The sequence below is a fragment of the Suricata suricatta genome, chromosome 12 (assembly GCF_006229205.1).
Source record: "Suricata suricatta isolate VVHF042 chromosome 12, meerkat_22Aug2017_6uvM2_HiC, whole genome shotgun sequence".
In the NCBI taxonomy this organism is placed as follows: Eukaryota; Metazoa; Chordata; class Mammalia; order Carnivora; family Herpestidae; genus Suricata; species Suricata suricatta.
This window is the reverse complement of record NC_043711.1, coordinates 100,407,484-100,476,580: the sequence shown is the minus strand read 5'-3', so window position 1 is coordinate 100,476,580 and position 69,097 is coordinate 100,407,484. Positions and strand designations below refer to the sequence as shown.

At 49.4% G+C, this 69,097-nt stretch overlaps 4 protein-coding genes and 1 long non-coding RNA gene across 13 annotated transcripts in view; 2 read left to right on the top strand and 3 right to left on the bottom strand.

Moving 5' to 3' along the window:
• LOC115273308 overlaps positions 1 to 2,132 on the top strand; it is a 4,943-nt gene extending 2,811 nt beyond the window's left edge. Inside the window, exon 2 of the long non-coding RNA XR_003900778.1 lies at positions 938 to 2,132. This is a non-coding gene — a long non-coding RNA (uncharacterized LOC115273308). The remainder of the gene's footprint in view (positions 1 to 937) is intronic.
• RTF2 (replication termination factor 2) overlaps positions 1 to 8,905 on the bottom strand; it is a 37,454-nt gene extending 28,549 nt beyond the window's left edge. The window contains exons 1-4 of the mRNA XM_029916306.1: positions 8,756 to 8,905; positions 4,067 to 4,161; positions 3,303 to 3,396; positions 1,184 to 1,323 (exon numbers count right to left, since the gene is read on the bottom strand). Of these exons, the coding sequence (XP_029772166.1) occupies positions 1,184 to 1,323; positions 3,303 to 3,396; positions 4,067 to 4,161; positions 8,756 to 8,824 (398 nt within the window). The 5' untranslated portion in view covers positions 8,825 to 8,905. The remainder of the gene's footprint in view (positions 1 to 1,183; positions 1,324 to 3,302; positions 3,397 to 4,066; positions 4,162 to 8,755) is intronic.
• Positions 8,906 to 15,829: 6,924 nt separating this feature from the next.
• On the bottom strand, positions 15,830 to 51,648 carry CASS4 (Cas scaffold protein family member 4). 5 transcript variants are annotated; one of them, XM_029917261.1, is made up of 7 exons: positions 51,341 to 51,648; positions 30,183 to 30,605; positions 24,411 to 24,512; positions 23,352 to 23,432; positions 21,108 to 22,418; positions 19,606 to 19,680; positions 15,830 to 17,067 (listed from the first exon to the last, which is right to left on the bottom strand). In XM_029917261.1, exons 1-7 carry the CDS (start codon positions 51,374 to 51,376, stop codon positions 16,657 to 16,659), a joined length of 2,439 nt encoding a protein of 812 aa, XP_029773121.1. In that variant the 5' UTR covers positions 51,377 to 51,648; the 3' UTR covers positions 15,830 to 16,656. The 5 variants fall into 5 exon arrangements, with proteins under 5 accessions (XP_029773121.1, XP_029773120.1, XP_029773122.1 ...); XM_029917260.1 differs by having other exon boundaries at positions 19,606 to 19,683; positions 51,341 to 51,647; XM_029917262.1 differs by lacking the exon at positions 51,341 to 51,648 and adding an exon at positions 43,512 to 44,012 and having other exon boundaries at positions 19,606 to 19,683.
• Positions 51,649 to 56,810: 5,162 nt separating this feature from the next.
• On the bottom strand, positions 56,811 to 68,773 carry CSTF1 (cleavage stimulation factor subunit 1). Of its 5 annotated transcripts, XR_003900906.1 has the most exons (7): positions 68,253 to 68,400; positions 65,688 to 65,888; positions 63,522 to 63,799; positions 63,181 to 63,378; positions 61,990 to 62,380; positions 58,207 to 58,940; positions 56,811 to 58,118 (listed from the first exon to the last, which is right to left on the bottom strand). XR_003900906.1 is itself a non-coding variant. In XM_029916890.1 (6 exons), the coding sequence occupies exons 2-6, from the start codon at positions 65,854 to 65,856 to the stop codon at positions 58,681 to 58,683; spliced, it is 1,296 nt and encodes a 431-aa protein (XP_029772750.1). In that variant the 5' UTR covers positions 65,857 to 65,888; positions 68,407 to 68,773; the 3' UTR covers positions 56,811 to 58,680. The 5 variants fall into 5 exon arrangements, 4 of the variants coding, with proteins under 4 accessions (XP_029772750.1, XP_029772751.1, XP_029772749.1 ...); XM_029916890.1 differs by lacking the exon at positions 68,253 to 68,400 and adding an exon at positions 68,407 to 68,773 and having other exon boundaries at positions 56,811 to 58,940; XM_029916891.1 differs by lacking the exon at positions 68,253 to 68,400 and adding an exon at positions 68,412 to 68,773 and having other exon boundaries at positions 56,811 to 58,940.
• A 128-nt stretch (positions 68,774 to 68,901) lies between these two features.
• AURKA (aurora kinase A) overlaps positions 68,902 to 69,097 on the top strand; it is a 17,014-nt gene continuing 16,818 nt past the window's right edge. Inside the window, exon 1 of the mRNA XM_029917974.1 lies at positions 68,902 to 69,004. The gene's annotated coding sequence lies outside the window, so the exon portion shown is untranslated. The remainder of the gene's footprint in view (positions 69,005 to 69,097) is intronic.

Here is a 69,097-nt window from a genome sequence, read left to right as displayed (position 1 = left end):
CAGCTCTATTTAGGTATACGTGACAAACCCGGATTGTATATATTCCGGGTGTACAACTTGATGATGTGATATGTACACACAATGTGAAATGATCGTCAAGCCAAGTAACATATCCACCACCTCAGTTACCCCTAAATGGTCAACTCTGAGGGGCTTAAATGACTTCAATTCAGACTTCCTGAAGAAAATAATCTTTAAAAGTTCCTTGGGCCTAAAATTTTACTTCTCTCCAAATCCATAAAGCCACGGGTTGTTCCATTTTAGAACATGGCTCCTCCCTCTGGCATAGCCTGCCCCCGCACAGCACAAACATGTCTGTTAAGTGGGTGCGTACGAATGTGCTGGAATGCTCCAAATTAAATCTGGTTGTTTACAAACCAGTGGAAGTTTTCACTTACATGAGATACTTCTGCCCCCAAGTCTAACCCCCTTTCCTGAATGCAAATAGTAAAAAGTTACTATCTTCAACGTGTAATGCATTAGGTGGAAGATTCCAGATGACAGCTGGGACTACCAGCTTTTAAAGAGATTCCTAAACGGTGGGGAATGAGGTGAAAGCTTTGGCTTTCCCTGAGACATCCTACAGAAAGGCCCCCACTAAGCCATTCGACAGTCATATATATTTCTTAAGGCAGAAGTGTACAGGTCACTTATGTTTGCTGTAAATGTGCACCTTAACATTTCTGGTGCTCTAGTCAGAGGATCTGTTCACTCCAAATTCAAAGCCAAGTTATCATTATCAGCTGGGTCTTCAGCTGACGTCAAGACCACATGTTCGGTAGAACGATTTTCTGCCGCCTGGTTTGCAGCAACTGTACGGAAATGGAAGTTGTCTGACGGACAACCTTTGCCCCTTGATTTCTCTCCCAAGGGAAAAGGCCAAATGATGCACCTCCAGTGTCACATGAGAAATTTTAACAATCCCTCTCTACTTCAGGCTCACTCCTCCTCTCAAGAACAAGAGGCACAGGCGCCGAACCTGAGGGGACTTAGACACGACATTACAAATGGCCGCCAGGGAACGAACAAGGTCTTGAGCCAGCTCTGCTGCCTCTGAGGCAGCACCCAGACCAGAGGGCGCCTTGAAGAAGCCCGTGCGATCATAAGGCTTCAGCGCCAATCCTGTCGGCACCAGCGCTAGCCCACCAGACTCGATACCACCTGCCCCACACGCGTCACTGACCTGTGCCGGCCATTCATCTCCAAGCCCACGACGGGGCAGATGAACCGCGCCCGCTGCAGGTCGTCATGTTTGTCACCTTTTGTGCTTCCTCTATCCCCTTCCCAGGCGGGATTATCAGAAAGCCTTAGTTCTGTCACATTCTGTGAAAAAACATCAGTATTTTAAGACTTCATCCGATATGTGGATCATCCTTAGCCTCAATAACCACCTAAATCGACAGAGAAATTGTTATTGCGGTCCTTTTCCATCCAAGTCTCTTCTTCCTACTTTCCTTTGGCCAATGCTTATCATATGAATAAAAAGATGAAACCATAAATTGTGGGAGGAAACAAGAGATCTTAAACTCACTGGCAAGTCAATTAGTTAATTTCTACTTTACAAATATTTTGCTATTTAGGGAAAAGTAACTTTGAACATGAAAAACTATGCTGCTAAGAGAGAGTTCTGTGTTAGTTTCATCCAGAATGGAACATTTTCTTTCTCTGCAGATGAATCCTCACTGAGGTGTTCTGTATACTGGTCGCCCATGTTTATTTAATACCTGAACAGACAGTAGAAGCTATGAAGCCACGGTCTAATAAGTCCAAGGCAGACTATTAGCCAGGGAATACTATTATAGTCCACAAGCTGGCCATTCAGGTTTTCAAAAACACGCCTTCACAAGGAGGGATCTAATGGCTCCACTTGGGCATCTGACATTTAACCCGCCATTTTGATTTCAGCACTGCGGACAGCAGCCGGGTGCCTCGGAAGGAAAGCCGCTGGGCACGGGCAGGCTTCCTGGTTAATGCTGCCAGGGTCTCCTCAAGGGCCCGCCTAAGTGTGTGTGGACTAGTAAATGACGGTAACAATAATCTTGCATACTTGGGTCATTTAACCTGAGACCTTCCAGTTTTACAGCTCTGATTTCTTGGAATTTTTTCTTTTTTGCATTAAAAGTTCAACCATGTACCCTGAATGTTACTTTAAATATAGAACTGTATACATTAATGTTGATGATAATCATTTCAAGATAAGATCATCACGCTTTCATGGGTCTTTTAAGGAAGAAATGAATTCTCTTCCCAAGATAAAAGATGACAAAAATCAACATGATTATTTCTAAAGTGCTGCTTTAGCTACATCTCAGAGTTACTAATGTGCCTGAAATTAACTTTCCTTGTATCCTGTAATCACTCCAAGAATTCAAACAAACAGCCTAACATAATAATAAAAATGTTAAAAAGAAAAAGAAAAGAAAAACCCAAAGCCTTGTATGGGGAGCCAGGGACTCTGATTCTGGGTTAGAGGCCTCATTCACTGTGTGGCCTCAAGAAGTCATGGATAGTGAGAATCCTCCCCTGCGGGATGAAGTATTTGACAAACCTGATGGTCCCCAAGTTCTCTGCCACTTTCCAGATTTTTCTCCCATTGACCAGATTTGAAAGATTTTATCTCAACCAACTTGCTTTACTAAATAACTTGTTTTTCCATTTTTATGAAAGAACTTTAACTGCCAATCAGCATGTCTAGTTAGCAAGAGATACCACACTGATTTCACAGTGATCTACCTAGAGAAGTCTCTAGTTTTAAAGGATTATAGAATTGAATCAGAAATTCAAGTAGCTGAGTTTTACATACAAAAATGATGTCTTCAAACATTTATATTTTCTCCAAACATTAAGAATTTTCAAAGTTCTGGGGGCGCCTGGGTGGCTCAGTCAATTAAGCCTCCGACTTCAGCTCACGTCATGATATCACGTTTGTGGGTTCGAGCCCCACGTCAGGCTCTGTGCTGACAGCTCAGAGCCTAGAACCTGCTTCCAATTCTGTGTCTCTCTCTCTGCCCCTCCCCCTCTCATGCTCTGTCTCTCTCTGTATCAAAAATAAATAAAACAAAAAAAGAATTTTCAAAGTTCTTTTGCACACCATAAATCAACAGATTTATAATGCAGGAAGGAGAGGTGTGGGAATTTCTGGCTTGAGCCTTAAGTGACCTGCCCCAAATCACAATTTTCCTAGGTGGCTGGGTGGGACTGGAATCTCAAACCTCTGAGTTCAGTCTACAATGTGCATGAATTCCATAAAGTAAATCTTAACCACTGATACCCTTGGAGCACTTCAGAATCACCTGTCTTACCTTAATGCTTTTAATGTGAGATGCTGCCTTCCCAAGGGCCTTCTCGGAAGATTTGTCCAAAAGGAATTCAATGACGGCATCTTTGTTATAAAGTCTGCAACGATAAGGGTTAGTCCAAACCCTGTGGGGACAGTCAGCCTCCACACAAAGAAGGGAAACTGAGCTCAATCCAAAGTCATCTACATTGGATAACAGAAATGCTTTGCATCACTAAAAAAAGTAAACTAAATCCTGTTCCAACTATTCCCAGAGCACACAAAGGAAGAAAATAGTTTAAATCAAGCGTCGCAACCTGGCAACCTGAGGGCTGAATGGGATCTGATCAGTATGGAAATTTAATATAAAAGTACACATTTTTAATTTTTCCTGGAAAAAGAAATCAGAAGTTCCGGAACCACTGGGCCCACACTCTTGAACTGCAACAGCTGACAGGAAATGAGCAGCAGCTGTCCTTTCTGACAGGCCACGGCTCTCTAGTCTCCTCCAGTCCCCACGATGCCCTCCGGCCCCACGTGGCTCCTTCATGGGTTCCTGTTTATAACTGAGCTCCTACTGGCCGCTGAATTTTCAGATCATGGATTAAATAAATGCAACTGAATAGAAAAATGCAGAAGTATGGCCAGAGACAGGGAATGATAACCTCAGCTTCACAAATTTGTCTGAGCTAATTCACATTTCATGAATCAAGAACTATACTTACACATTAAAATTCTTCTAAAAATTACTGAATAAAAACTCATCTCAATTCAGTAAAGGAACCATACCTGCCAAGTTCACAGGCAACTATGGGTCGTCTTAGTATTTCCTGACTTAAAGTACAATAGTTCCACTGGGCAACTAGTTCAGCATCTTTGTCAACCTAAGGGGAAAAAAAAATCCTTTCAATTAACTTTCACCTCTGAGAAACAAACGATCCACAGTTCTACATATAAAACCTCATTCAGTTGTATCACGTGTGATGATTATTGTCTTTAGAATCAAAGATAGTGACACATGAAGCTGGGACTTAAAGACTCAAAGTAATCGACACCATGTCAAGTAAAGTTCCCTCTAAATGGGACACCTGCAACACAAGATTCACATCAAATCATGAAATTGCTTATGCAAGCTGCATATAAAGATAAGCGTTTATATCTGTTTATGTTTTTTATTTATTGTTCTCTACACTCAACATAAGGCTCGAACTCACAACCCTGAAATCAAGAGTCACACACTCTTCCAACTGAGCCAGCCAGGCAGCCCTAGGATCCGTATCTTAACAGTAAGTTAGAGAAGCCACACGGAAAACAATCAGCAGCACGGGTTAATTTCTATCAATGGGAAAGGCTCCAAGGCTTCAGCAGAATTTAGAGAACTAAGAACTTAGAAAAAAGGTATTTTTTTTTAAAGTCCAGCACAAAGACTATAGAATTCTTTTAATGTAGTTAAAAAAATTTTTTTAATGTTTATTCATTTTTAAGAAAGGAAAGGGAGAGAGAGCAAGCACAAGCAGGGGAGGGGCAGAGAGAGAGGGAGACACAGAATCCAAAGTGGGCTCCAGGCTTTGGGCTGTCAGCACAGAGGCCGATGTGGGGCTCAAACTCATGGACTGTGAGATCGTGACCTGAGCCAAAGTCAGACACTTAACTGATGGAGCCACCCAGGTGCCCCAAGACTATAGAATTCCTAACAAAAATCCCCAATTCAACACTGTTCCTTAGGGAGCATATCAAATCCTTACTCACATTATGAAAATCCAAACATAAGAGGATTGCCCTCAAATGCTATTGCAACCATATAATATTCCATTTCCCACTCTTTCCCCTCTCCTAAAATGACAAACCTGAGTAATATAATAGGATGGCATAAGAGGGAGGAAATAGGAAAAGACAAAAACAAGGAAAAGTTCCCTTCAATTTAATTTCTGCAGTAACAACTGCTGAAGTGTTTACTGTGTGCCAAGCACTCTGATAAGCAGTTTCTGTGACTTAATCTTTCAGCCCTCATAAAAACCTTAACTTATACACTGTTGGTGGGAATGTAAACTGGTGGGTGCAGCCACTCTGGAAAACAGTGTGGAGGTTCCTCAAAAAATTAACACTAGAACTGCCCTATGACCCAGCAATAGCACTGCTGGGGGTCTACCCAAGGGATACAGAAGTGCTGATGCACAGGAGCACATGCACCCCAATGTTCATAGCACTGTCAACAATAGCCAAATCATGGAAAGAGCCTAAATGTCCATCCACAGATGAATGGATAAAGAAGATATGGTTTACATATACAATGGAATACTACATGGCAAAGAGAATGAAATTTGGCCATTTGTAGCAGCATGGATGGAACTCGAGGGTGTCATGCTAAGCGAAATAAGTCAGGCGGAGATGGACAGATACCATATGTTTTCCTCATACGTGGAACAGGAGAAACTTAACAGAGGACCATGGGGGAGGGAGAGGGGAAAATAGTTAAGGAGAGGGAGGGAGGCAAACCACAAGAGACTCTTAAATACTGAGAACAAACCGAGGGTTGATGGGGGTGGGGGAGAGGGGAAAGTAGGTGATGGGCATGGAGGAGGGCTCTTGTTGGGATGAGCACTGGGTGTTGTATGGAAACCAATTTGATAATAAACTATATTAAAAAAAATTTTTAAACCCTAACTTGAGAAATTGGGGTACCAAGAGGTTAGGATACATGTCCAAGGTCACACAGCAAGTAAATGAAGGAGCTAAGAACCCAAGCAGGCTGGCTCCACAGGCCATGCTTCTAATTAATCATTACTTTCTATCGCCTTTCTATTATTTCAAACAGAACAAAATAAAAACAAAACCTGCATTACTGCAGCTGCTCTTCTCTCCACACCCCAGATCCAGGAGCCACACTTCAGCAGCTTAAACGGCTATTATCAAAACTCACCCTGTAGCCAAGCCCCGAGAAAAACCTGCCAACACTGAAGTCAATTTACAACACTGTCTGCAGATTCAAAAAAGCCACTCAGCTAGTCCAGGAGCTAGTCTCTGGATCCCTCACCTTCTTTCCCCACAGTCCTTAGCTGATTCAAAAAATATTGGGGGAGCGGGAGACAGGGAGAAAAGCCACAAACTAATCCTTACCCGGGGATCTAAAAATTGGTAACCCCAAAAAACTTCTGAAAACTTTACTTTTCCAAGGTCTGTCTTCTTTTCAGGGCAAGGTCTTAAATTACAGACCAAACACACCATATGAATGATGAAAAAATATTAATTTACTATATATCTGGGGTGCCTGAGGAGCTCAGTCAGTTAAGCATCCGACTTCGGCTCAGGTTCATGATCTCATGGTTCATGGGTTCAGGCCCCACATCAAGCTCTGTGCTGACAGCTCAGAGCCTGGAGCCTGCTTCGGATTCTGTGTCTCCCTTTCTCTCTGCCACCCTCCCTCCCCAAGATAAACAGTAAAAAAATTTTTTTCATTACTATACATCTGTCTGAAATGTAAGCAATGCAAAGACCGGACTCTGTTCACTGCTGTGTCCCGAGGGCCTAGAATGGTGTCTATGGTAAGCATTCAATAAAGTATTTGTGAGTAACTAACGATAACAAAACTCCATCCTGCCTGAGCTCTCGGGCTGTCTCCGATCACCCTTTCTTCTTTCCCATCCCCTTCCGACCCCCTGCCAAGCTTTCCATTGGGCTGCTCCACTTCAGCCCAGCCCATAAGTTAAGAAAACTAGCTGAATGCTTTTTTGGCAAAAGTGCTCATGAGTGTGAACTGCCCAGCCGTAGTCTATGCACACATAGGTGTGATTGGAGGGCACCCTCCGTCCTCACGAGTGCTCTGTCATTCTTGCATTCAACACCTATCTAGCAGGTGTGGACTGTGGGACAGACAAAGGTAAGACATACTAGGTCTCTGTTCACGTAAGAGAAAGACAATAAACAAATACAAACTGTGATTAAGTACCGTAAAGAAAAGTAGAGCAGCACAAGAGGACAGAGAGCAAATGGATTTTGGCAACAGTGGACTGAAATGACATTGGAGGAAAGAACTGAATGAAGTAAAGAAAGGAATGCTATCTCAGCAAACAATGTATCAGGTTGTGGACATTATACTCCAGGCTGAAGAACAAAGGCCCGTGTAACTGAAACAGAATCCAAGACCTGGGGAGTGGAGGGGGTAGAAGATGAGCGGGTGAGGGAGACAAGGCATCTGATCACACAGGGCCTGGTGGATTTTATTCTGAATATGACAAAAAGCTGCTGGAGGATTTTAAACACGGTAGTGATATAGGAGATTTACCTTTCAAAAAGCTTTCTCTGGCTGCTGGAGAATACAGGGGACACCCATGTGTGCCAGGTGCTAAATTAGGAGCTTTATGTGCCTTCTGTTATTAAAAAGTAATTACTGGGACGCCTGGGTGGCTCAGTCAGTTAAGTGTCCGACTTCAGCTCAGGTCATGATCTCGTGGTCTGTGAGTTCGAGCCCTGCAGCAGGCTCTGTGCTCACAGCTCAGAGCCTGGAGCCTGTTTCGGATTCTGTGTCTCCCTCTCTTTCTGTCCCTCCCCGGCTCACACCTGTCTCTCAAAAATGAATAAATGTAAAAAAATTTTTTTTAAGTAATTCTTAATGCTGTGGGGCGCCTGGCTTAGTCTTAGAGCATGCAACTCTTGATCCTGAAGTCATGCCCCATGATGGGCATAAATTAAACAAACAATAATAAAGCGTTAAGGAAAAACAGTGATTACCAATGCTACCTGTGAATTCCTGAATAATGGCTGGAAATCCTACTTCATTACCTATCAGTTATGTGATCTGGGTCATGCCACCGATTCAATTTTCCTGTTAGTGGCACGGAAATCACATACAATGTTCTCAGTTACCTATGAGAATTTTAAAACTACTACCACTCATTCATTTACTCACCATATTGACTATGCCAGGAACTGTGCTAGCTGTACAGGGCGGAAAGGCAAAGCCTCTGCCACAGGGAGTTTACCTTTCTCTGTGACCGACATTCATCAACCATGAAGGCAGTGCACAGAGTGGTAAGATCGTTTTTTAGGAGAAGGGCCTGCTCTCATGGGGCTAAGGGAACCTCTGCGAAGAAGTTCCGCAGAAAATGAAGTTAGCGTGTACAAAGCTCAATAAAGAGCAGGCATTTGCATCACTGTTACTAACTAACGGCAGACAGGCTTTAAATCCCGGCCCTGGCACTGGACTAGCGCTCTAACTTTGTCCTCCTGGCCCTCAACGTCTAGGTCTGAAAAGCGAGGATAAGGACAGAATAGTACGAGCCACCGCACATAAATCGTACTCCCAGGCGAATGGCAACAGCAAACACTCAATAAACGTCTGATATATATATTGTCGTTGATTCTGAGTTCTCCAAAAAAGCACGGCAGCGTCAGGAACCCCGCTGGCTCACCCCCTTCCCCGCCTCCCCTCGCTCCCTGGGACCCCACACTCCCGGTCCCCACCGGGCCCACGTCGCTGACCTTCTCAACCTTCTTCGGCCCCTTCACCAGTTCGTGTCTCTTGGGGATTGTTCCTCCGTCGCAACCCATCGCAAACCAAAACTCAGCAACACCAGGAAAGCCCAGCAGCGGCCACTTCCGGGGCTCCCTGGCGACTGCTTCACTCACTTCCGGCGCGGATGGATGACGCACTACGTCCGCCAAGACGCAGGGGGCGGATCCGTTGCCAAGCCCCGGTTGCCGTGGAGAGCGTCGCTAGGCACCGGGCGAGGCCCCGCGGGGAGGGCTGCGGGAGCGCGCGCGGAGCCCCGGGAGCCGAGCGGGCTGGGCGTCCTTCCGCCTCCGGGTGGGCGCGGGATTTCTGCCGCCCTGTGATGATCGCTCGCCGCGATTCGGGAGCGGGGGTGACTCAGGGGCGCCCCCGGCTCTTAGGCCCCGTCCCACCCCAGCACGCCCCACCGTGGGTCTGGCACATCCCCGGACTGGGAGCGCCTGGAGGGAAAGGGGTGCAGTTTATTGATGGAATTAATGATGCGTGTGAATGCACGTGTCAGACAACCATTGCGTGTTTAAAGGAGAACTTTTAATTGAGCACCTCTGTGACCTTAACACTTTCAACAAATCCTGCGAAGTGGTGTTATGGGAGATTCAAGGGGAGGGGGAGGGGAGATTCTCCAAGCCTGAAACTTTGATACCGCCAGAGGGACCGCCTATAGATGGAATGTTGCAGTTTGTCCAGGCATGTATCTGATTCACAGCCCCCTGTTACCTAGTTGTTAAAAAGCAGGTTTAGGAAACAGAGGCTACACTGATGCTTACTTCCTTTTCCAAGAGACGGGTTGTATTAGGTCTATAATGAGACCCCAAATCCCCGGCCAAAACCCATTTCCTTTAATCATTATAAATATTAGGGGAAAGGCTCACCACAGCGAGTAAGGTGTACCTGTGTGATTGGATGTTACCTTGCTGACCGCAGTGAGACAGAAAAAATAAAAAGAAAACAACATACACAAAACAAAAACAAAACCCTGAAAACATTCCCCAACTGGGAATAGAAAATATGTGGATAGGAAACTTTCAAGGATTGTAACATTGGATTCTCTGCGACTGCAGTTAATGGGAATTTAAAGAAAATAAACCTTTTAGTCCGGGGGTCTCTTGTTGCCTTAAGATTGATTTTTATGCCAATCACAGGAACGGTAAACCGTGAAGGTAGCGACTTTGTTTCAGTCCCACTGTAGCCTCAGTGCCTAGAAAAACACTCCATATGTCTTTCCACCATAAGCCAAAAGGAAGTATGGATAAGATGCTGGAGGGCACTAAGTCAGGTGGGGGCAGGCCCTAAAACTGCTAAGTGCTAGGAGAATCCATTTACAAGAGGGAAATAGAAGCCTGGAAAGATCAAAGGACTCCCGCAAGGTCCCACAGTTGGTAGGAGAGAGAGCTGGAACTGGGTTCCGAGATTAGTTTTCTCCCCCCAAGGATTAGAAAATCAGGTACGGGGGCGCCTGGGTGGCTCAGCCGGTTAAGCCTCCGACTTCGGCTCAGGTCAGATCTCACGTTCATGGGTTCGAGCCCCGCATCAGGCTCTGTGCTGACAGCTGGCTCAGAGCCTGGAGCCTGCTTCCGGTTCTGTGTCTCCTCTCTCTGCCCCACCCCCTCTCATGCTCTGTCTCTCTCTGTATCAAAAATAAATAAAACATTTTAAAAAATCAGGTACGGAATAGCATACACCCAAAGATCTTCAGACAGATTCCCAAACCAGTGCTCTCTTCTGGCAATGAAGTCCGCCCCTCCCCTAGCTCATTTGGAGAAGTGAAAACAAAAATAACTGCTCTTCATTAAACCAGGGCTGTGCCGGGAGATTTGGAGGCATTGTCTTCTCTGTCTTTGTAATTTAGGAGGGAGGAGGTACAATGCCTTCCATTTTCCCAATGACAAACCTGAGAATGAGATGTGCAAGGTGTCTTGGGTCAGGGGCGCACAGCAGGTGAGTAAAAGGGGGTCAAGATGAGACGCCTTCTCAAGGGAGGGCCATGCAACTGCAAATGCCATGTTCCTTAATGTCGCCCCCGGAGCTGCCGTGACACCCAGCAGTGTCCACTGGGTGGGCGCTGAAAGTCAGGCGGCTGGAATTTTTTTTTCTCTTCCTCCTTGGTTTCCTCATTTAGAGTATTGGACTTTAGGCTACGCTGTGCAACAGCCTACGCGCAGCTCAAGCTTTCATGTAGTCAATATCCTCAGTAATCGTGTTGAGAGCTGGCTGAGCATCAGGTACTGTACTCAGTGCTTTACAGGATCTGTGACATTTTGCTTGAGCCACACTGGTGACACACGTGTCATTGGCTGCCGCGACTTTCCACTGCTTTTGCTGAATGAACTGATATCAGATATTCTCTATGAGGATCCACATGCGGGATCCTTAGGAGGATCTTTGACAACAGCTTTGCCTCAGCCAAGCTGTGGGTTTGAAGGGCAGGAAATGAATGAAACCAAGAAAAAGAAAACCATCACCCCCTAGCAAAACCAGCATTTCTTAACCTTTTGGGGGGGAGTTTGGACCCATTGGAGAATTTGATGAAAATTTTGGACTTACTCCCTAGGGGAGAGTGGCCAGTAGTACATAGGAAATATTGCTAGAGTTAATATGCGTATGTATCTCACTCAGCACCCCCTGAGGCCCAAGCCAAGAACAAGTATTTAAATGATCCTACTACCTGTTGCAACTGTTCCCAAATGTTTCAGTCGTCTGAACTGTTGAGGGTTTGATTTTCGGAGAGGTCTCCCCATGTCCTGTAGTTTAAAATTCTGTCTGGGAGCACCTGGGTGCTCAGTCTGAGTGTCTGACTCTTGATTTCAGTTCAAGTCATGATCCCAGGGTTGTGGGATTGAGCCCCACGTCAGGCTCTGTGCTGAGCATGGAGCTTGCTTAAGATGCTCGCTCGCTTGCTCGCTCTCTCCCTCTCTCGATCTCAAAAAATAAAAAAGTTACAAATACAAATAAATAAAATTCTGTCGGGGCAAGGCTGACAGGCAAAGTGACTCATTTTGAGAGTTGGCGTGAAAAGCCAACAAACCAATATATATTAGGACTCTTTAAGACTTTTACAGCCACATCATTCAAGGTTACACTTAAGAGAATGTCTGAAGGAAGGTTAAGGTAAAATAAAGTGGGAAATGCAAGTCATTACTGAGATAATTCAGGACAAAAAAAAATTACTCTTAATTTGCAGTTTTAGGGAAATATTAAACATATTCCAGGAAGATGCAGGCCTTCCTTGAACTGGCCTCCGCTGCCCGCCCCCACTCATGTCACTCCCCCGCCCCCCGCCTCTCCTGGCCCCAGTCACACCGGCCCCTTCTCTCCTCTGAGGGTTCCAAGTATGCTCCCACTTCTGGGCACCTGCCTTGCTGTTCCCTCTCCAGGAACACTCTCTTCCCTCTGTTTGCTGGGCAGGATCCCTTGCGGGACTCAACGTCTGCTCTAGGGCCCCTCCTCGGAGCTGCGCCCCTGACCACACCATGCACCTTGATTTAATTTCATCATCTTCTCACATATCACCCCTGGCATCATGTTAGACAACTTGACATCTGGTGCACCACGGGTTTTTTGTTTTTTTGCATTCGTTGTGATTTTTAAAATATTGCATCAAAATAAAATGCATCTTGGTTACTGGGATTTCGGGTGCCCCCTTAACATTTTGCATTCAAGGAGAATGCCTCACCTCTTCTGGCCCCAGTTTCCCGCCCTCTCAGCTGGAAGGAAGGTTGCAGGAAGGTGCAGAACCTGCTTTGTCCCCTGCAGTATCCCTAGCGCTCAGCAGAGGCCTGATTAAGCGGTGACGCTCAATAAACATTTGTTTCTGTGAGACTTCTGTAAATGGGCAGCTTTGGGAGAGCAGGACGCATACTTGGGGAGAATATAAAATTTTTACAAGAAGTTTTATATGTGTGTGTGTGTGTGTGTGTGTGTGTGTGTGTGTGTGTGCGCGCGCGCGCAAAAGACAGTTGTCCCCAAGCCAGAAACAACAGCTCCCCGGTGCTTGTCACACCGGCAGGTCTCTGAAGGAGGCTCCTCACCACTTCCGTCCTCCGGAGGAAATTTACCTTGATTGAGGTCAAGTTGCTATCACCACGGATGCCACCACACGGCCCACTATTTCCCCTTCCTACCTTGAAAGGAAGCAGTACAGAATTCTGGGCATTAAAGAAAACTACTGAGCAAAATGTTCCTAAAGGTAAAAAAAAAAAAAGTGATATTATTCTACTTTTAAATGTTTTTCAGAATTATCCTATTAGTGGAAACTCACCCCACAACTGCTCTCTTTTCAAAAAAAAAAAAAAAAAGGGAAGGAAACACATTTAGCTAACAGCAGCAGCTTTCAATTATTTTAAGGCCGATGGTTTTGTACTTTGTCAACAAAATTCCTTGGTTTGAACTCATCTCAAATATATATATATGTGTGTGTAAATAAACATTTATATACAGACATATACAGACAAAAATAGACAAATATGTCTCCATATGTATTTAAATTTCTATTTATTTATTTATTATCTTAGAGGAGAGAGAGAGCAGGGTAAAGGGGCAGAGAGAGAGAGAGAAAGAGAGAGAGAGAATTCCAAGCAGGCTCCATGCTCAGCACTGAGCCCAATGAGGGGTTCAATCCCACAACCCTGGGATCGTGATTTGAGTTGAAATCAAGAGTCAGATGCTCAACCGAGTCCCCCAGGTGCCCCAAGCATGTACGTTTCTACTTGTCTGTGTGCATACGTATGTCTGTGGTATTCTGAAAGCAATGGGGATCTTTTGATTACCTCTTAGAGCCTCTCACTGATGAAGGACTCAAAGAGTTAAGACATCTAAAGCATGGGAACAGGGTCTGGAATGTAGTAATCACTTAATGAATGCGTACTGCTGTTTTTACTATTGTGCAAAATTAACCTTGCCCGCGAAAACACTCACTGGTGCTACCCCGCACCACCCCCTTCTTCCAATCACATTCCTGACTTGGGGGGCGGGGGCAGGGGCTGCTGGGACACAGCTCTCCAGGGTCTCTTGCGTTTCTGCATGTCCTCTGAGCAGGGACACCGACGCCATTTTGTTCTGGATTACCTCTTGTAGGTTGTTTTTAGCAGACACCCTTGGGAGAGAGGTAAAGTCTCCCTCCCGAGCAGAAAGAGAGCTTCGTCTGCTGCCCGGTGGAATAAAGGTCATGTTTTCTTCTGAGGCAAAACGCGGCCAGGTTTGTGCAGAGGCCATTATAAAAGGCAGGGGTTGCCCGCGCCCAGAGTTCGTTGGCTTTGACACAGTCCCTGAGGGTGCACAGCATCTCCCGCGCCCTCCTTGGCTCTGCCCCGGACGGGGGTGAGGTGGGAGGAAATAGAGGTGAAGCACACACTGCTTGCGATGCTCTGAGGAGACCCCTTTGTCTCGGTGCAGAAGAGGCGACATAGTCCGTCTGAATAGTATCCTTAGAAAGGCTGGCTTGTGAGGTTGGCTTTTGGTTGTTTATAAAAACTTGCATTTGGGGAGAGTCCCCAGCATCCCCAGACTTGATAAGAACTAAGAACGGGTCAGTCTGCCTAAACTGTTCATACAAAGGGTGGAATTCATGCTGGAAACGTGCTTTCCTTCTGGGAGCCTGCAGTTTGGGGAAGTGCCATGAAAGGCTGCCCACCATGGAAACCCTGGGCGTGAGGCTCTCGGGAGCTTTCCTGGCTGGCAACATCGCACGTGTGCTGTCACAACTTGTTGCTGGGGGAATTAGCAACAAGTGTCCCGTGTGGCCACGGGGCCAGGAATCTTGGCCACTTGAGCCTGGTGTCCTGTTCTGCACTCTCTGAGCCTTTACTTGGCTGGGTCGCAGCCACGACTGCCAACATGATGCTGCCTCGGGGTTCTTCCTAGCGAATCATGGGGCCTAGAGGTGATCTTGGGGACCCCAGACAGCACCTCTGATGCCCGAGTCTGTGTCTGCTCTCAGCATCCATGAAACTGGCAGGCTAACTTGTTCATTTAAAGCGGGGAGATCTCAGACATGTGATAGTTCTGGGGGGGGGGCATTGTTTTCCCTCTCTCCAGACACATGGGAGTGTGTGTGTGTGTGTGTGTGTGTGTGTGTGTGTGTGCACATGGGTGACCCCATCTAGGTCAACCTGGGTAATCCATGCCCTGATCGTCATGGGCTGTCAGAGGCGGGCACCTGCTCTGAGCCAGCCCAAGCAGAATCAAACCGCTTTCTCCTCCGTTGGCTACAAACCAAGGACATCACCTGGGCAGCCACCTTGCGATCATGAGCATGAACACATAGTAAGTGGGGCTTAGAAACTGGGTGCCCACACCAGCCGGCCTTCAGGCCCGTCTGCTGCTGGGCTATTTTAAGATACCTGAGTCAATACATTTCCTTTATTGCTTAAGAAAGATTAGATATGGTTTTTGATCGCTTCCAACGTAAGGAGTCCTAACAGATACAGATCACAGCTGTTCAAAGAACGGGGCCTCTCTGTTCCAGTGGAGGGAACCAAGCAAGCCCCACAAAGACGCAGTCCTCCTTGAGGGACCCTAAGAGTAACTGGGTGAAAATAACCGTCCTTCCAGCAGCCAACGATCTAGACGTGCCGACCACGTGCAGAGCAGCAGACGGGAACTGGATCTGGTGACATTTTGGGTGATTTCCAGGCCGGGGATGTTGTTTCCAGGCTACAAACAGTGTTTGTTTGGTGGCTGCCATGTGCAGGGGAGACTTGCACCCTTGCTTGAGGCGGAGATGCTGTAACCATAGCGACGTGAGCTGAGTCCCCAGCTGCAAGGAGAGGAACAGGAGGTGGTTTGCTCTGACAGGAGCTCTGTGCACCACTTGCAGATCTGTGCCCAGCCGTGGGTGTCCCGTCCACGCAACACCTCCTGCCTGCACCGCCACGAGGGATGGCTTTGCCTTTTCCGTGCCAGCCTTGTGCACGAGTGCCCGCCTCCCCTGCATCTCCCTGCACACCTCAGGGAGAAGCATGTGAAGACGAGAAATAAATATTGGAGGCTTTGCTTTGGTACCAGAACCCCGGGGACATGGATCAACGACTCATCCAAGGAAAGAGTTGCTACAAAGGATGTTCTGATTTATGATTATATTTACGTAACATCGTCAATGGTAACAGACTTGAAACTGTTGAAGGGTAAGCCTTTTCTGATGGAGCATGCTGAATTTATCAACACAGAATCTATTATGTACAAAATAAATTAATAAGGAACCCAACAGAACATGTCATGTTGTAAATATAACATGCGTCTTTAACTTGGTTAAAGCAAATATATACACAGTATAAAATGCAGATACCTAATCTGTTCCAAATCTTACAGAATTAAGTCAGTCCAAAATGAAAAAACAGAACATTTGCTAACGGATGCGAAAGAAATTCATCATTTGAAAATAAGTCTCTCCTCCTTTATTTGCTCCCCAGCACCTGATACATTGTATACGTATTTCTCCATCACGTGTCCCCGCCCCCCCCCCAACTAGATTGTAAGCTCCCTGGGTCAAGCGCTCCGATTCTCTGCTCTACGCCCAGCACCTAGTATGTGACATATAGTACCTGCCCAATAAATAAGCGTTGAATGAGTGAATTTAAGACAGGCGTACATTCAACCAATATAAAATTGTTTTCTACAACGTCACTTGGTACACTGACCCCACATGCTCTGCTAAACCTCAGCGAGGTCCTTACTTAATCCCTGGCTCTCTGTGGGCTAAGTCAATGTCCTGGGGTTGCTTAGCCACTTGGTAATACCAGCCTTGGCCACTGAGGCTGTTTCTGCCGGTCACTGTGTCCCCAGGCTGGCTTTTCCCAGAGGACAGAGCTGCAGGGTGGGGACTTGGCAAAGCTGAAGCTCAGAGGTTAATGGGGAGAAGGAGGGGGGAGGGGGCTCATTCCAGCGCCCCCCTGAATTGCCGAGTGTGCTGCTCCAGCTTCCAGGCCTCGGCCTGCAGGTGCCCCAGGGCTGCTGGGCTGGGGTACTTGAGCACGGCGTGCTTGGTGGCCAGCGCGAGGTTCTTGAGCAGGCTGCAGAGGTGGCTGCTGCCGCAGAGAATGTCGTTGCGCGTGTCCCTCTCCTGGGTCTCCTGACACAGCGTGTCCACCAGCTTCTGCCCCACCATGATGACCAGCTTGCTTTGCGTGATGAAGATCTCGGGGGGCTGGCTCTTGCTCAGGCTGTTGTTAAATACGCCAATGGCTTTGAAGAGTGCCCCAAAATAGAGCCGGCAGTGCTCGGAAAGGTGGAATCTCTTCTCGGGGTTCTGCTGACTCAGAGGCCGGGGCGTGGGAGAGCAAGGGTTCTGGAAAAGGGAAGAAAATAATGGATCAGAGGCAGATTTGATTACAGGAGGTGGTTGTCTCCCTTTTCCTGTTTTGCTCAACGTTCCAGACACGGGTAAGAAAAAGTACAGTTTAGCGTGGGAAGCCCCACAGAGCACCATGTGCCTAACAAATTAATGTTTTCAAAGCAGCGTTGCATACAAAGTATGGCACTTATATATACAGTAGTATATATATCGCAGTGTATATATAATCTGACATGTTAAATATGTAAAATCTTATTCAATACTCTCAACAAACCCCTAGAAGCCCATTCTAAGAAGCAAATTGACAGGGGCGCCTGGGTGACTCGGTTGGTTAAGTGTTTGACTTCGGCTCAGGTCATGCTCTCACTCAGGCCGTGACCCCACGGTCCACGGGTTTGAGCCCCGCATCGGTCTCTGTGCTGACAGTGTGAAGCCTGCCTGGGATTCTCCCTTTCTCTCTGCCGCACCCCCCCCCCCCCCCCCCCCCCCCGCTGTCATTGTCTCCGTCTCTCTCAAAATAAAAATAAATAAGTAAATAAATAAATAAATAAATAAAAAAGAAAGAAACATTGACAATAAATAAATCTATAGCTTTAAAAAAATGCAAGTGAGGTGCCTGGGTGACTCAGTCGGTCAAGCGTCCGACTTCGGCTCATATCACGATCTCACGTTGTGGGTTCGAGCCCCACACAGCTCAGAGCCTGGAGCCTGCTTCAGATTTTGTGTCTTCCTCTCTCTCTGCCCATCCCTCACTCACACTTTGTCTCTCTCTGTCTCTCAAAAATAAACAAACATTAAAAAAAATTTTTAATGCAAGAAAAATTGATAATGAGATCTAAACATTTACTCAAAGAACAAATTTTAAAGGTTTAAAAAAATCCTTTTTAATATCAGTATCAGCAATAAACCTGATCCCCCCAAATTTCCAGAAGAAATCCAAATACACTGACCTATTTGCCCTAATATTACGATATTTCTCTAACTTGCTATTAAGGTTTCATTTAGAGTTTTTGTTTCATGAGTTTTCGTTTCTGAAATATGGAACCAATGTCTTCCCAAAGCCTAGGCACTATCACAAGATTCTCAGCATCTAACTTAGTGGTAACCGCAGGAGGAAACAATCAAAGTCCCTTTGTTAGGTTACAGGTGGGGAGATGGATGCTCCCTGAAGCAAGAGGGTTGCCCATCTTCATTCATTTAGCAAAATAAAGACCTGGAGCTCTCTGCTGAGTCAGCTAAGTCTGAATGTGTCCGTCTTTTCATTAAACTGCATGCTGTCTCAAGTACCTGTGACCTCAAAGCTCACAGCCTGGACGAACCCAGACAGGGTTAGGGTCCGCCTTCATATGTTGAAACTCTCCCCACTGAGGCAAAGGTAGTAGGAGATGGGCCCTCGGGGGCTAACTAGGAACAGATGAGGTCATTTGGGTGGGGCCTTGCGATGGGATGAGTGCCCTGGTCCGAGTGCTTCCTTTCTCTGCTCTCTGCCTTGCGAGGACACAAGGAGAAGCCAGAGGAGAGCCTGCACCAGGATCTGCCCATGCTGGCATCCTGAGCTCAGACTGCCAGCCTAGGCTTCTCATCCCAGTTCATCCCCTAGAAGACAAATGACCTTGTCCGAGTCACCAGACATCTCTGTCCTTCTCGCTTCCACTGCACCTGCCCCCAGCCAGGGAGCGGTCACTGTCCCCCAGGCTTCAGGGACTCAGACAACCATCACAAGTGATGTCCTGTTTACCTCCCCCCCCTCTGTTTTTACAGTTTATTTATTTTTGAGACAGAGAGAGGCAGAGCACGAGCAGGGAAAGACCAGAGAGAGAGGGAGACACAGAATCTGAAGCAGGCTCCAGACTCTGAGCTGTCAGCACAGAGCCCAATGCAGGGCTCGAACCCACAAACTGTGAGATCATGACCTGAGCCGAAGTCAGCCGCTCAACCGACTGAGCCCCTGCAGGAGCCCCAGTTTGCCTCCTTCTTAACCTTGACTTACTTCATCTTTGTCTTTAAAGGAATCCACTGGTTTCACCTCTATCACTTTAAAGGAAACTTCAAATTGGTAACTGGGAAACCATTGTCATTTGCCATCAGTAGGAAGGCACCCACAAAAATAAGCACAGTGATAACATCTTTGAATGTTTTTAAAAAAAGGAAGAACATCAAGTGCCAAAGAGGCCCTGATGATACATAAGCCCGAAACCAAAATGGTTTTCCTGTTGTAATCAGAAGCATTGAAAGAGAATGTCGAAGGGAATGTGCATCCTTGGTATCGAACCCCATGTCGGTGCCATCCATGACGGATGCAAGAACTGTCACTAACGGTTCAAGGACCATGCTCCACATTCTGGGTTCATTGGACTTGTTCATCTCCAGGGCTCCTTCTACTGCAAATAGGAAAAGCCATCAAGAAATCCACATCTACTCCCAAGGGGCTCATGGGTCATGGCTATCATGCTGACTTGTGCACAGCAGTAGGCATCTTTGGGGAGAAAGCATGTGAGTCAGAAATACTGACGGGTCCGTGCTATCACTTACCTGTGCTTCCATGTTTTTGTTTTCATCCAACCTTTGTTCCAAGATGGGTTTTTCTGTCTCTTCTAGATTAGGCAACTTCTGAAAAAGAAAATTCCTTCCAATCACCAACTTGAGTGGTTTTTGATACTGTTCAGAGGTGTATACATCTACTTTAAAAGTAAGCGTTTTGGGGAGCTTGGTGGCTCAGTTGGTTAAGTGTCCGACTTTGGCTCAGATCATGATCTAACAGTTTGTGAGTTCAAGCCTCGCGTCAGGCTCTGTGCTGATGGCTCAGAGCCTGGAGCCTGCTTCCGATTCTGTGTCTCCCTCTCTCTCTGCCCCGCCCCTGCTCACACTCTGTGTCTCTCTCTCAAAAATAAATAAACAATTAAAAAAGTTAAAAATAATAAATAAATAAAAGGTGAGCATTTCCAGGCACTTGGGTGGCTCAGGCAGTTAAGCATCAGGTCATGATCTCACAGTTTGTGGGTTCAAGGCCCGCGTCGGGCTGACACAGCCCGGAGCCTGCGTCTGATTCTGTCTCCCTCTTTCTCCGCCATCTATTCCCATCTCCTCTCATGCTCTTTCTCTCTCAAAAATAAACATTTAAAAAACCCTTGAGCATTTTTCCTTATATTTTTGTCAATAGTTTTGCCCCTTGATGCGTTTTTGTTTTTCAACACAAGAGACTTTGCAAGACCAAGGACTGAATTATGCCTACCAATCCAGCCTGCTAATAAGGACACATAGTTAAAAAAAATTATATATATTTATATTTATGTATTTTATACCTCTTTACATCTATATCTATATTTTTAAAATAGGGAATGAAAAATAATCAGGTCCCTACCTTCTCTAGAATGTGTTAAAGCTCTCCCACCAGCCACCAGGCATTTTGACAGAATACCACGCAAGATTGGGGCAAAAAGGGGCGACATCATGTTGACGCAGCCCCCGGGTTACCTGCTGCATGCCCCCCGACACCCGCAATCCTTGAGCCAAAGGCTCTTTCTCTCTAGTGTCTGAATTCACGCAGCCAAGCATTTCTAACAGTAAGTGCAGGCTGGAGGCTGCTAAGAACACGCATGATCCAAAAGAGTGTTTACACTTCCTCTTCTGTTTCTAAGAAACACAAAGACAATGACTAAATCTACAACTTTCAAAAATGCAAGGGAATTCAGTGGTGAGATTAAAAAACGTGCTCAAAGAACAGATTTCAAAAGGGTTTCAGAATCCTTTCTAACCCTAGCATTAGAGACAAACCCCAAGATACGAGCTTCCGGAAGACGTCCTGTCTGCCCTAATATTAAAATGCTTATCTTACTTCTTAATAAGATTTCATCTAGAACAGAACTTTCATGAAGTTTCTTCTCTGGAAAGTGGAACCAATGTTTCTCAGAAATTATGGAAAGAGTATCATCATTCAATACGATTACTGAACCGTAGCTAATAATTATTGAAGTACCTTCAGCATCTCCAGGTAAAACCTGAAGGCCTCCTGCATTCCATCACTCTGAACTCACCTGCTCACAGATATTTGTCCCGTTTTTCGTTAGTATTTCAGGGGAATGTTCCCCTTCCTTCTGTTTATTAAAAGGAACACTTCTTTGATATGATTCTGTTTCTCTTTGGGGAAGCTGGGTGCATTCTGCAAACTTAAACTGTGCATTTGAGGTCATTTGCAAGGTATCTTCCTTTTCACAGTTCTGCCTGAAAAGGAGCTTTCCATTGGCAATGACAATGGAGGCAAACCTCTTGACGTCTTCCGGAACCATCCGTGCCGCCATTACAAATCTCTCGAGGTCATCTGGGCTGTTTTGGACTTTGTCCGTCACAAGGACTTCCAAGGACCAATTGCAGCCATCCAGGGTCTCCTTTGTTCCAAGCAGGATCTGGTAGGAGTTGGAGATTGTCTGCAGCTGGTCCCTAATCTTGGCCTGAAGGTTAGTGTCACTGAGGTTACAGGCGGTCCCTCGGACCGCGCGGGCAAAATCCAGGAATGCCCTCAAAGACTCCTCCACGCGGTCGGCGGCCCTGTGGATGGCGCTGATGTTGGCCTCCAGGTAATCTCGGAACCTCCACTTCCTGCTGACAAAGAGCATCAGGCTTGTGACAGCGCTGGTCACCTTGTGCTGCAGAGCCACTACCATCTCCCTGGCCAAGTCCAGGTCCAAGCAGAGCTCCTTCCCTGACTCCTCCGAGCAGGAGCTGGACGAGGAGTCCGTGGACGTGGAGGAGCAGGAGGACACAATGCTGGCTCTGCTGTCGGAACTGGAAACAGACAGGCTGTCCGGTTCCAGAGACAGCGATGGTGGCTGTCCGGAGAGCCACGAGGAGCCACGGTCCGTGGCATTCTCTGAAGCCCCATCCACCCTCCCCAGCTCGTTCTGGGCCCGAGGGCCGCTCGGCATTGCTTTAGGGATGTCATAAATGTTTGGCTTGGTGTTCTGCTCTTCCACCTGGGGAATCAGAAAGATGGAAGGAACCGTGTAGCCGACACCCTCAACCAAGGGAAATGTGTCACTGGGGGCCAGAAATTTATAGGTAGGGATTTCTGGAAGGCTGAGTTTTTTCTGCATGGGCGCGTTCTTATGCAGCTGTGGATCGAGGGCCCCTCCTCTGCTATTTGGAGGACAGTGGATGCTGGACGTATATGTGGGGAGAGTGTGGGGTGCTGATCTTCCCACAAAGCTGCTTAGAGACGTATTTCTCGTATTAGCTTTTTCGGGAGATACTGGCGTGTCATAAATCCATTCCGATTTCTGAGGGCTCGGTAATGTGCTGTAGCCGCCTTGCCTCAAACTGATCGCTGACGTCAGGGGGGCGCTCTGCCCCTGTGAAGAACCAAACGAAATTGCCCAGGTTAGTAGCAATAAAGAGAGGGTGTGAGCCACTCCTCTGACAAGTGTGTGTTACGCTGAGGACCTACTAAGTGCAGGCTACTGTGCTTCTTAAAAATCCGATTGTCACTCCCCTACTGAAGCTTCTTCGGGGGCTCCCCGTTCCCGCCTTTGCTCAAGGCCCTTCGCAATCTGGTTGTACCGCCTTTAAGCCTCGGTGTCATGCATGCTACCACCTTCCTTGTGAGTCTGGTCACCCAGGCCGTTTGCTGTCCCCTGAACTCAGAGTGCTCTCTTAGGCCACTACATTTCATTTTGCCCAAACCAGTCCTTCTGTTCTAAAAGCCCTCCCAAACCTTTCCTTCCCCTCTAAGAAACTCCTATCCATCCCTCATGACCCTAAAGAGATGCCCCTTATTTTATAAGGCCTTCCCCGATAACCCTGGGTAGAGGTATATGCATCGTATACATGTGACAGGATTCAACGATGAACATGGGTTGCAGATTTTCAAATTAATGCATCTCTCCAATAAATAAAAACCTACTTTAAGACCACACATCTGTGAGGTATATAATAATAAGAATTTAACTAAGATCTACTGAGCTCAAGCTCCGTGCCAAGCACTGCAGTAGGTTCTGTGCAGGATCATCTCAATTCTCACAATTGCTCCGGAAGGAGCAAGAGACAGACCAGAAGTTGGGGTGGGGGTGGGCGGAGCATCTCGGAGGATGCTGTCTGTCACAAGAAAAGGCCTAGAGAAGCGAGAGGACTCGTCCCAGGCACATGGCTCCCCCTATTCCTGAACGTCATGGCCATCCATAAGTCTGCTGTGGGGAATTTGCATTCCTAACTCTGACCAAGCTGAGAAAACGTCCTGGAGGACGCTCACATTTTCCTAGCAGCGAATCTCTGCGCCTTGTGCTTACCGCTGGTTGGCTGGCCGGGGGACCAAGCCCTGCCTGTTTGGGGCTGGCGGGTACGTCATATAACTGCTGCTTCTCTGGCCCCTGGGGAAAGACAAAAAGGATAACTTGGATTTTCCCCTCCCGATGGATGTACACCTCAGACTCCGCCCACTCCAGTGTTTTTCTTCCAAATGGAAAAAATCCACGGAAGACTTTGCGGCTTCCGGTGGTGATGCTCCAAAGATGCAAGTTTATGTGGTTATGTTTTCAACAATGGCCTCGATGCTTTAAAAAGATGGCCTTCTCCACCGAAGACGGGGACAAACTAGAGAGAACGAACTGCAGTTGCCTGAGTTGAAACCAGTGGCTCATGTAGTTCTGCAAATTAGCTCAGAATTGACTCTAAGGGGAAATTGGGACTCGTGGGGGCGCCTGGGGGGCTCAGTCCAGTCGGACTTCGCTCAGGTCGTGATCTCACGGTTCATGAGTTCAAGCCCGGTCAGGCTCGGTGCTGACAGCTCAGAGCCTGTAGACTGCTTCGGATTCTGTGTCTCCCTCTCTCTCTCTCTCTGCCCTTCCCCTGCTCATGCTGTGTCTCGGTCTCTCTTTCAAAAAATAAACATAAAATAAAAAGTGTGGGTGGAGGGGCCAGGATGAGGGTGAGGTGAGGGAAGTGAGTCGTGCAGGTGGGTCTTTATTTAAGACTTCTGTGCCCTCCTTGTCCTCATCCCCCGTGCCCCTGCCTGTGCTCCTGGCATCGACTGTCACGGCTGAGGGAGCAAGTGTGTTCATCCCAGGGCCAGAGGTGGGTCACACCGGAAGTGGAGCAGGAGCCAGACCGGAAGTGGGGGAGCATCCCGGGAGGCGGAGGCTGGAGGCGACCTGCCGGGCCCGAGCCAGAGCCGGGGAGGAGTCTTTGGCCCTGAGCCCCTGAACTGGCCCCGGCCCCCTCAGAACCTGCAGGTAGGAGAGGCTCAAACACAGGTGGGAAGAGGGGGGCGGCCCCTGCGGGGACACGGAAGGCCATCCGTGTGACTCGGGGAGCCTCGCGCGTGGGGCAGAGCCACAGCCGAGACTCACCTTCGGCAGCGCGGGGCCCCGGCCCTGGGTCGGCACGTCATACACCCGGGAGGACAGAGCAGGCAGCGAGGCCCGAGCAGGCCTGGGCACGGTGAAGACGGCCTGGGGGCGAGAAAGAAGAGGCGCGGGAAGATGTCACCGTGGGGTCCACAGATCACGTTCCGAGTGACCCTCACTCAGCAAAACAGCCCCCACAGCGTGGAGGCGTCCTCCCCGCACCCCTACTGGGCGGCCCTTTTGCTCAGACAGGGGACCCAGGACATGAGGCGGGGAGGACCGCGGTGGAGGACAGCCTTCCGCCTGCATCAGCCTCAGCCCGAATGCAGACTCCTGGGTCCTGAATCAGATGTTCTGGGTCTCTGAATCCCGCCGGGGAGGATTCCCTGGGCATCCAAGGCTGTGATGCACGTTCCCTAGGGATCCAAGGCTGTGATTCGAATCCAGGGTTATTAATGTGCTCATCTGATGAGATGGAGGATGTAGCCATGAGCCAGACCAATAGAGAGGCTCTATGACTGTAAAGTGAAGGGACTGTCGTGGGTGTGGAGGGGACAGGGGCAGGTCCCAGGATGTGTCACTCAAGCCGAGGGCTGATGGGGCTGCAGGAGGTGACCAGACCAATGGTGGCCTGGAGTCACTGGGTCCCCAGTGAATGGCCCCGCTAGATCCAGAACCTCTCTGGCTGCTCCAGGATGGCCGCTTCCAAGCCTGGCCAGGGAACCCATCGCCTGGCAGACTTTAAAGTCATACAGTTGCGGGGCCTCTCGTCAGACCTCTCGAACAAGAAAGTCCCCAGGAGGGGTCTGGAATGGGTGACTTTACAAGGGAGGGGATGCCGTCTGGCAGGGTCAAGGTCAAACAGAGCCAGGACACAGACTGAAGAGCGAGGCGGGGCCTTGAGGAGAAGAGAAGGTCAAGTCCAGAGAGTCAATCAGAGGCTGACTGTGTTTCCCATCCGGCGCCCAGGAACCTGTCACTGAAGACGGCTTTTGGAATTGGACTGTGTGGATGGTTAGGACCCGCATATGCGGAGACCCGGAAGGCAGTCCAGGCTGGGGAGGGCTGGATCAGGGTCCCTTTGTTCACAAGAGGACCCAGCTCTGTGCCTGGCATGAAGTAAGTGCTCGTATTTACTCACTTATTTGCTTGTTTGGGTGCAAGAATGTTCACACCTGTACTAGGGTGCTAGACCTCCCCCCACGCATCAGCCTGGAATCACAGCTCTGGATAAAGCAACTGCAAGACGGACAGGACTGACCGCTCTCCCCAGGACGCGCTCAGCTGTCAAAATAACGTCCTTCTGAATGACAACTGTTTCTTAGTCACAGAGAAACCGGGTTCTCTAAAGTCCTGGGCTCCCACAAGCATTGTGGTCTGAAGCTCTAGCAGCAAGAAGGAAGCATCCCACTCCTGTTCGAGAGGCAGGCTCGCTTTCCACCCCCAACGCAGAGCTTCAGACGGGGTGGGGGGGGGGGGGAGCCAAGAGCCACATCTACCTCAACCTGGCGGTTCCCAAGGAAGGAGCAGCCTGCATCAGCTTTGCTGCCGGGGCCGAAGGGCCCTTTAGACGCTGCCCTGTTTTGCTTAGGGCCCATCAAGACAGGGTTTATTTACACAAACCCCCACCTTTTCTCATAACTAGTTCTTTACCTTATTCTGCTTCTGAGGCGCCCGGCAGTCCCTCTGCTCTGTGAGCCCTTCCTCTCCGGTGGGGCAATAAACCTGACTTTGTCCCTGCTAGTCTCAGGCTGGTTGGTCTAGGAGAGGGGTTCTCCACTGCGGTCTAGGTTAAATCCAAGATTCCCTGGGGCAGGGGGAGCCCCAGGGACCAGGCATGGTGTGTCCCCAGCCGGGCCATCGACCATCACCGTCACCGCCACTCTTCCTCCCACCTCGACTTATTCTAACCCCCAAGCCCTCCCCCACCGCAGAGCTTTTCCAGACGCTCTGCCCTTTCCTGTTACCCGCTGCGGCCCAAGCCCCATTTTATTTACCTAGCTGACTCTGTGGGTCACACATGCCTTTAAGACCCCCTGTAGAGAACAAAGGGACTTTCCTGCGTGTAGAATTTCAGGCAAAGGAAGCTGGTTCCGAAACGCCCCGTGTTTCTTGGAAAACATGGGTTCAAGGTGGTAATCAATTAAGGAACATGTTTGAGAAATGTGGTGTCAGAAAGTCTTGGGGGACGGATGGAAACTTCCAGTTCAGGAACTGGCGGGTCCGAGAGGAATTCCACCAGGAACTTGGACCCTTTTCACTTGAAATATGAAAGATTCCCCTTTCTGAATTCAAACCAACTCAGACATGTTCTTTGTATGGCGATTAAAAAAAAAATTGAGGCTAGCAGATTATATTAAGGAAGTTGGAATAAAAAGTAAAACAAAGCACAGGAGAGTGGTTACCGTGGAGGAAGTGACTCGGAGAAGGTGGGAGGGGGGCTCAGGAGGGGCTAGTTTTGTTCTATTACTTGATATGGATGCTACTGACTAAGAGACGCCCTTAGGATCTGTAGATTAAATCTCAGTAAAAAGCTAATGCAGAGGCCCCTGCGGGGCTCAGTCGGTTAAGCATCTGACTTCGACTCAGGTCATGATCTCACCATTTGTGAATTTGAGCTCATCTGGCTTTCTGCTGTCAGCACAGAACGGATCCTCCGTTCATGTTTCTCTCCGCCCTTCCCCAGATCATTCTCTCTCTCTTTCTTCTCAAAAACAAATAAATAAACTTTAAAAAAAAGCTAAGTCTAGAGAACAGAGAGTATCAGTCACAGAGTCAGGAAAACGGAGAGCAAGGGCATGCAAAGTCTGGGGGCATAGACAGCCCCACACAGGCACGAGGAAGCTTCCGTCCCTGAGATCCGACACCCTGGGACCCTGGATGGGCCGTTTCACCTCCCTGGAAATGAATTCCCTCCTCCGTAACATGAAGAGTTGTTCTCAAAACTCACAGAGATGGATGTCTGATTCTGACTTGTAGGATCCTGGATTAGTCGGCTTGGGAAAGGTGACCTCTTTTCACCTACTTGGTTTTTAATTTGTGGCCAACCTTAATCCAGGGACAGTCAGGGCAAGGATAAGGGGGGGTCTGTGAAGTGGGCCAGCTGGCGGGTTCCAAGCCCGTTGGAAAACAGCTCAAAGCTGGTGGCTGGACTTGCCCAATTCTAGCAACGAGCGCTCCCAGCCAGAATGCGTTTCCCCAGACGCCGCGGTATCTGGGCTGATCCCCGATTACATGAGTGAGGCGGAGAGCTCTGCCTTTTCCGTGGATCAGGAGATTCTCAACTGCTTTTCATCCATTTCTTCTAGCTCCTTCCTTCTTGTGGTAGAAGAAGCAGTGGGATTACTTAGAATCACCAGAAGGCTCAACTGGAGGAGAACTTAGAAATGACACAGCAAGACAGGTACACCGGGGTGTTGTGACGTGTCCGCTCTCCGAGCATGGCTGTGGCTGACCCAGAACACAGGTGACCAGGCGCTGCTGATTTCCAAGCCCCAGGTGGCATCTCTTGCTGTGAAGTCCCCCGCCCCCCCTGCTTTCCCAGCACGGAGAAGGCCATACAAACAGAAAGGGGAGGAGGGAGCAAAAATGCAGACGGGGCAGCCACAGAACTGAAGCAGGAGAAAAAGGCAGGAAAGTTCCCCAGGTGTTTTACCGGGGCCACCTCAAGGGGCCAATTTGAGTGGCCAAGGGCCAAGGGCCCCTGGCTTCTGAATTCCCCGTCGGTGCCTGTGGTTTTTGTCAACCGCCGTAGCCTCACACGGGCGAGGGCTCCAATCACAGACATGCTTCATGGCAAGGACGAGCCTCTGACTCTTTTCTGAGTTAGGTTTAGAGGGTTAGCTGGTCTTTCTGTTGATCGTGATGCCAGTCTAGACGTTAAGTCCATGGTCATGAGGCGCCATGTTGTCTCCGGTCTCTTCCTCCACGTAGCAAACGTGAAAGTCGGAGGAGCCTGAACGGGCTCGGGCGCTCGGGTGCCTGATTATCAACAGTCATCACACCTGTTTGTCTTTTGGGGGCGGGAGGAGGGGACTCAGATTAACTTCGGCAAAGGCCACTCCTTCTTGGAGGAGCAACCCCCATGGCCCAGCTCTGAGTCAGCTGCTCAGACAGCAGCTGGACACACCGGGCTGCGACGTGGGCCTGTTGTTCTAGAAAAAGGGCCGTCAGACAGCCGAGCCGCGTCCCCCTGGGATTTGGAGCCAGCGCCCCTGAGCAGCAGCTGTTTGTGTGACAGCCACCTGCTCCTCCGCCTGGCAGCCCAGGGGGTTAGAAAATCTGAAGTATCCGAAATATTTTAAGACACCAACACCTTTCCATTTTAAGTAGGCATTGGAAGTGGTGTGGAGGCAGCCTGGGTGGTTAGTGGGAGCTTCTCAGGGCCCCCCGCACATACATCGGAGGTGGGTGTCCTTCCTGGACGCACACTTAGCCAGGACCCCTGCCCAGAGCTCTGGCCGGGGGTGGGGGGTGTCCTTTGAGCTGAGAGCAAAGTGTGCAATGCAGGAAACACCTATAGTGACCGAAGGCCGTGCAAATCTCTTCTGCACGCTTAGCGCCTCATCAAGGCCTGGGCCTGGGGGAAAACAATACATTATTTTTCTCCTTTCTTCTTTAAATTGCTTTCATTCTGGGGCGCCTGGGTGGCTCAGTCACTTGAGTGTCCATCTTCCGTTTAGGTCATGATCTCATAGTTCATGAGTTCAAGCCCTGCATCAGGCTCTGTGCTGACAGCTCAGAGCCTGGAACCTGCTTTGGATTCTGTGTCTCCCTCTCTCTCTGCCCATCTCCTGCTCACACTGTGTCTCTCCCTCTCAAAAATAAACATTAAAAACATTTTTAAATTCCTTTCCTTCTTAGAAAAGCTTTTAGTCTGCATTTACGTAGTGCTTCTTTTCCTCTGTTTTTTAATAGGTATTTTCTAAAATTGCGGCTGTAATCCATCCCCTATGTGACACACAAATCCGCTTCCTGAGCACACTGCTCATCGCGCATTTTCCGAGTACCAACGTCCAGGTGCTTCGGGCACAGGAGTGAATGAGATAAAGTTCCCTGCTGGACGCCTTCTTTCACTTCCTCCCTGACCAATTCCCACTTCCGGAGGGGACCCACTGTTGGTGTGTGTTCTTTCCGTGCACGGGCGTGCATGCATGTGTGCACACGGATTGTTTTGGTTTTTGGTTGGTTTTTGTTTAAATGGTTCCTTTTCTGCTTCTGCCTCTAAGAACTACTTCATCACTTTTTCACAATGCCTCATATGTTGTGGAGATATGACAGAACTCCCCATCAACAAACGTTTAGGCTTCCTTGATTCTTCCCTAAACGAAAAATGCTATAATGGCCATGGCCTCCTCACCCAGACACAGCTTTGCCTTCTTGTGTATTTTTGCACTTCTGGAAGTCAGGTTTCTTGGTTGAAAGGAATACAGATGTTAAACCTGTTGAGTGATTTCTTGCCCTTGAACCTGTCACTGGGAGTCCTAGTGCACAGAGAGGCTGCCTCGAAAGTCCAGAACTTCGGTGAACAGCTCCACTCGCCATTTGATCTCCACGGAGCGTGGCTGTCTTGGAGAGCATGGGAGTCACAGGGGTGCCGAGAAGATTAGTGGTAACTGACGTGGGGGCCAAATACACGTTCACCAGATCATGCCTGGTGCAGGCCCCCACTTTGCACATTGGATCTCCTGAAGGCCACCAAGAACTCAAGGGAGAGGGAAGCCCCTGGGTTTACGTACCGCATGACCCGCCTGTTCTATCTGGAAACGTGCATACCTGTTTTGGAAGGCTTAGGGTCTTTTCGCAGACGATTCTGGCTCTGGAAGGTGGGTCAGGGAATTCGTAGACCTGGGCGGGGGTGGATGGGGGTCCCTCCACCCAGCTCCTCATGTGCTCGTACACGGGGCCTGGCGTCGGGGGCTGGTGTGGGGCGGGCACCTGGTAGGTCCCCTCGGAGCTGGCGAGAGCGTCCTCCGCCCCTCGCAGGAAGGGGGGCCGGGGCCTGTCTTCGGGGGCCTCCGAGAGCAGTTGGAGGCGGTTGGCAGGGGCCAGACCTTGCCGTCCATGGAGCACGCACTTCCACCAGCCCTCGCTTTCCGGCACATTTTGTTCTAGAATGGTCAAGATGTCTCCTCTGCAGAAAGCCAGCTCGTAGGAGCAGTCCGGGTGGTTGTCGTAAAGAGCTCTGGCCAGGAGGGCCTGGGGGCGGGAGGGGGGAGAAGTCATCGTTATTACTGTTGCCCGAAACCTTTCCATCAACACGTGTGGCTTGGAGCGCAGTCGTGGGTTTCTACCACCCCACAGGCTCTTGGCCTTACTCTTTGCCTGATTTATTCCTACCCGTCCTTCGGGGGCTCTGGTGAGAGGTCCTGTCCTCAGGGAAGTCGAACTTGTGGAGCCTCCCGAATTTGTGATGACCACGGCCTGCGTGTGTGAGGGCAGCAGAGCACGTAGCTAAGGTCCTAGCTGTGTGCCTTTGAGCACATTAGCTACTCTCTCTGGGCCTCAGCCTCCTTGTCTGTAAAATGGGACTAATGATAGTATCTCCCTCAGGGAGAAGTTAATGGGTTATGGGCGCCTGGGGGGCCCAGTTGGTTGAGCATCTAACTTCAGCTCAGGTCATGATCTTGAGGTTCATGAGTTCGAGCTCTGCATCAGGCTCTGTGCTGACAGCTCGGAGCCAGGAGCCTGTTTCAGATTCTGTGTCTCCCTCTCTCCTCTGCACCTCCCCTGCTCGTGCTCTGTCTCTCTCTCTAAAATAAATAAACATAAAAAAAAAAAAAAGAATTCAGTGGGTTGTTACATCCACAAAGCTCACGGAACGGTGCCTGGCATTTCGTAGGCGCTCAGTAAAGGCTGATGGTTACAGCCCTAGCAATGACAGCACTCTCTGTCTGGTCCTTGGTATCTTTCTCCTGGAACGGATTGGAAGTTTCGTGACTGCCGGGACCAGAGCTCACCTGTTTGCTGCTCAGTCCCCAACGTCGCGCACAGACTTAGGTGCATCCAAGATGCTCAGTAAACATCCACTAACTGGTGAGTGATCAAGCAGAGATCTGGTGGTTAGTGACCCGTCTCCCTGTGGTCACACAGCCAGGACCAAACCTGGTCGGTCTCCCTAGTTCTCAGAACTCACGATCTCTCAGTTAGCACCCGATCCTCAAAGGAGAATCACCCTGCAGCAACGGGCAGTCGAGCCTCTTTCTTACTTGAACATTTTGCTGAATTAAGTGAAGGCAGTTTGTTTCCGTGGGGTTTAACAGAACCCCTCTGACTGTATCAGTGCATACTTAACACCGAGACGTTGGGAAATACAGGGAAGAAAAGAAATTGGTGAAAATTACCCATAATCCCACCACTCAGAGGTAACCTTTCATACCGTTTCAGTATCTAGCCTTCCACTTGCTTCTTCCTTTTTCTTCCATTAAATTTAGGTAATTATACTTTTGATGCTTATGAGCTCCCAGTACATACAGCTTATAAATAAAACAAAGCAAAAATGATCAACCATTTCATTATGTTTGTGAAGAAGTGTGGCCTTTTTTTTTTAATGCTTTTTATTTATTTTTGAGAGACAGAGAGAGACAGCTGGAGCAGGGGAGGGTCAGATAGAGAGGGAGATACAGAATCTGAAACAGGCTCCAGGCTCTGAGCTAGCTGTCAGCACAGAGCCCAACGCGGGGCTCGAACCCATGAACTGTGAGATCTGACCTGAGCCGAAGCCGGATGCTTAACCGACTGAGCCACCCAGGCGCCCCCCTTTATTTTTTTTTGAATAAAGTGTTTCTGTTACAGAAAATGGAACTGGATGTCCAATTGCTAAAAAGTATCCCTGTAAACACACAGGCAGGTCCATGTGGATTCAGAGAAACACTGTGACGTGTGTATCTGAGAAACAGTAAGTAGAATGCAGACACACAGGCACGGAGAAGTCCCACAAAACATCTCCTGCAGCTGAGATCTAGGGGATCATGAACAACTTTCGTGCGTGGAACTGTCTTCTTACTGCAAAAGCAACAGACTCATTACAGAGAGACTAGAAGATAGTGATAAGCAGACAGAAGAAAGCAGAAATGCTGCCACGGGCGACTACAGTCATTCCTTTGGTTACGACCTCTCAGGTCTTGTGCACATTGGTTCAAATATATAAACTGGGAGTCAGTTGCATTTCCTTTATCTGTGTATGTATCTGTGTATCTATCATCTATCTACCTGCCTGTCTATCTAGAGAGCACACGAGGGAGGGGCAGAGAAGAAGGAGAGAGAGAATCTCAGGCCCCACACTCAGCCCAGAGCCCAATGTGGGGCTTGATCCCACAACCATGAGGTCATAACCTGAGCCTAAATCAAGAGTCAGATGCTCAACTGAGCCATCCAGGTGTCCTGAGTCAGTTGAGTTATTAAAAAAAACTTTTTAATGTTTATTTATCTTTGAGAGAGGCAGAGACAGAGCACAAGCAGGGAGGGGCAGAGAGAGAGGGAGACACAGAATCGGAAGCGGGCTCCAGGCTCTGAGCTGTCAGCACAGAGCCGGATGCAGGGCTCACAAACTACGAGATCATGACCTGAGCCGAAGCCGGATGCTGAACCAACTGAGCCCCCCAAGACGCCCCCAAGTCAGTTGTACTTTAAGACTTAATGGGATCATCTGCTACATACAGTTTTACAGTCTTTTATTTTACTTAATAATAGATTCATGAACACCTTTCTGCGTCAATAAACTGCTTTCTTCAATATCTTTTCTTTATTTTTTTAATGTTTATTTGAGAGGGAGAGAGACGGCCCAAGCAGGGGAGGGGCAGTGAGAAGAACATATAGAATTCGAAGCAGGCTCCAGACTCTGAGATGTCAGCAGAGAGCCCAAGGTGGGGCTCGAACCCATGAACTGTGAGATCATGACCTGAGCTGAAGTCCGATGCTCAACTGCCTGAGCCCCCCAGGCGCCCCTCTTCCGTGTCCTTCTAAATAGCGGCGCCATTTTCCATTGTAAGAATGAACCATGCTTGTCCCTCCTGGTTCCGGCACATTTTAGCAAATTCCGGTTTTTAACTATGACAACGCTAAGATAGATGATCATCTTCATAGCTAAGTATCTGCAACCCTCCTCATTTCCACAGAAATTTCTGGGTGGAAGTTGGCAGGGCTCCTCCTTCCCTCACTGTCCGCGGGCATGGCCGACACATCTACCCTTCCGCCCGCCATGCGTGGAGCGCCTGTTTCCTCAGGCCCACGACGCTGTGCGTGCGCTCCTTGTTGGATGCTGTGTTTGTTTTCAAGTCTTTGTCATGGGAACTTGAAACGTTTTGTAACACATTCTTGGAAATGCCCAGACCGCCCAGAACTATAGAACTGGCTGCAGCCTTCGTGCCCCTGCCAGTGGGTGACCTGGGAAGGGGGTGGCCTCCCTGCTGTGCTCCACCATTCACTCATTTGTATTAAAACATTTTTTTCAAAGACTTCAATTTTTTGAGAGAGAGAGAGAGAGAGCACAAGGAGGGAAAGGGGAGAAAGAGGGGGGACAGAAGATCTGAAGCAGGCCCTACACGGACAGCAGAGAGCCCAACACGGGGCTCGAGCTCAGGAACTGTGAGATCACGACCTAAACCAAAGATGAACACTCAGGTGACTGAGCCACACAGGTGCTCCAGCTCAGTTTTAAAAAATGTTTATTTGTGACAGTGAGAGAGAAAGAGTGTGAGCAGGGGAGAGGCAGAGAGAGAGGGAGACACAATCTGAAGCAGGCTCCAGGCTCCAAGCTGTCAGCACAGAGCCCGACGCGGGGCTCGAACCCACAAACCGTGAGATCATGACCTGAGCTGAAGTCGGACACTTAACCGACTGAGCCACCAGGCGCCCCTCCAACCCATTTTTAAGAGAAGGAACATAGTCCTGCAGCGTTAGAGCATGTGAGCTCTGAAGGGCATCCGTGCACGTGGACACCTTCTCTCCCATCCCTGGTGAACCCCAAACCCTCACCCGGCAGGGATGGCGCAGATCTCACTGGCTGGAGACGGAGTGAATTGACGGGGTGACACTGAAAAGCTGAGAGCCCGGTTGGAGCTAACAAACACCACTTGCCTTCCGGGGGTGAGGCCCACGCAGGGTCCACCCAGCTGTTCATTTTTTCCCTCACAAGTGCAGCCAACCTTGGCTGAATGTTCCCGAGGAACAGCACCGGTCCCAGTGCTGGAGTTTGGGGATACCAGTTTTGATCCTGGGACGGTCCGCTCTGTGAGCCTTCCGTGGCTCCCCTGTAGCCCCAACTCTGCCAAACCCCAGCCGCTCTGCGATTCCACTCTGGCCCACGTTTCCCAGGCTCCGGGTATCAGTTCCTCCTCCCTGACATGGGCAGCACCCTCGGTGGGGCCCGAGTCCTTCACACGGGCTACACCCTCCACCCAAAACATCTCCAGCTATGCGCCTGGTGAGACCCACTCATCTTTTCCAGACTCCTCTGAGATGTTCCTTCCTTGCAAAAGGATTTCTTAATGCTCAGACTGCCCCAGACCCAGCTAGTTCTCTCCATGTTTTCGCTCAATGCTTTTCCACGTCAGTACAGACGACCCTCACATGTAACTCATGAAGTCGATGGTTGTCTGTTTGACATCTGTGTCTGGGTATAGGCCCCAAGAGAGCCCATCTCCCCTGCTCTCACCGCATCCGCAGCTTCTGGTACACAGTAGGTGCTCACTGGCTGTTCATGGAGTTAATGCGTAGATGAGGAGGAGTAGTGTAACGCGTCTGTGTTCAGGTCTTCGGGAGACAGAGACCCGGCGCCAAGATGAGAGTCTGTTTCTGTCTAGAGCGGGGCAAAAAGGAGGCTGGCTCCGTGACTCTGCCCATCCCCTCAGGTGGCTCTCAGCGAGAATGACCACTGAGATGTCCAGAAAACGGGCTGCAGGACCTAGCTAATCACACTCAATTACTGTCCCTCGAGTGTGTTGTGAGTGCGTTCCCAGTGAACGCGGTGCTCGGCTTAGAGAATCCAGCAGAGACGAAGCATTGAGAGGGAACACAGTTTTAGAGTCTTTTAACGAGGATGGATTCCAGGCCAGGATTTAGTGAAGTTCCACGCTCTTTTTCTTGTCAAAGAGACAAATAATCCGTGCATGGTAAGAAAAGAGCCTGGAAGTCTGTGCTGTGTTACTGTGCAGACTTCCACCAGCTTTGGAACCAGCCTGCGATCCTTTCTTAGTAATCCTTTATCTTTTTTAAAGTTTATTCATTTTTTGAAAGAGAGAGGGAGAGAGTGCATACAGAGGAGAGGCAAAGACAGAGAGGGACAGAGGGCCCAAAGCAGGCTCCATGCTGAGAGCACAGAGCCCAATTCGGGGCTTGAACTCATGAACCGTGAGGTCACGACCTGAGCCAAAATTGGACACTCAACCAACTGAGCCATGCAGGCGCCCCTTACTTTTCCTTTATTAAGTTGCCTACAAATACCTGGACCCTCCAATGCTCTTTGACCTAGTTTTCACATGCTAGTGGCTCTCTCATTCATTAATCCACTTAACAAGATCTTTGACATGAGTTCATTTTATGTTTTCATGAGACTCATGATTTCACCTTTCTGAAAATTATACTTCAACTGTCCACACTGGCAAGAAAACAAAAACACAGTCTCCAACCCATCGTCACAATTCCGTGAAATCCACTTGACACACTGGGAAAAGCGAGGAGGCTGGCCCGCTGAGAGGTGCTTGCGTCTGTCTAGAAAGAAGACCCCGTGTGAGTCCAGACGGACCAGGTGCTGCAACTCGACAGTTGCTTGGGCGTGTCCAGACTAGCATCAGCTAAGCTGATGGATTTGCCTATTGTGAAAGGTAGTGGATTGTTTTCCAGAGCACCGGGGGCTTGTACGGTCACCCACCCCACAGGGCACCCACAGCGGTCCAGGATGGCCCTGGTCTAATTCTGGAGACCAGGTTGACTCTGTGGTTCCAGCCTTCAGTCTGCACCGCGCGTACCTTAGAGGATGTGACCTCCCAGCAAAGGACAATCCTACGAGTGTTGCTGTCACATGATTCCCTTCCACAAGGGACTTTGTTCTCATTGGTGGGGATGTCTCTGGACATCTGCAATCCATTGATGTGTGAGAGTTTCAGTAATGAAGCTCATCAAAGTTTCTGTTCCAAAAGAATTCCACACCAGAGAGGAATCTTGGGGAACAGTAGACTATATGGGGGCACCTGGATGGGTCAGTCTGTGAAGCATCTGACTTCGGCTCAGGTCACGATCTCACAGTTCTCAGGTTCGAGCCCCGCATTGGGCTCTTTGCCGACAGCGGGGAGCCTGCTTTGGGTCCTCTGCTCCCCTCTCTTCCTGCCCCTCCCCTGCTTGTGCTCCTTCTCTCTCTCAAAAATAAATAAATATTTTTTAAAAAAGAAACCCATAGGCTACATTGAATGAGACCTTCCTCTGTGTTGGGGGCACTGTACTCCTATCACTGAATTCTTAGAAGTCTCAGAGGGGGGTTTTCTTGTTCTCATTTTACAGAGGCGTGCTGGCGGCCATTTCTGAAGTCAGGCGGGTGTGCAAGGCCTCCCACTATGGCGACCACAGTCTACACCCACTCAACCCCCACTCAGTTTCCGCTTGAGCACCCAAGGCGCCTGACTGACTGATACCAGGAATGACTTGCCTTTCTCCAGACATTTAGACTCATAAATATGTATACATAGATCATGTTGGTTTCTGGTTTAAAAATCTCCAGCTGCTTAGAAATACACTTAGAACAAAACCCACACTCTCTGCCTGATCACCCTGCTGGCCCATCGCTCCGCCCACTAATTTTCCTTCAGCCATGTTGTTTTCTCACTCTTCCCAGATGCACTAAGCTTACGGTCCACCTCAGGACCTTTGCTTTTGCTATTCCTCTTGCCGCGAACACCCTTCCACCAGATCTTTGTGTGACTTGCTCATCCTTCAGGTCTCCGCTCAAAAGTCCCCTCCTGCTGAGGCTGTCCCTGCTCTAAGTCACCTTCTGCCGAGGTGTCCCTGGCCACCCACGTAAGGCTAGCCTCCTCCTCCTGCATCCATGCAGGATTGAGATGCTGATGTTCTAGACTTTGCTTCGTGTGGGGAGAAGAAATAGCAGCAAACACTCCCCGCGCACCTGCGTTCCTGGCACCGTGCTAAGCTCTTTATGAAAACACACGTAAGCAACGCCACCTGACCACGAGACAGCCTCCCAAGTGCAATCTCATCTCTGAGGCCGCTCACAGGGTATTTTTTTAAGTAGGTTGTGAGTTTGGAAACATGTGCATAGATGCTTCAGAGATGAAGGACTGGGGCGCCTGGGGGGCTCAGTCAGTTGAGCATTGGACTTCGGCTCAGGTCATGATCTCACGGTTCATGGGTTCGAGCCCCACGTTGGGCTCTGTGCTGACAGCTCAGAGCCTGGAGCCTGCTTCAGATTCTGTGTCTCCCTCTCTCTCTGCCCCTCCCCTGCTCACACTCTGTCTCTCTGTCTCTCTAAAATAAATAAACATTAAATAATAAAAAAAAGAATCGAGGAAGGACTTATGTTTTTGGTCCCTGTGGGCACGCTGGGAGTCAGAGTCTGTGTGTCGTGGAAGAAATATTCCTAATTAATTTCCAAAAAGGACATTTCCCTCGAATGCCCTTCTTCATACAATGGCTGGGGGAGGGGCAAGGAAACTGAATATGCACTTGGAAGAAGGAAGCAAAAGCAAAGACTAGGATTCCCTTTCTGGGAGACCATTCAGGTGCCAGGGGCAATGTGTTAATCTGTGTGGACTCAGCAGCGAGCTGTGGGGGTAATTAGCTACAACTGGAGAAATCTGGGATGCTGTTCATGCATTTGTCCACGAAAACTGTATTAAGCATTTACTCTACGCCCAGAGCTCTGCTGGAGAAAGAACAGTGGACAAACAGTGCCTGATCTTACGCCAACGTATGTTCCGGTAGGGAATAAACTCCCATCAGATAGATTTGCACAGAAATCAGTATGGGGTTTCTGCTTCTCTTAAGGGCAATGAGGGAAAATACAGGAAGTTGTGAGAAATGTCACTGGTGTAGGGAGAAAGGGGGCATGCTCTGGGGGTGAGCAGGAGTCAGTCAGATCAAGAGCGGGGGAACGATCATCCAGACAGGGGAAGAGAAATGTGGGAGGGCTGGGGTGACGGAGTGTGTGTGTGTGTGTGTGTGTGTGTGTGTGTGTGTGAGAGAGAAGTGAGTGGTGAGCCAGAGGAACTGAAAGATGACCAGGCTGGCTGGAGAGAAGTGAGCAGGAATCTGGCCCTAATTCTATATTGGCTGCTGTGTAGACAGCAGCTGGTGGGGGCTGGGGGGAGGCCAAAGGGGCTCATGGAAGCCGATCACCCAGGCCGTGCAGGAGACGGGGTGCAGGCTGGAGTTAGGACCGCTGTAGGCAGGAGGCGGGGAAGGACCCCAGGCGGTCTTTGAGGAGAGTCTTGAAGAAGGGGCAGGATGGGGCGCCTGGGGGCTCAGTCGGTGAAGCATTTGACCTCTGCTCAGGTCAGATCTCACAGTCCGTGAGTTCGAGCCTCGAGTCAGGCTCTGTGCTGACCGCTAGCTCAGAGCCTGGAGCCTGCTTCTGGTTCTGTGTCTTCCTCTCTCTCTGCCCCTCCCCCTCTCATGTGCGCGCGTGCACGCTCTCTCTCTCTCAAAAATAAATAAACATCAAGAAATTAAAAAAAGAAAAAGGAAAAAGGGGCAGGAGCTCATGTGCCAGAGGAGGGAGGAGGGACGCGGTGAGGACCAGGGAAAGTGGGAAGCAGAGACTGGTGACTCTCGCACTTTCTGCAGCCCCGGCCCCGGTCTAAGCAGAGCTGGATGAGACGGTCCTGTCGAGAGCCACCTGCTGAAGCGTCACTTCTTTCTTTTAAAAAATTTTTTTAATGTTTATTTATTTTTTTGAGAGAGAGAGAGAGAGAGCATGAACAGGGAAGGGGTAGAGAGAGAGAGGGAGACACAGAACCCGAAGCAGGCTCCAGGTTCTGAGCCGTCTGCACAGACCCTGAGGCGGGGCTTGAACCCATGAACAAGGTCATGACCTGAGCTGTAGTTGGATGCTCAACGACTGAGCCCTCCAGGCGCCCCCAGCATATAACTTCTTGGGCCACATGATGTGCTCTGCTGCTGAGTCCAGCCCACTGCTGGGGGCGCAGGCGCCTCACTGTTTTCCTTTGCAAACCCAGAGTTCATGGGCGGGAGGCTAGAGCATTTCGACTCAGTGCGGGCTCCGCTGAACAGGCGATCTGCCCACCCTGCCCCGTGGCGTTATGGCCAAGACTATGTGCCAGGCTCACAGCTTGAGGCTCTCTCTGCCCTTCCCTGCTCGCCGCCTCCTCGCCCCCTTCCCTGCTCCCCTCTTCCTCCCCCCTTCCCAGCGGTCAGATCAGCATCACGCCTGATACAAGCGCTTTCCCCACCCTCTGGACTCCTGTGTTACTAAAATTAAATTTTTTTTATTTAAAAAAATTTTAATGTTTTTTTATTTATTTTTGAGAGACACAGAGAGATAGCGCGAGCAGGGGAAGGTCAGAGAGAGAAGGAGACACAGAATCCGAAGCAGCTCCAGGCTCTGAAGTAGCTGTCAGCACAGAGACCAACGCGGGGCTCGAACCCACAAACTGTGAGATCATGACCTGAGCTGAAGCCGAGTGCTCAGCCGACTGAGTCACCCAGGCGCTCCCATTGTATCACTAAAATTAAAAAGTTCGTAGCTGGGGACAGGAGAGATGCTTTCCTTCAAAGTCGCCAGCATCTCGCCGTTTCCTTTGGGACGTAAATTGTGCCCCAGGGTCACCAACTCACGGCAGGAAGTAATAAATAAGTTCGTGCCCCAGACAACGGGAGAGATGGTTTATGAGGCAGGAAACCCTATTGGCGAGTGACGGTCGGACCCCTGCTCTGACAACATCGTATCACCTCTTTACTAACACGATGCGCCCCCGATCCTTCTTTGAAACATGCCCACGTTGAGCATTTTAGCTGCTTTCTCATAGATTCCATGACTTGTCCCCAAGAATTCTTAACTTTAGGAGAAGGTGGTGGAACTGCTCCTACCTCCCCCTGAGGATCTGAGAGCACAGTAACACTTAAGCCACCTTTCTTTAAAAGCACACCATGGGGGCGCCTGGGTGGCTCAGTCGGTTGAGCCTCCGACTTCAGCTCAGGTCAGATCTCACGTTCGTGGGTTCGAGCCCCGCGTCAGGCTCTGTGCTGACAGCTAGCTCAGAGCCTGGAGCCTGCTTCCGGTTCTGTGCCTCCTTCTCTCTCTGCCCCTCCCCCTCTCATGCTCTGTCTCTCTCTGTATCAAAAATAAATAAAACATTAAAAAAAACATTTAAAAGCACACCATGTAAATATTTCAAAGCCTTTGACGTGCGGCAGATCTGAATCCCTGAAGTTCACAAAGGCTCTTCCCTGGATGCGGAGCTTTGAGCGTCAGATCAGTGACAGCTCCCCTCACACGGCTTCCCGGGGCAGTGGGACCCATACTCCGGAGCGTCAGAAGTGGAGCCAGAGCGGAGGGAGCCCTGCGCTCCCGTTAGAGACCAGTGTCTCTCGGGTGAATGGGAAGCGTCTCATACGATGTAAATACACAGCGAGGCTTGGAGAGATCAGAGCCGAGAGAACCTCGCCGTGGGGTGGTTTGTGCCTGTTTGTTTTCCATCATTTTTAAAAGTACATTATAGGGGCGCCTGGGTGGCTCAGTCAGTGAAGCGCCCGACTTCTGCTCAGGTCATGATCTCCGGTTTGTGGGTTCGAGCCCCGCATCAAGGCTCTGTGCTGACAGCTTGGAGCCTGGAGCTGCTTCGGATTCTGTCTCCCTCTCTCTCTGCCCCTCCCCTGCTCACGCTCTCTCTCTCTCTCTCTCAAAAAAAAAAATAAATTTTGAAGCACATTATGTTAAAAAGTTTCCAAGAGCAGAGGCAAAATCCCCTTCCCACCTCCATTTTCCCACCCACACTCTCCAAACACGGAAGACAGACAGAGGAAGGACAACCCTGAGGAAGAAACAAAGCATCTGCGTGGCCCTCGCTCTGTGAGGTGTGGATGGGCAGCGGCGTTCTGCGAAGGGGCCTCCAGAGAGACCAGAGCGGGGAGAGATGCTTTCAAGGAGTTAGGTCTGGAAAGTTCCCCCCGTCTGCAAGGCCCGCACAACAGTGCAGCCGCCTTCTCACAGTGGTGCGTGTCCACTAACAGTACCTTCCTGCAACCCAGCGAAGAGAAAAGCTTTTCCTTAATCTTTTTCTTCTTCTTCTTCCTTGTGTGTGTGTGTGTGTGTGTGTGTGTGTGTGTGTGTGTGTGTGCGTTTATTTTTGAAGGAGAGACAGACAGCGTGTGAGCAGGGGAGGGGCAGGGAGAGAGGGAGACATGGAATCCGAAGCAGGCTCCAGGCTCTGGACTGTTAGCACAGAGCCCGATCCGGGACTTGAACTTGCAGACCACGAGATCTGGACTTGAGCTGAAGTTGGATGCTTAACCACTTAACTGACGGAGCCCCCCAAGCGCCCCTCCCCTTTAATCCTCTGGACGTATGTTGAGTCAGGCACTGTGTCACTGTCACAGTTTACGATTTAGCCACTGGCTCACAGATGAGGAGAGCCCACACTTTTTCAACTTCTCTGCCAGGCGCTACGTAAGTAATTAGCCTCGATTATCCCCCTTGATATCCACCCCCCCATGAAGCGGTGACGGTGACTAATATCACGTTTGAGAGGTGAGAAAACTAAGGCGCAGAGAGGGTGATTTAGTGGCCTAAGGTTGCTCAGAGAGCAGGGAACAGAACCAAGAAGGGACCACAGGCGGTTTTGACCCTGGAGTCTGCCTGTTTGGCCCACGAATCGCAGAGCTTGGCACCGAGTCGTCACAGGATGGCATGTGCATTTTCACAGACGAGCGAATGACAGAGTGTGCCCCGGGTAGAGGAATGGTAAGCTGGTAAGTGCATTGTGACTCAGTTGTGCATGTTGCGTGGCCATTAGATCGTGCCCTAAGAATCCAGGAAAGAGCTTGGGCGCGCCTGGGTGTCTCAGTCACTAAAGCATCCGACTCTTGATTTCTGCTCAGGTCATGATCTCACGGTTTGCGGGATCGAGCGCCGCGTCGGGCTCTGTGCTGGCAGCACAGAGCCTGCTTGGGATTCTCTCTCTCCCTTCTCTCTCCCCCTCCCCTGCTTGTGCTCTCTCCCTCTCAAAATAAATAAATGAACAACAACAACAAAAAAAAGGAATCAGTTGTCCAAGGAAGAAGCTGTTGCCTTAACTTTTGTTTTCCCTCATGGATTTCAAATGCTTTCCACAGCAGCACTTAGATTTCCAAGTGCGGGTCCACCAGGCGTAGGGAACTGAGGGTCACGGAAGATAGCAGAACGGTGCCTTGCACAATCAGAACTTGCCCTGAGACTTGCACGGGGCCCAGTTATTTGGTCGTGCCTAAGGGAGTGAGAGGATTCATCTGTGGTGTGGGAGAGCCTGCGGCAGCTCTGGGTCACTGGTCCGCATTCTGGTCTCGGAAATATTCAGGCTTTTCTTTTTTTAATGAAGTGACAGCTAAGTAATTTCTTGCATCATCTTGGAGATGGAAAAGAGTTGTTTCTCTTGGAGCTGGTTTTTAAAGGCTTAGCAGAGTGGGTGAAGGAGAGAAGGCTGAGGAAAAGCTGCTGTCGTTTGCCAGAGAGGCCCGGGACAGCGGGGAGCTTCCGCTCCAGCGAGCCCTCCGGGAGAGCAGACCAGTTCTCAAGTGACAAGACTCCAGAATGTGGACAAAGGGATCCGAAGTCATTTAACTGAAAGCGAGATACTGAAACACCCTCCCCCACCGCCCCCCAGTACTTTTATATTTAGAGGAACATATACCTAAAAAAATTAACCGAGCAGAATACAACTTTTTAAACAAAATACAAACACTCTCTTTTTGGTTTCAAAACACGAGACGTAGAGCACCTTTCAATTACTCTGGTCGTTATTGGAGGGACATCATTTTGGGCTTCCTTACCTTCGGGGGAACATTTGAAAGAACAAGTAACGGGCCCGTTCGCATGGTAGGAGGCCCAAGCAGTTGAGCTGTTGCAAGGAATGGATGCCAGCAGAGACCAATTCAGATACTCACGTTCACTTTCATCTTGATCCTTTAAAGAGATTATTTTTAAGGGTGATCATTCCATGTTCTGGAAAACACTGGCCGAAGCCGCTGGGGAAGGAAAGGTCTTCGGTAGGAGTGTGAGCCGGAGTGCGGGCAGGTGTGGGTGGGAAACACTTGTGCGTGAGCAGGGCCTCTCTGCAGCTGCCCCTGCTGGCAGAGCTGGGCGGGACCCACAGCCCTGGGCGTGCAAGGGGCCGGCCACCAACGCGTTCCCTTGATCGGCTCCCTGGCCCCCTCCCATCCTCCTGGGTGCAAATAGCCATTGTGGTGGGTTCATCTATAGGCACGGGGGACAAAGAGAGGCATAACCCTGGTGAACTTGGACATGAGACGTTAGATGGGTGAAAAAGAAAAACTTAAAGAATGATTCCTTGTCTTCCTAACACCCATGAAAACGGCCCTGGAGGACGGCCGCGGCGGCGTCTGTAAACAAGACAAAGGGTAGCTGATTGCTCCATGGGAGCCTGGAATTTCTCCAGCTTTGGATTCGTCCTGATGGCTCCCACGAAGAAGCCACTCATCACAGGACTTCCGTGGCTGTGGGAGGCACCGCCTACTCGTGAGGCTTGGAGGAAGAGACTGTGACCAGAAAAAAATTCCAAGGCCACTCAATGGAAATGCAATATTTTCTTCCCTGATGTCTGAATACTGCGGTTTTCCAATAGGTTTGGGTCTTGACCAGACCAACGTGTTTGAGTATACTTCCCGTTTCATGGGAACCTTGCTAGAATGTACTCTTAGTGCTTCACTAACATGACAATTATTATTATTTTTGAGAATAGTTTTAATCTTATTTTAGAGAGAGAGGGGGCGTGCGAGCAGGACAAAGGGGCAGAGGGACGGAGAGAGAGAATCTCAAGCAGACTCCACACTCAGCTTAGAGCCTGATGAGGGGCTCGATCTCACGACTGTGAGATCATGACCTGAGCCGAAATCAAAAGTTGGTGGGTGCCGGGGTGGCTCGGTCAGTTAAGTGTCTGGATTTTGATTTCGGTTCTGGTCATGGTCTTGGAGTTTGTGAGATCGAGCCCTGCATTGGAGCCTGCTTGGGATTCTCTCTCTCCCTCTGTCTCTGCTCCTCCTCAGTTCACCCCCCCTCCCCGCCTCTCAAAATAAATAAATAAACTTAAAAAAAAAAAGAGTTGGACACTTAACCAACTGAACCACCTAGGTGCCCCTCTTCGTTTTTTCTGATGCACGTTAAAATGCATTACGTGGGGCACCTAGGTGGCTTAGTGGGTTAAGCATCTGCCTTCGGCTCAGGTCATGATCTGACAGTTCATGAGTTCAAGCCCCGCGTTGGGCTCTCTGTATCAATGCAGAGCCTGCTTCAGATCCTTTGTCCCCTCTCTCTGTGCCTCTTGCCTGCTCGCTCTCTTGTTCTGTCTCTCAAAATTAAAGAAACATTAAAAAATAAAATAAAATACGTAACCAACACGAGAAATATGTCCTCTGTGGACCACACCTGAAATAATCTTACATGCCAGCAGTCAGGGTCCCTGCTGGGCAGCGCTTTTTGTTTTCATCTGATTGATCAGGAAGAATTCAAAGCTGGTCCAAGCCATGTCATGGATCACAGAAATATAAGGGAAGGTTCATGCCTGTTCGCCAAAGTCTCCACTCCCCGGGGACATTTTTAGGGGTCTCAGCCAAGCAAGGGCCCACCTGTTATGTCAAGCTCTTGTTCACCCTTTGTGTTGGTGTGAATTTATTCCAGTGCACTCAGCTTATTCATTTTTATCGTCAATAATGGGCTACAGATAAACCCACCTGGGTTTTACCCGGGGGGGGGCACCTGGGTGGCTCAGTTGAGTGTCCCACTCTCCGTTTCAGCTCAGGTCATGATCTCAGTTTGTGAGTTCGAGCCCCACCTCGGGCTCCTCACTGACAGCGTGGAGCCTGCCTGGGATTCTCTCTCTCCCCTGCCTCTCTGCCCCTCCCCCACTTGCTCCCAAGTGCGCGCACACATTCTCTCTCTCTCAAAATAAAGAACCCTAAAAACTCTTTTTATAATTAAAAACAAAGTCTTACTCGGAAGGCCACTCGCACCGCTAGAGACAGGGGCATGTGACCGGCCCTGGGTCTCACGATGCTCGGTGACGCCCTCACTCTGGGCAGCGACGGTGTAGGAACGAAGCAGCCCCAAGCTGCTCAGTCTGCAACGGACTCTCAGCTCTTTCCACCTGCGGGCGAGTTTAAATTCTGAGCCCGGAGCGAGCATCCCACAAAGCCCCGGGTCCTTTTTGTTAACCAAAGGGCAAACATCTCCAAGAGAGAAAGGCCCCCACTGCTTTCTTATCGCATTCCTTGTGCTTTCTCCTCCCCAAAGGACAGACTGCCTGCAACCGGTGTGTCCCCAAAGCCGCTCTTGATTCTCAGGCGAAGCCACACTTTAATTTTTTTTTTTTTTTTGAGACAGAGAGAGACAGCGCCAGCAGGGGAGGGGCAGAGAGAGAGGGAGACACAGACTGGGAAGCAGGCGCCAGGCTCTGAGCTGTCAGCACAGAGCCCGACGCGGGGCTCGAACCCACAAGCTGTGAGATCATGACCTGAGCCAAAGTTCGATGCCCATCCGACTGAGCCCCCCAGGCGAAGCCACACTAAAGACAAAAAGAACAATTCTGGACATTCAGTAACATAAACCGAGCTGCCGCCGCCGGTGAGGAACACACCGCCTTCTTGGCACCGACTCTGTCTCACGGTGGGGACACAGATGGCTTCTCCTGAACTATGTATTTCCCCTTTTTCACAGCCCACACGGGGTAGTCGAATATCACTTCTACGGCATGTTTTCTACCAGCCTCTCACCTTCCTCCTTTGAAGTTATTTCCTCTCCAGGGACTTGTCATTTCCTCCCTTAGTCATTCTATTTCCAAAACGACCACATTCTGTTTCTAGGGCTGCTTCCCCATTCGATTATCACAGAGGCCACTTTCCTTCATGGAGCCTGGTGACTTGCGGGGTCAGGATGCTGTTCTGTTTAGCTTGTTTTTTTTTTTTTTTGTTTTGTTTTGTTTTGTTTTTTTAGTAGTGAGCTCTATAGCAATTAAACCATTACGAGAATACAAGTTTTTAAACAGGAGTGATAATATAATGTTTGTACATTATATTATACTTTTATATTACATATTATACTTTTTATATTACATCTTTATGAACTAAAATGACAGTTCATTTTATTGGGAAACGGACTGAGACACATGTGTCCTTTGTGGCATTTAGAACGGTGCCTGGCACAGAGCAGGCACTTGGTATTTGTGGGACCAATGACAGGCGTGCTGTCTCAACAGAGAACCGAAATAGGGTTGGTAGGAAACATCGGTTTCCAAAAAAGACCAAAGGTGTGGAGCACATGTCATCCAATAAAACTACTTACACCTTTATTTGCTATTCTTTCTGTTCACATCTCCTGACAGTTTCAAATGCCAAGAGTTTCTTATTTCTTTCTCTTTTTCTTTTTGGAAGGCGAGGCAAGCGATTCTCGTCCGTGTCCATTGAGACATGGAAAGAGGGGCCGCCCGCCCTGGTCTCCTGACTCATCGCCTGCTCCTGCTCTTCCTTGCTGACAGTCCCTCCGTTGCGACAGCTCAGTGATCTCTTAAAACATAAGCCAGACTGTGTCATCTCCTGCTTTAAATAGGCCCGCGGCTTCCTTTGCAGTTAGAAAGCACTTCAGAGTTCTTACGGGACTGACAAGGTCCTGTGGGAACGGGATCCCGCTTACCCCTCCGATCTCATTCCCTTCCCCGCCCCCCTCTCCCGGTCCCTCTGCTCCAACAACACTGGCCTTTCTATGGCTACGCCACCATGCCAAATTAATTCCCACCACAGGGCCTTTGCATTTGCTGTTTCCTCTGCCCTCACTGCTTCTGTCTTCATTCAGGTCTCCAGAGAGGCCCTTTCTGTCCATCACTTCTATCAGATCGCCTTGCTTTATTTTCTCCGTGGTGGCTTTCACCCCCTGAAATCATCATGTCCATTTACTCATCTACTGCCTTTCTGACTCCACTAACATATCAGCGATGTGTTGATCATCTGAACCCCGGGGCCCAATAGCTACCTGCTGGATGGATGGCTGCACAGTGGGCAGTGAATTGTGTGGCTGTTGTGTCTGGGCTCTCTCCTCTTGTGAGACAGGTGAAGGGAGGAAGCTGCTGGACAAGGTCAGAGGGAGGCCACAGGCCCTTGTGACCTTGACCTCAGCTGCAAAGGTTCAGATTTAAGGCAACATCTGACCATAGGAGCGGGAAGGGGGCTGGTTCTCGAGAGTCTAGGCTGAGTGGCTCAGGTTGGGGCCAGGTAGGGGTCAGGGAGCTTAGAGTCAGGGGCAGCCTCGGTTCCCAGTGGTGTGACAACTAGGAAGTGCTGTGTGTGACCCTGTGGCAGGGCGGGGTGATGTCACAAGAGCTCCGTCGCACTCTCTGGAACCTCCCGTTCATTCCCACACACTCCAGGTGTTTACTGGGCGCCTATTCAGTGCGGGCACTGCCGTAGCCCTGGAGACGTGGCACTCAATGAGAAAGCCCAGCTCTGTCCCTGGTGGAGCCGACTCTCCAGAGGGGAAGACACGTGATGATAAAAGGGACAAAACCATTGAGAAAGACGAGACATTGATAAATGAAGATGAGGCGGAGAATGAGAAAGACCAGGGGGCTCGGGGAGGCGACTTGGATGGGTGATCCAGAGAGGCCTTGAGCAAGTGTGCAAGTGAGTGAGCCAGTGAGTGTGGAAGATGCTGGTGGGGAGGACCCACAGGACCCAGGCCCTAGATGAACGTCCCGAGGCAGGGGGAAGGGCTCAGGCACACCTTGTGGCCACAGAAAGTTCTCTGCATAGAATCCCACTTGTCCTTCTTCCACAAGGCCTGAGTTAAAATGTCTTGCTTCCCACTCAGAGGTGCGAAGGCACAAGGAGAGCCTGCAGTTTCTCTCCCCCGCCCCCCACAAGCAAGGCCCTGAGTCCTGAGTACTCCTGCCCAGAAGCCCTGACCTACGAGGAGGCGGCACAGGGGCAGACGCATCGCCTTTGGGTCTGTCAGTGCTGATCTGACCTCTAAGTCTTTCCTGTGACCCTCCTTGAGGGGCTCTAGGACCAGTCCACCCTCCCAGGATTGGGGTGCAGGACAGCTAAAGGATATTTGCTCTTTAAGTGAGACTGAATCTGAACTATTAACAGTGCCTGAGGGTATTTAAATGTGCTTAAAACATAAATAGTGTTTTGATCAATTCTCTGAACATCAGCCCTTCAGTAATGAGGGGAAAGACACTTGTTTGAAAACTCCCATCAGAAAAGCAAGTGAGCATAAAGCCGGGTTTGCAAAAGAGAGAAAGTGCAGGTTGTACAGAAAGTAGGTTTAAACCAGAACCTCGGGGGGCTCAGTTGGTTAAGCATCTGGCTTCGGCTCAGGTCGCGATCTTGAGGTTTGTGAGCTGGGGCCCCGCATCAGGCTGTCCGCCGTCAGTGCAGAGCCCATCTGGGACCCTCTGTCCCCCTCTGTCTGCCCCTCCCCCAGTCGCGTGTGTGTGCACACATGTGCACTCTCTCTCTCTTAAAAATAAACATTAAAAAATAATAAAATAGAACTGAATTTCATAAATTCTCAGAAAGTGAAGGAAAATGAATACCATGCCTCTCTGACTCTAATTCTCCTTCATTTCCTGGACATCTACCCCAAATGAGACGAAGATGCTAATTTCAACATCACTTCTAATGGTGTGCATTCGTGGGCACGCACATGCACACCCAGAAGTCAATACAATTTGTAGCAAATAGCACTACTGCATCACTAAGGTACATGCAGACTCCATTTTCATAAAGAAGGCACTTTTTGAAACTACTCAAAACCCCAAACAAAGGTTTACATACGATAGAATCACTTATGCACCCTGTCTTTTAAGCCTTGACTTTCTTGAATGGCGTTGAACATGGAATCAATCAGCTACAGCCCAGGAAGCCAACAGATGAGGTGTTAGCGTGGCCACTTGGCCGCACATAATGGCTTCCACGTCTGTTGCAACCATACTGTGTGAGCCCAGTGTTTCCTACCACTAATATCACCGTGTTTATTTTTCCATTTTCTCTTGGTTTTATAAGATATCAGGGAAGACCTAGTGAGAAGCAGACAATTACACAAAGGTGAATGTCCCTCCGACATGAAACGGTCGTGTGACAAAAAGCAGCAGCACCGTGGGGCAGTGTGACAGGGCCGTCACTGGTCACCACCCCCTGTCCCCAGGTCACCTTCAAGGCATGAGAGGGGCTCTGGGGTGCCCTTGGTTGAACATGAAAGTGCTTCAGCGGGAAATGCACCAAAGCTGAGAACCGCTTACATGGTATGGCCCCTGCCAGCACTGTGTGACCATTTAGTAAACAGGCAGCTGACGATGATCTCGGAGATCAATGTGCTCACATAAACGGAACTCGGATTTGCATTAATTGTAAAAGGCAAGAAGCCCAATCATGGGTCAGTTGCTGCTCCTATTTGCATAAAGCCTTTTAAAAAGTGTATTATCTCACATGGGCATTGACCGTTCCGTAAGGGTACCCAGGAAGCCCCGAGCAGAGGCTGGACTAGGAGTTGGAGACGTGAGTTCTTGCCCTTGCACTTGGTGCCTTTATGTGGACTGAGTGTTAGAAGGACATTATTAAGTCAACGGTCAGTTTTCTTGTGTGTGATCAGATTGGAGTTGTGTAGAAGAGTGTCATTGTTTTTAGGAGATCCATGTTGCTGTTTTTAGGGGGGAAGGCTCATTATGCCTGCAGTTTGTTTTCAGTGGGTTTAACAACAGCAACAACAAAGTGTGTGTGAGTGTGTGCGTGTGTGTGTGTGTGTAAATATACACAAAGAGATGCAGACAAATGTGACAAAGTGCCAGGAATCAGTGAACCTAGGTGAAGGTACCACAAGGGGTTACTGAATTACTCCCCCCCTCCCCAGTTTTCCAATGGTTTTAAACATTTTTCAAAGAAAAAAAAAGGTGGGTACAAAAGTCTAGGGTAGCTTAGACATTTATACACAATCCATACAAGAGAGGCGCCATGGGCTACTCGGCCGTAAATTCCACTAGTGACATCCATTATTATTACTTTAATAATCAATAGCACATATTTAATTCATATAAACAAGCTTCCCACTTAGTAATTGTTTCATTTTCTTCCCTGTAAGACTTAAGGTTTAAGAAAGGTCCAGCAAGATAATCCTTGAGCTTTATTTTCTTTGTGTCTGAGCTATTTTTCTTGTTAAGTAAGCAGCCATTACGATTTTCCAGATAGCGAATCTTTTTTGATTCATGCCACAGACCTGAGCCCACTCACACGGATCGGTACAAAATCACCGGGAAACAGCACGCAGAAGGCGCCCTGTGGTCTCGGCCTGGGAGGCTGAGGCCAGATCTGGACTCTGCTCTGGGGAAGGAGCACAGAATCAACCTGGGCGTGACACTAAGTGTCTGCAGGCTCCAGAGAGAGGCGAGGTCAGGGTCAGTGAGGCCGAGACCCGCTTCTTGCTCGGGAGGTTGGTTAGAAGGTGAGTGGACCCAAAGGGACGGAATGTGATATCAACCCCCACAAACTGCGAGGAAGTCATTTTCGTCCATCTCTGAATCCAACTGGTCAGGGGCTTTTGAGCACACAGCTCTTCCACACTTAGACTTCCATTAAACTTTTCCGTCTCAAACTTACATGTTACTGGCATTCACCCTTTGACTTCATTAGAAACTTGGCACGAAAGTCGGTTATAGCCCTTAACCGTAAGGGGTTGTTTTGTGAACCTCCCATCCCAAGAGCCCCTCACTCACCCTGGGCGTGCCATCCATGGTCTCTGCTCCTTTCATGCCGCTGTGAGACAGCTCCTGTGAGCTCTTGGCTTCTATCTCCGGCTTCAGAGGAGGGATTATGCAATGTCACTGCATGCCTCTGGCTGGTTCTCAGAAACTGAATTCTATGGAGCTATCTGACAACACGGGAAATCGTGACAACGAGTCTCCCGGCAGGCAAACTTTCTGGAAAGCGCGATAAGAGTAAAACGAAATGGCTGAGGGAAAGGGGACAGAAATCTGGGCCACGCTCACTCTCCGATGCCTGGCATATCTCATTTGATCTATAAGTAGAGATGATTGTCACACATTTGCTATGCGAAACCACAAACGAAGAAAAAAAAAAACCACTCTTCTGCTTTATAGGGTGAGGTTCCTACTTTCAAAGCTCGCTGCATGAACGCTCGGCCCACAGACCCTGTGAACAACTCCCACCCCCAACACGCCAACCTTGTTTTCCTGAGTGGAAGCCACCAGGTTAGATTTGTGACCGTGGTCAGTGTTTCTTTCTTTCTGCTTCCTAAATGTGTCCTGCAAATGGCCGGGAGAGAACAAGGCAAGGGGAGTGGCTCAAAGGACCCGGTCCCAACTCCTTCCTCGGGGGCACCCTGCTCCGTGCTCCCACCCACACCCGCCTCCGGATCTCTGCTCACGCCACTCCACAGGGCACATCTTCTGAGTGCTGCCTCGGCACCAGGGCTGCGCCCAGCACCTCTCAGTTCAATTATAGTCTCTCTTAAATCTCACCCACCCACTGTCTGGACTCGAACCTACAACACTAGTTCAGCAGGTCAGCGTCCTCCTCCGCGTTCAGAGAAGACGCCCAGGGAGGCGGACTCCTCGCGGGGCACATTCACATTGGTGTGTCATCGAAACGGACTGGTCCCCGTTCTGCGGAGCCTGCCTCTGTGGTCTCTCCCATCGCTGCCTTCCTGCAAGAGCAGCGCTCAGTGTCAGGTCCATGGGGCACCCCCTGCTGTGCCGTCAGTCCTCTGGAGTCTGAGCGCCAGGCAGGGGTTCAGTCATGGAAACGGCCGACAGATTTCTGGCTGAGACAATCCGTATTTTAAATTGTTATCATTGTTGGAAGTTAACTTCCGGGGCCGAGTAATTGACATGTTGCAGATGGGAACTGATAACGGGGAGGGAACAGTGACCGCACAGAATGAAGACGAACTGACGGAGCGACAAGTTCAAAGTGGAGATCCCTGGAGGGGAAGGCGGAGGTGGGAGGTTGGGGGGTGATTTAGGGAAGTCTTCATGAGGAAGGCAAGATGTGAGCGTGGGGCAGATCACTATAGAGGCCGTGCTTTTTCCTCGCTGTAACAGCACGAATGTGCCAAAAAAACCAACAAAAAAAAAGATGGCATTAGCAAGTTCCATTTAAGGAAAGCAAGGAGATTCAGAGGAGAGTAATGAGTCATAAGGGCTGAAGTTATGAATGACAGCCTGGACTAGCAGGAGGGTTTTATCTTGTCTTTATAGGTAAGACAAATAAATTATTAACACAGTAGCCGGTCCTACCTGTAAGGCAAAGGCATCTACAAAATAGCAGATGATTTCCGTGTTGTTGAATGTGAATCTGGACACTTCTTGGGAGCCTCTTCACTCCTGCTCTCTTCTGGCCCTACCTGCGCCTCTGTATAGGTGGGCATGAGCCGTGCAGCACTTCGGATGGCAAGATGGAGGCACTACTGAGCTAAGGCTGAGGTTCATGTTTCCAGGGTGGGAATCTGTGAACTTAAATTTGATGCTTCCATATATATTTAGATGTTATAATGTTATTTTTCTGCTTTAAAAAGTCCTAGGGGCGCCTGGGTGGCTCAGTTGGTTAAGCCTCCATCTTTGGCTCAGGTCATGATCTCGCGGTTTGTGAGTTCAAGCCCCACATCAGGTTCTGTGCTGACAGCTAGCTCAGAGCCTGGAGCCTGCTTCAGATTCTGTGTCTCCCTCTCTCTCTGCTTCTCCTCTGCTTGTGCTCTGTCTCTCAAAAATAAATGTTATAAACATTTTTTAAAGTCCTTATCTTTCAGAGATATATACTGAAATATTCACAGATGAAAATCTGAGATTTGCTTCAAAATAAGGTAGAGGAAAGTGGATAGAGGTAGAGATAAAGTAAGATTGGCTATGAGTAGCAAATTGGGGAAACTGGGTGACGGCTATGTGGAAATTCATTGTACTGTGCTGTTGACATTGAATTAAAAAAATAAAACTTTATTAAGATGTAATTCACATGCCACAAAACTCATCCTTTTTTTTAAAGAGTTCAATTCAGTGTTTTTTAGTATCTTCAGAGTCGTGCAGCCATCACCATTACCTAACTTGCGAGTATTTCACCAGCCTAGAAAGAAACCCCATACCCACTGGTGGCCACTCCTCATTTCCTGGCCCCTGGCCACTGCTGTTTTCCTGGATGACTGACTCTTGCATATATCTGGAAAAAAGCAAAAAAGAAAGGATGGACAAACTTGCTCAACGTCATAGGGTGATGTGACTGTGGCAGAATCCAGATTCAAGTCACTTAGAAAAAAGGTAGACTTCACACCTGGTCCAGTTTGAACTTGGCAAACTTCTGACAGGGAATCCTCCCAATACGGAAGGGCTGACCTGGCGTTCCCAATACAAATTGGAATGCTATGATTTGCATTTCTCCTCCTCCTTTTTGGGGGGGGGTGGAAACAACCTAAATTAAAAAAACAGGAGGTAGAGGCATCTGGGTGGCTTAGTTGAGCGTCTAACTCTTGGTTTTGGCTCAGTCATGATCTCAGGGTCATGGGATGGAGCCCTGGGTTGGGCTCCGCACTGGGTGTGGAGCTTAAGGTTCTCTCTCCCTCCCCCTCCCCACCGCTCTTGTTCTCAAAACCTAAACCAAAACCAAAACCACAACAACAACAACAACAACAAAAGAATGAAGACACAAAAGCCATAGGTCTGATCCTGCAGTGAAACAGACTCACTCCTATGCGGGCACCTCGTGTGGTAGTTTGTGAATGAGGGGCTTGGCTCTTCAGTTTGGTCATTTTTCTGAATGAAAAAGCTCCTAGACGTTCGTATTTACTTCTTAAGGCAGATGCGTCCTTCTGTGCACAAACACTGCAAGATGTCACTATTCTAGGAAATCGGGTGGCTTTCGTAATATCCCATTGACAAAGTTGGAACAGCTAGAGTTCAAGGGAACCGAGGCTGAGGGACTCTAACGTGGTAATTTTCCCCCTTGAAAAATCCTACTGAGAACGGTATTTTGGACGAATTTTCTCTTCAAAACATAGGGCGTCTGATCACTTCACTCCTGTAGCTCCTAATAAACGTGTGGGAACGTAGATCCCTTTGTACAGGGACTGTTGAGCGGTATGCCTTACTGTGTTTTCACTTGGACGTTTAGCCATCAAGCTCTCTGAGGGCAATCTTTGAAGGCTAGTACTCAATACCTGACTTTTTTTGTTTTTTAATGTTTATCTGTTTCGGGGGTGGGGGAGGGCAGAGAGGAGAGGGAGAATCCCAAGCAGGCTCCGCACAGTCACCGTGGAGCCTGACATGGGGCCTGAGCCCGTGACCCATGAGATCATGACCTGAGCCCAAATCAAGGGTCTGATGCTTAACCAGCTGAGCCACCCAGGCGCCCCAACACCTGACTTTTTAACGTGCGGCTGGACACCAGGTGAGCAATGTCCAGAGCAGTAAAGCCTCGGCAGGAAACGTCAGACTGCACGGTTTTTAAATTATCTGATAATCCGGTAGGTTGTAACCTCATGAAGGCCGACTCTAATACAGCTCTTTTGGTCAAAGTAGAATGTCACCAACTGTCAACAAGCTCAGCTAAACCCCTCATGTGCAGATAAAACGGGCAAGACCGGGGTTCTGCGGCTCCCAACAACCGCCAGCGACGACTCGGCTCCACAGCCTGGATTTTGGTCCCAAGGTTGAGAGTGAAGAGGAATCAGAGCAACACCTGAGACCCAGGATGCAAAGGAAGTGTTTCGGGTGTGGAGGGGGCCACCGGGCGAAGGCTGGGGGTTAACAGGGAGCAGGAAGCCCAGAGCAGAAAGCGGTGCCCAGGCCGACGTGTCATCACGGGGCGAGCAGCCAGAAGGCGAAGAGTAGATTCGCCAAATGGTGAGTGGGAGAGAGAGAGGCTTCACGGGTTAGAGCGCGCACCACGGGGTCGGAAGGCAGAGGAAAGCTCCAGGGAAAGGCCGGAGGAATGCAAGCGATAGAAAGGACCGTTTTCCAAAAGGTGGTGCTGTTGTGTCAGTCCCTCGGTCACTTCCTAACGTCCCTCAGTCCTCAATCCTGAGATCTTCCTGTGCATCTGGGAATTCCAAGTCTCCAAGTGACTCTCATGTCTAGTTTCTCCTGCTTCTCACCACGGTGGCTGTTTGCTCACATACTTGACATGAGCCCATGATTTTAGAGTTGTATCTGGGAGGCCAGGGGCTGGCGGGGGAAGAGGTGTTCTTCCTCAACTTGTGCGGGCTTCTCTCGGGGGTTCTTGGCCACCGTCGACAGGAGCCACTTTAAATTCTCAGCTTGCTTTTCTCCAAGCCACATAGGTGCTGCAAGTGGTCCTACCCTATCCGGACAAATAGCTTGTAGGTGGGATTCTCAGACGACCTTTCCCACAAGCCTGAGCCAGGGCTGGGCAGGCATGGGTCCTCTTTCCCGGATGCAGGGCTTTTTGGGGGGTACCTTTTGGGTTCTGGGCTTTCTTTCTAGGTCTCATCAAAGCTCCCCCTGTGTGGCTGGAGATCAGAAATCATTAGGCTTCAGGGGAGCGACAGATGTCCTTGGTTCAACTGGATGCCCCGTCGGTCCTGTCTAGATTTGTGCCTTCTGGTTGTTTTTGCCACCCAGGAATTGCCTGAGAACTTGCTAGCTCAGCCATCTATTTAGAGATTAAAAATAAGGTCTAGGTGGGTGCATACCGAAAGGGCTGAGTATCTTGTCCACTGTATATTCAGAAACAGAAGTCTCCCCTCAAAAGTAAATGCCCTTCCTCTTCCCCCAAATCTGTTTCTATCATGCTATGTTTAAAAAAAAAAAGAAAGCACTTCATTGATTGAGTGCATGTTGGGGACGATTTTGATGAGGCACCTGAATCAAAGAAAAGGAAGCACGGAAATGACCTGCTTCCTGCTCACAAGTCGGTCATGGCTCCGCCAGCCTCCTCTGCCCGTCACTGCCCCTCCGAAGGGAGACCAAGTTTTAAGGCAAAAGACTGAGGTCTTTGAATCATCAAAAGAAATGGAATTATACTTTACTTACATTTTTTAGCTTTTAAATTCGTAGAAGAGATACATGGGTAAAGGGAATCCGCTGCTCTAAAAATCCGACTTCTAGGATGAAAAGTGTGAAAGGTTCCAGTCCAAGGTCATGACTGCTGTTTGAGAATATGTGTTCAAACACACAGACATCCAAAGGAAGGTCCAAAAAAAAAAGAACTAGTTTTAAATTATCATTATATACAAAAAGTTTATTTTAGAAATCACATATATTTAAAAAATAACATAGAAATTCTAAGTTCCTGTTATTCACCGTTAAAGCCAGGGGGCTATGTGGACAGTTAGTGACAAGCTGACACTGAGTCCATGTAACATTCCTGGTGTTCTTACCAGTTCAGAATGTTAGTGTGATTTTTAAAAGAAAAAATGTGTCTAGTTTGGAAACACAAAGTATCTTGATCTTGTAGACAGAAGTCCTGGGACTTCAGATCCATGGCTGAGACTATTCCAGAAACTGGAAACAGCAGGCATAATTGTTTAAATTCATGAACGGTTAAAAAGACCCCGTGGAACTTAAGTCGGGAATGCGATGTGGTCATTCGGGCGCACGTGTCAGAGCAGAGGAACGCAGAAATGTTCAGTCTCTGCTGTGATCTCACACACTGAAGGCAAAAGGAAGTCAGAAAAAGAAGTGAGGACTTCTGGTTGGTAATTTCTGTATGGAACGGTTTCCTAGTTCCTACTCAGTAGGTCTGTCCTCAGCGTACAAAAGTGGCATCCACAGACGGCCGAGGGCAAATACTAGAGAATCAGGGCGCAAAACAGAAATAAATCTAAACTCAGTACAGCCTCAAAAATATAGCTCTTCGGAAACCTGAAGGAAAACGGACTTAACACCGTAAGAATGCTTAAAAGGGTCCACAGCCCAAAGAATCGAAATGATCCGTACAGAGGATGACCGACACAGACTCTTCAGGCAATAAACTTCAGAAGATTTGAAAGTTCCTATAACATGAAACAATTCCTTTAACTTTAATCTATTTAATATCTCTATCAAATGATCCTAGATTATATTTCTAGGTATTCCTAGAATGCAGATCATGAGGGATTTGCATTTGGGGATAAATATCAACCAAAGTCTATCGTTCAGGGGGAGGTGAGGGCTCCCTGACCGAGCTTGAGCTGAATCCAGAGAAATGCCATCACTTTCTGTAAAGTTTCAAGAAAGAGAAAACCCCAATCGGATGGTTGATTGCAAAAACTCTTCCAAGAACACAGTTGTCACGTGCATCCACGATGAGCAGGAAACGACTTACGCTGAAAAGAACCGAAAGATGAGATTTAAAACGATCCAAGGACGAGGTCAGTCGACAGTAATCACTTGGGCAGCGGGCTCGCCGCGCGCGGACTGGGTTGGCTTTATCTCCGAGGCGCGGCCCATCCGCGGGGTAACCTTATCGGAAATCTTTACCGAAGACCAGCACTGCGGGTGCCCAAAGGCGGTGGGAGGCATGGCGGAAGATGCGTCTCCTAGAAATCTTCAGGGAAAACCGGCTGTTAATTTTATCGAAGTGAAAAAGGGAGAACACTGAAGTTGCAGATCTGAGCTTTATTATCAGGACGTACCGGTGTAGGCCAGAACTGGCGGAAGTGGCCCAGTGCTCTGACGCCCCGGCCGCCGGCTGCCCACCTGCCACAGCCGTGTTCTGAAGGGAGGTACAAAGGGGGGTGCAGACGAGGCACGGAGCGGACAGAACCGGGGGAAAACCCCTCACGACAGACCCACTTGAGATCTAGAGAGCACGGCAGCACGCTTTCCTTCCTCGAACGGTCAAGAGAGCCCAGGCGCGCGGCGAGTCCCGTGTCCACAAAAGCGGGGAGACTCCCGCTGGAAGAATCAGGGGATGCGAGCCGCCGCACGGATCTGCGCTTCCAACTTTCCCACCATGATTCTACATCGAGCTAAAAGAGGATCCTCTGGACAAATCCGAGGATGGACAGGTGGCAGCGCGGCCGCCAGATGGTGCGGCGAGGCGCTGCCGGAGCTGGTGACCTGGTGACGGGACGCGGGGGGGAGGGGGGCGCGGGAAGGCGGGCGGGCTAGTCCGTGGTCGACCGCCGGTACCAGAAGCGGGCGCGGAAGTCGTCGCTGCACGTCATGAAGCCGGGGTTGGTGGGCGAGTGCACGATGCAGCGCACGATGTTGTTGTGGCCCAGGGAGAGCAGGTTCCGGCGCTCGGCGGTGCGCGAGTCCCAGCAGCACAGGCTGATGGTCCTCTCGTCCGGCAGCAGCACGTAGTCCTCGGTGTGGTTGAACACGGCCTGCGTCCGGTGCACCTGCCGCCCGCTCAGGCCCGCACCTGCACAGACACGAGACGTTAGGGGCGGAGGGGCAGGGTCAGCCGCCCAGGGCGTTTGTCTGTCATCCTGTCGGTGTGAAGACAGCAGCAGAAAACGGGAAGTATGACACTTATTGTGTAATCTGGGGCCCTCCAGGGAAGCACACAGAGGTAAGTCGCCGGCCACCTACCTCCTCGGGCGCCACCATGGTTCTGATGTACTTCCAGGTGTAGGGACAGCTTAAAAAAAAATGGGGCGCCTGGGGGGCTCAGTCGGGTGAGCGTCCAGCTTTGGCTCAGGTCACGATCTCACCGTTTGTGGGCTCGAGCCCCACGTCGGGCTCTGTGCTGACAGCTCAGAGCCTGGAGCCTGTCTTTGGAATCTGTGTCTCCCTCTCTCTGTGACCCTCCCCTGCTCAAGCTGTCTCTCTCTGTCTCTCAAAAATAAACAAACATTAAAAAAAAAAAAAGGAAAAAAAATACAGGGGCGCCTGGGTGGCTCAGTTGTCGAGTGTCCAACTTGGCTCACGGTTCGGGAGTTCATGCTCCACACGAACGCTCTGTGCTGAGCGCCCCTCTGGACCCCGTGTCCTCCTCACTCTCAGCCCCTCCTCCTCTCGTGTCCTCGCTCTCTCCCAAAAATAAATAAAACATTAAAAAAGTAATAATAAAATAGAAAATTGATGCCATGTTATATAGGTCTTTTTGGTCATAGTTTAAACCCACTTTTGTTAGGTACATTCTTCCTGGTTTTCTTACTGGCTGCAGACCACAGAACTGTCGGAAGCACCATCACTATCTAGTCATTCCCGTCGGGCACTCAGTTTGCATCTGGTCGCGAGTAACACTGTGACAGATTCTTCATACAGAACACACTACTTCCTCAGGATTCACTCCCTAGAACAGAACCGCTGGGATGTCTGAGTACCTGCTCTCCAAAGAGAAGCTCTCGACTTTTTTCTGACGACGAAAATACAGATTTTATGCTTAAAATATCATATAAAGTGTAAAAAAAGAAAAACTACCTAATAATTCGACACCCAGGGTCAGTATTTTGGTGACTGTCCTCTCTACATGTCTCTGAACTCGGCGCAGCATTTGTGAATTTACATAGTATGTAAATCAGAGCTCACATTGCCCGCCACCTCGGTTCCGCAGCAGGAGAGACCTATACACGGATACCGTTTAATGGATAAAAACACAGGCGCTGGCGTCGGATCCGGGCTCAGGCTCACCGGCGACACGAACACGGGCAGATCACACAGCACCTTGAAGCCTTAACGTTCTCTTCCGTTCCCTGGGGGACCCGACCGCACCAACCCACAGCTGGCTGCGAGGACTGGCGGGAGGTCTCGGGCACGTCCGGCGGCGCTCATGTCACAGACGCTCCTGTATTTATTTTTAAAGGCCGCGGGACAAGAGCGTGCACGCTCTGCCGTCTCTAACGCCCGCCGGCTCCACACGTCGGGGCGGACTTCTGTGTGTGCGTGTGGACATGCTTGCTAACAACCTTTTTAGGCTGAATTTCTGAGTCCAAAATAGACACATATGCTGAAAAATTTGATACAGGACACCAACCTCCCCTTTAGAAAGTTTCCAATCAACACTCCTTAACAACAAAATATTTAACTTCCCCAAATGTTGTTCAATACAAGAGAATATCGATCTTTCAAATCCCTACCATCTGCGGAGCAGAAAAAGATACTTCCGTGCGCATTTCTTAGGTTCAGAGAACCGGTGATCATCTCTCCCTCCCTGAGCTCACTGCCCAGCATCTGACATGTGTCCGCTGTCCACGCTACCTCGTGTCCCTAGTTCAGCATTTCATTCAGTGTTCTGAATTTTTCACACTGCAATTCCTAATGCTTGAGCGCTTTTCCTTGTCCTCCTTTATTTCAAAAACCCATTCAATTCTATCTAAACCTTAAAACTGGAAACACAGACCCCAACATGCTGAAATGACAGGGTCTTAGCCTGTGAATTAGAAACCACGCTGCCACTCATCACAGGACAGGACAGGTCTAAGACGCCCCGTGAGGGTCTAGCGCGCACCCTCCCCTGCCCCCCACCACACTCAGTGGCTGTCACTGCTGAGGATGGACCAGGCTCTCCCACTTCGGCTCTGATCACTTTTGTATCTGCTTTTTGCAACAAGCACACAGTCCTTTAACCGTAATAATTAGAGAAAAAGTTTCAAAACAGCTCCCTATGAAAGTGTTTTGACAAAGTGACCAAGAATTAGGACAAAAACGTCTCTTCCTAAGACCTGCTAGTTGTACGGACCGTCTGGTCTGCGTCAGACACCAGAGATGGCTGCAGGACGCAAACTGTCACCAGGACATGGACGTCATGTGGCTTATGCTGCACCCTAGTGGTTCAGAAGTCTCCAACTCTTCGGTCTTCTCCAGAAGGAGAAGTGATTACCGTTAGCAGCTGAGCCCTTACAACGGCACTGCGTTACTGCAGAGTTTCAAAGTTCTGGTCCTGGTGAATTTGGCGTGTGACACAAACATCTCACAGCAGGGGAAACTGGCTGAAGCTTCCTGGAAGTTTTCTACCAAACAACAGCCTTTGCTGCCCCGAGAAAAAAGAATTAGACAGTATTCTGACAAGAGTCACGACCACGTAACTGTCAGGGCACCTGTGCTCTCTTACGAAAGGCCAAGAACTTCCCTCTCTGCCTTCCTTCCCTAACGCGCATGCTTCCTGAGGGCCACTGACTCGGGCTTTTCCCTGGACTGCTTCCATGTCTGCGAGGGGAAAGGGCAGACCACTGGTCTCCGAGTGGACCGCCAGGCTCGGAGACGTCACTGGCATGGAATCACATCTAGTGTAAGCTGTAACGCACGAGAAGAACACAGTCCGGAAACCAAGGTTCTATTTCTAGCTCTCACCAACTGCAGCCTTGGCTAAACTACGTAATCCCTAAGCCTTGGTTTATTTAAACGGGGGAGAACATCCGCCTTGCTCACCGCATACATCTAACGTGTGGCTCTCTTGTGGGGATTTAAGAGTTCTGGAAAGCAGGGAACGCTACGGAAACGTTCAGTCACAGCAACTCCTGGCGTACCTGTGTATCTGACCAGCGTCCGTCCCGTTGAGATCTCCCAAAGTTTAGCTACAGAGTCTTTTCCGCTGGAGAGAATGTATTTGGAATTTTTGGAGAAGATGGCAGAACAGACTTCAGCGCCGTCGTGCGCTTTCTCGAAAGTCGTGATGCATCGATTCGAGACGCCGTCCCACAGCTTGATGCAGCCGTCCTTGCTGCCGGTCACGTACATGTTGGCGCTGGGGTTGTAGTTCACGGAGCAAATGGCGTCGGTGTGCTGGTCTTGAGGGTTGCAAGAGACAAAACACTGAAACGTGTTGATATCATAAAGCCGAAGCGTAGGATGCTGAGTCCCCACAAGTATAAAGTCTCCAGAAGGATGGAAGGAGATGGAGCGTAACATTTCGGCTTCCTGTCAGGACAGACACATTAAGTGACTGGTGAATAATTAAATGCAGAGGAAATGTGCAAAGTATTTGGCTGATGGAAAGAATAAATAAAATAACGATCGGCGGTTACAAGGCAGAAGGAGAAATAACGAATTTTGGAAAATATGTGAAAGGATCACTTGAACGGAGATTTTAAGAACTATTTACTGGCATAATGATATTCCAAAAACCGTGGAAGTGAGCCTCAGTATTTGCAAACGAACACCAGGTGAACTCAGAACGGACATCAAGCTCGGATACTTCCACACACTAACGACTGTGGGTAAACACAACTCGTACGTGTGAACGGCTGCTTTAAGCTGTCCTACAGCTCCAAATATTAGGTAAACCACTCAGTTAAATTATCCAAAGGTGGAAGCCCCTACTGACACATGGGCATTTCTGAAGTATGTACTCAATACGGTACGGAATGCCACTTTTCCAGTAAACGTCTTAGTTTCGACGGAATCCTTTTTCGATTCCGCCAAGTGACACTTGGGTGAAGTGGTTGTGTTCTGCCTCTGAACGGGGATCTGCAACCTTGAAAGATGATACAGATTCTGAGCCCCTATTGCAGAAACTGTGACCCGAGAAAGCGGGTGCTGGGCGGCACGGGGCCCGCGTGCCCTGCCCCGATTCCCGAGCCGCCTGCGGCGTGCTCCTCGCCGCTGGCTTCGTTTTAGAAGATGGTCCCTGAGATTACTTCACACCCGAGACGGTCCTACAGTAACAGCTCTTTGTTTTTAAGGGAAAACTGTACCGCTCCTTTCTCAACATGCCTGACCTGAATGTATTTGAAGGCTCTTTTGGCAGATGGTTTGGAATAGTCAAATAACTTGAGAGTATAATCCCTTGAGCCAGAGGCAAGGATCTGTTCCGTTGGGTGGAAGGCGAGACATGTGACTTCATCCACGTGGTCATAAAGCGTTCGGATCACCGGGTGGTTTTCCATGTTCTGCTGTGCCGTCTCATTCATCATGACCTAGACCAACGAGAAAAGAGACGCCCCAGGGGTAAAATGAGACTCGACGCCCCGACTATGCTGCGCTAAAGCTGCTCTAAGGCGGCCTCTCACTGTCCCCGCGCACAAGAGGCCGACAGGACGCGCGTGACAGGGGGCTTTACCTCGATCGGCATGGCGCTCTTGGCCAACATTCTTTCGGTGTCAAGTATCTTTATGGAAGCGTCAGCAGATCCGGTGGCTATTAACTGCCCATCCCGGCTGTAGGTAGCCACACGGCAGGGTCCTTTGTGGGATGTGACATAGCATGTTTCGTACTCGGAAGCCTCTGGGGACATGGTTTGGACGTCTGCATCAAATTCCAGGTCAATTCCTGTGCCCGGAGCAACCGTGTCTGAACGGCCAATTGCGTACTGAACTGCGGTGTCATCGTTTTCCATTCCTGGAAGGAATCAAAAACGTTGAGTTTTTAAAAACTCAAGACAAAATTGTGGATCCAAACTGGGGAAGATGTTTGCCAACTTTCTCTGTCTTGGAGCTGCACGATGCTGGACACCTCACAAACTTATGTATACCCGCCTGGGGGTTTCTAAGTGACGACACTGAAGGCAGCGTAGCGCTGCCTGGGGAAGGCCAGGCTCCAAGAGGTCCTATCATCTCCCCCTAATTTTTGCTTCTGAAATTTTCCACTTTAACCAGAACGACAGAAACTAAAAGATAGCACTTCTGTAGTTAAGCTGCCCATTGTCTCTCATTCTGGATTTTAACCTTGTTAGTGCGGAGATCTATTGGTAGCAGCTTTGGGGCTCAATAAGACAGACGGTCAGCATTAACACAGGGTGTTAATATTTGAAAAAATGTTGATACTTAAATACACAGAAGTTTTTCAAGAGAATGCATTTTAAATTTAAAAGTAACTTCACATACGATATAAACAGTATGTTTACTAATATAAGAAAAATTAGGAATAGAGATGAACACAAAAATAAAAATGACCTTGTATTAGGTTACTCAGAGATAATTACAGTTAGCATGGTAGAATGAATTCTTCTGGACTTTTCTCTCTGCACACTTGTCACAATTCTTGAAACAATACTTGAAACAACACACCACAGGATATGCTGTGACTTCCGTGTTCAGTTACTCAAACAGAATACACATCTGGCCAGTGCAATGTTTATCTACATCATGTTGTTGGACCGAATTTGATGGATACAAGAACATTCACAACAAATTCCTTGTTGTTGTTGGGTATTTTAGTTGTTTCTGTTTTATTCTCTCAGAGCAAATCCTCAGAACTGGCATTGCTAGGGGGTGTCTGGGGGGCTCAGGTGGTTGGGCATCTGAAATTGGCTCAGGTCACGATCTCACAGCTCATGAGTTTGAGCCCCGTGTTGGGCTCTGTGCTGACAGCTCAGAGCCTGGAGCCTGCTTTGGATTCGGTGTCTCCCTCTCTCTCTACCCCTTCCCCACTCACGCTCTGTCTCTCTTTCTCTCAAAAATAAACATGAAAATTTTTCTTTTTAAATTAAAACAAAACAAACAAAACACCGAGGGGGTGCATGGGTGGCTCAGTTGGTTCAGCATCTGACTTTGGTCATGATCTCACCATTTCCAAGTTTGAGCCCCGCCTTGGGCTCTGAGTTGACAGCTTAGACCCTGGAGCCTGTTTCAGATTCTGTGTTTCTCTCTCTCTGCCCCTCTCCCACTTACAAAGTCTCTCTCTCTCTCTCAAAAATAAACAAACATTAAAAAAATGTAAAAAAACCACACAAAAACTGGCATTGCAAAGTCAAAGGGTATGAACATACTGGGACTTCTGTGTTTTATAGAGTGCTTTCTATGACCCAGACAGGCACCAGGATCTACTGCCAAACAAGACGAAGATCCTGATCTCGATGGTGCCTGCTGTCTGTTTTCGGGGAGGCGCAGACTGTGTGGGAAACAACGTGACACAGTGAAGCGCATTTCGGATAGTGACTCAGTCACGGAGACAACGGGTCTGTTGTTCTAACTGGGGAGGTCTGGAGAAAACAGTGGGTTACTTTAGAAAAAGTGAAAAGGACTCTGAGATGATATTTGAGCTGAAATCCGAAGTCAACAATACAATGACAGAAAGCACCAGGTAATTCTTGGGAAGAACCTGAGGCTAGAGCAGGTTTGAAATCTTCATGGGAACTTCATGGCTTTGCCTTCCTCTCTCAGTACCTAGCACTGTACCGGGCACATCCTAGGCAGGAAAACTGCACAAAAATCATCTCAGGAAATCCTGACTGTGCAAACCTCTGCAAGCCCATCAAGGAATCCGTGAGGCTGCACCCCCACGCTACCTAGTTTGATGAGATGCAGGAGCTGCTCCGATGGTGCACAGACGGACTGCGGCTTGATCTCGTTGATGAGGCCGTTGGCGATGCTGATGTAGCCGTCATAGAGCAGCTGGCTGATGATCAGCTTGTAGAGCTGCTGGCGGTCCTTCAAGCCCACTTTGGTTCTGTACATCTTGGAGAAGAGGAAGGCAATTTCCTGGGCAGCTGCAGGACGAGAAAACAGGCCTGGTGAAGGGCAGAGGCACGAGTCAATCACAGAAGCAACACGGGGATCTGGGCAGACTGGCAAGGCTTGCACCCCGGCTCTACGGGCTGCGGGGTCTTTGGTCAGTGACCTCGTGCCTCTGGGGTCAGGTTCCTCGGCTGTTAAGCAAGTTAGCAAAGGCTAAAAAAAGATGGTGCACGCAGAGCACTGAGCACAGCAGCACACAGACATTATGCAAATCATGTTAGCAACTATTTCCAGAACTTCTTTTCATCAACTATTCTTCTCTGTCATACGGCCCATGTGCCATTTTTATTCTTTACTGCCATCCCAGAATCTTCTATTTCTTCTGTTAAGAAAACACGGACTGGTCTTTGTAACAGGTAAGATGGCTACTATTGGTGAATGTCTAGACACCACTGTTTCCCCCAATTAAGCTGTATGGTTACTAGTGTCAGCCATGTTCTTTTCTTTTCTTTTTTCTGAGGTTTATTTATTTGAGAGCGAGTGAGCCCAGGAGCAGGGGAGGGGCAGGGAGAAGAATCCCATGCAGAGCATGGAGCCTGATGCAGGGCGCAACCTCACAACCGTGAGATCATGACTCGAGCTGAGATCAAGAGCTTCTCCAGGCGCCCTGAAGCCACTAAGCGATGAAAACTAAATCAAGTTGAATGCTTTGGACAGGTTCAAAGATGACCTGCTTAATAAAATATCGGCAAATTGGATATGGCCAAAACAACTATAAAAAACGGAAAGGGGCACCTGGGTGGCTCAGTCAGTTAAGTGTCTGACTCTTGACTTCAGCTCAGGTTGTGGTCTCGTGGTTTTTGAGTTCCAGCTCTGCATCATGCTCCGTGCTGACACTGCGGAGCCTGCTCGGGATTCTCTCTCCCTCGCCCTGCTCTCGCGCTCGCTCTCTCTCTCTCAAAATAAATAAACTTAGGAGGAAAAAAAAAGGGCAAAAATCTAAAGGACTGTGCACTTGGATTGGTTTACAAGTTTTTAAGCTCTATCTTGTAAAATGAAAACTGTGGATGATGGTTTCTGGTTTGTGCAAAAAAACACAACACCTCCAATTGGTGGACACGAAATAATTTAACTTTCAAAAATCAATACTCGTATGTGTACGTATGTGTGGACAGCTATCAGAAGTGCACAGGAGCCTGGGGGACAGCAATCAAGAACAGAAGTCAAAGGCAGACAAGAAATTGGAAGTTAGAGCATAAGGGGAAGAACGAGAGCGAGGGAGAGAGAGACGAACACTAGAAAGGAGCGGAGCGAGCAGTAATGCCAGCACTGCCTGGTATTGCCGTACCTTACAGGGTCTGATTCCAGAAGGAGGGCTGTGTGGTAGGAGGGGTGTGCGGAGCCGTTTTCTAACTCTTTCAGAATAACTGAAGCTACTGATGAGAATAGTTAACGTTCACTGAGTGTTCATTATGTTTTATCTCACCGAATCCTCAACACCATCCCGCAAGGGAAGCCCTGCATCTTGTTAAAGACGAGGAGGGAAAATAACTTGACCAAGGACTCACGACTCGAGCCTGCGGAAACCAGGACTGGAATACAGACTGTGTTGTTCCTAACGACTTTCTGCAGTGCTCCTTAAAAGCTTAATGACAAACTAGCTAAAATGAGACATTCAGTGTGGTGTATAACACCCATCACATAAGCAACTGACATGCAGCACTTCATTGGATATGCATCTAATCCTATTTTAGAGGTAGGCAACCTGAGGCCCAGAGAGTTAACTTACCTGGGATCACAGGGCTTGTAAACGGCACAGCCTGGACGTTACTCAGGGTATTTGACCCTAGAGCCTGAGTCCTCACTGTGCCGCACTGATGGGTGTTAATAACAACTGGTAACATTTACTAAGCACTAAGCACTTTACAAGCACTGGCTCACTGAATGAAATCAAAGTATTTAAGCACATGAAAAAGCAAATGTACACAAATCAACGCTTGTGCAGACGACACTAGGGCACGACAGAGTGGAGGAAACGGCACAAAGAGGTCAGGAAACGGAAAACAAAAGGTGGCTGAGTAACTCGTCAAGTGGCCGCCAGGACTGCCCAGAAGTTAACCACTATTCTATCCCGTCTCTGCACGCATGCCAGGAGCATCACGGGTGTTCAAAGATTAAAAAAGAAAAGGACGAGCCCCGCTTCCCAATTCTCACATAATTCGCTCGCTGGACCACTAAGTGCCTAACTACCACCCCCAGTTTGCAGGTGAGGCCCGACGTCAGGAAGAGCAGGACCTAGAACTGTTTACACCCGGAACTGGAAGGGGGACCACGCGAGAACACAGACCCCCCCACCCCCAACTAGGCTCCGCCACCGTCCCGCCACAGAAGCGCACCAGGGATGGAGTGAGCGTGGGAGCGAGGCCCTCGAGGAAGAGGAAGGGGTGTGCAGGCCGAGCCTGGCAACTCAGGGGGCATGCCACCCCGCTCACTAGCGGGCCTTCCCGCCTCGCTCGTCTTTCCCGGGGTCCCGTGAAGACCCCCGCCGACCTCACCAGCCGCTCTCCATGCATCCCAGCCCGCTAGTACCCGCTAGTCCGGCTCTCTCGATCTCCCGCTCTCTCCCAGAAAAATGGAGGCACGAATTCTGTCCGATCGATCGCTCCGAGCGCACGTTCACTGCGCACGCGCACAGGGCGAAGCGCCGAGCACTGCGCTATCGATCGGCCCCACTCTCTCCAGCCCTTCTCGCCATCTTACTGGCGCGTTCGAGTGGTTCGTTAACCTTCTACGACTTAATCTCTTGCGCGACAACGCTGACTGACGCCAAGGAAATGCTGTCTCGCTGATAAATGTCGGATCTCGGAGGGCACCGCAGGCGCTAGAACGGCCAAAGCCTGGCGGGCCGTTGGCGCCACCACTTCCGGGACCTTACGGGGCAAGTGCGCCTGCGTGCTGTCACCGCCTAAGCCGTGACTCAAGCCGTGGGGGGCTGTGAACCAATCAAAAGGTAGTGCCTCTCTAGTCCGGGCCAATGAGCTTTCGGATTGGAGGGTTTAACTCCTATTTAAAATGAAGACTTTGAATCTTAACGGCTGAGCTCTCGGGAGGACTCGGTGGCCTTGGGGTCGGAGACGGGAACCGACGGGTTCGTAGACCCTAGGACTCCTCTGTGAGGCGGAGCGGCGAGGGCGGCGGGCCGGGGTGGCCTCCTAGCGGGTGGCGGGGCCGGGGCCGGCGG

Bases quoted from the DNA above. Each gene is read 5' to 3' on its own strand.
- CASS4 (XM_029917260.1), bottom strand. From the start codon at position 51,376: ATGAAAGGAGCAGAGACCATGGATGGCACGCCCAGG. The intron at 24,513-30,182 runs GTATGCACGTTT...TCTCGCCCCCAG, and splicing joins CCCTAAGCCTTCCAAAACAG to GCCGTCTTCACCGTGCCCAG. The intron at 22,419-23,351 runs GTAAGCACAAGG...GGTTCTTCACAG, and splicing joins CCCCGGCCAGCCAACCAGCG to GGGCAGAGCGCCCCCCTGAC.
- CSTF1 (XM_029916888.1), bottom strand. From the start codon at position 68,334: ATGCCCCCTGAGTTGCCAGGCTCGGCCTGCACACCCCTTCCTCTTCCT. The intron at 65,889-68,252 runs GTGCGCTTCTGT...CTCGTCCTGCAG, and splicing joins CCACGCTCACTCCATCCCTG to CTGCCCAGGAAATTGCCTTC. The intron at 62,381-63,180 runs GTCAGGCATGTT...CTGTCCTGACAG, and splicing joins GAGCCTTCAAATACATTCAG to GAAGCCGAAATGTTACGCTC.